This window comes from Prunus persica, chromosome G1 (genome assembly GCF_000346465.2).
Source record: "Prunus persica cultivar Lovell chromosome G1, Prunus_persica_NCBIv2, whole genome shotgun sequence".
NCBI classification, from domain to species: Eukaryota; Viridiplantae; Streptophyta; class Magnoliopsida; order Rosales; family Rosaceae; genus Prunus; species Prunus persica.
The window spans coordinates 12,603,218-12,662,386 of NC_034009.1; the positions used below are offsets into that span (position 1 = coordinate 12,603,218).

The 59,169-nt window shown below is 37.2% G+C and overlaps 2 protein-coding genes across 4 annotated transcripts; both read right to left on the reverse strand.

Annotated features, from left to right (window-relative positions):
- On the reverse strand, positions 429 to 23,293 carry LOC18790025. 2 transcript variants are annotated; one of them, XM_020569165.1, is made up of 15 exons: positions 23,053 to 23,293; positions 22,316 to 22,950; positions 21,373 to 21,713; positions 20,421 to 21,093; positions 18,673 to 18,777; positions 15,894 to 16,074; positions 14,390 to 14,803; positions 10,934 to 12,714; positions 8,700 to 8,912; positions 6,212 to 8,479; positions 5,411 to 5,520; positions 4,021 to 4,423; positions 3,629 to 3,943; positions 3,184 to 3,441; positions 429 to 2,012 (listed from the first exon to the last, which is right to left on the reverse strand). In XM_020569165.1, the coding sequence occupies exons 2-15, from the start codon at positions 22,892 to 22,894 to the stop codon at positions 960 to 962; spliced, it is 8,694 nt and encodes a 2,897-aa protein (XP_020424754.1). In that variant the 5' UTR covers positions 22,895 to 22,950; positions 23,053 to 23,293; the 3' UTR covers positions 429 to 959. The 2 variants fall into 2 exon arrangements, with proteins under 2 accessions (XP_020424754.1, XP_020424759.1); XM_020569170.1 differs by lacking the exon at positions 18,673 to 18,777 and having other exon boundaries at positions 22,316 to 23,293.
- Positions 23,357 to 39,654, reverse strand: LOC18793225. Of its 2 annotated transcripts, none has more exons than XM_020569176.1 (13): positions 38,971 to 39,654; positions 37,884 to 38,221; positions 36,461 to 37,136; positions 35,602 to 35,706; positions 34,606 to 34,801; positions 32,581 to 34,328; positions 31,848 to 32,060; positions 29,279 to 31,543; positions 27,967 to 28,076; positions 26,327 to 26,729; positions 25,932 to 26,246; positions 25,483 to 25,740; positions 23,357 to 25,109 (listed from the first exon to the last, which is right to left on the reverse strand). In XM_020569176.1, the coding sequence occupies exons 1-13, from the start codon at positions 39,439 to 39,441 to the stop codon at positions 23,985 to 23,987; spliced, it is 8,223 nt and encodes a 2,740-aa protein (XP_020424765.1). In that variant the 5' UTR covers positions 39,442 to 39,654; the 3' UTR covers positions 23,357 to 23,984. The 2 variants fall into 2 exon arrangements, with proteins under 2 accessions (XP_020424765.1, XP_020424762.1); XM_020569173.1 differs by having other exon boundaries at positions 27,967 to 28,079.

The window sequence follows — 59,169 nt, forward strand, 5'->3', positions numbered from 1 at the left end:
ACTACCATTAATTTTTTAAAACAAACCCAACTCCAAAACCTCATAAAAAAATTCCAAAACACTCAATAGGGCATCATAGTAATTTAAATTAAATTCAATAGGGCAAGCCATTAGCGTCCTTTAGGAATTGTACCTACCCATTCGCCAATTATGAGTTGGACGCTTTAACCAGCCAGCCACAGATGCTTGAGTTAGTGGGGATCAAAGCCAGCCGCAGATGCTTGCGTCAGCGGGGATCCTCGTAGATGGTGAATAGCCAAATTCCAATTGAAATGAAATCTTTAGGATAAATTATATTATATATAGTATAAAAAATTTAGGCAGACTACTGAATATAATCCACTCAACGTTGTACTAGCATTAGATGCCATATTCATTCCCTTTTAATTTACTGTTTTCTATCTAATAGCCGAAAATAAATTATCTCAAAGCCGGAAGGATATATAAACATTATTGAGATTCTGAACTTTATTATGCTTTATAATGGCAGGTTACATGTGCACTATCTTTGTCTGCAACGACTTGTCTTGTGCTACGGCTGACGCCTATGGAAAGAAACGGAGAGGTGGTTCTTTTTCAAACTACGTATATACATATACCACTCATAATTTATCTATTATACATATATGGTGACTCGATTCTTCGACGAACCACAAAGAAACCTGCAGAGGGTCTGTACATTGAGGATCTCCTTATCATAGTTATGTTAAATTCCAGCAAATCAACCCGACTGGCCTATCGATAGGGTTAAAAGCAGCAACTCAACCTGCAGTCCCATCAAAGCATAGCTGCAATTTGGCTACAGTGTTTTTATTGGCTCAATTACACCAAAGCAGATATCACTATGTTCTTAAGTTCTTGTATCTTGGCATGCTAGTCAAACCTGGACCTGGTAAACTTTGGATGCAGATGAAAGCCAACTGAAGTCTCAGACCGATGACCAGCCTATCAAGTACCTTTCAGGACAAAAGGAATAATTCGTTCTGTTGCTTAGGCATCATAAGATGCAACTTCAGCTTCCCCAGCATGCACAATTGTACAGGATTCTTGTATACTGAGACCTTTGCAGCATTATTACCCAATAAAATGACATGCAAAATGCTGAAGGCTTCACCTTTATCTACTGCAAATTGCCACTCTCTCATTGATATGTGGAACCAGTCCTTTCTAGGAGACTGGGTTGCTTTAACTTCAATGAACTCTGTACTGTCTTCCTTCTCCCCTACAACTATGTCATAGGGAAGCCCAGTTTCATTGCATTCATTAACCCACTTCACAACTGACTTTCCAGCTTTTGAAATCAAGTATTTGAAAGCAACAAGCTCACCCAGTCTCCCGGTTAGCATTGCATCTCTTCCACTGGATGTACCATATCTAGGCTGGTCTCTCTTGCTAAAATTAGGAAATGAACCCAAATCAGGAGAGTCAGAAACAAAACCTACATTAATAGGATCAAATTCAGTATGCATTCCATTTCCAGTCTCATTGCAAGCATAACCAGAATGTTCTTGCAGATCATCGGAGCCTGGCAAAACTAAAGCTGCAGATGTCATTGCTGAATCATCTTCAATGGTCCAATTAATGTCAACTGAAACAGAATGTGCAACTGGTGCCTGTGTCTTGGAAAGATTTGCATCAGTACAACCAAAACCTGGTGCAGTTTTCCAATCAATAGGTGGCCAGTTAATTACTTTCCTTTTGGATTCCCAACTGTTTTTCTCATTTACTTCTGTAAAAGTAAAACTTTTTGGGAGTGACTTATAATTGTCTGTCAATGAAGTCACAGATGACAGGGACCAAATAGATTCTTCACCAGAAAGCTTCGGTACCTTTTGGCTGTTTAAGATAAAAAATTCTGTCTGCTCCTGAGTTGAACCTGATTCAGCCATTATTGTGATCATATGAAGGAAATTTGCCAAGTGTAATTCTGGATTTCCGTCAAAAAACAAACGAGAAAGCTCCACAAATAACGCGTGTGAATCCGGTTCTTGGGTTGTATACAAATTGCTACCCTGTATTAATAGGACGAAAATATATAAGGTTAGGAAAGAGAGAGGTTTCTATGTCCACATCATGCAAGTATCATAATGGCTTGGTGAAAAATCTTCCGATGTTCCAAAACAATATTAAACAACATTTTATTAGAAAGAGAATTTGATTAAAAAGGAGATTAGTCTGTATTCTTGGAAGACAGTTTTTATTTACTATTTGTTTTCTGGCCAGAGAAGTAAGACATGTTTGTAACCAAACATGATACGATTTCAAATGCTCATTTGTTAACATTGTAAATATCAGTGTTTTGAAAGGTGAGACTTAGGCGTGCCTTGAGGAACGAGTTGAGGTGAGGTGGTCAAGAATCTCCTGACCCATGGCTCCGTTGAGCAGTTTCCCAGAAATGAGAACACTGCAGCTAAAGCTTGAGCCCTGATTGTGACCAAATTATTATTAGTACCTTAAGACAACTAGCGCCGTTTCAACTTTCACCCAACAGCCCAAATTGTTTGTCTTTCAAGAAAAACCATGTATACAACCACTTGGGAAGGTTTTTATTTTTTATTTTTTATTTTTATTTTTTTTTCAAAAATAAATAAATAAAAAAGAACTCCATAACCGCTTCTGCTCTCCTCCACGAATAGAATCCAGAACAAAATTAACAAACACCAAAATGTCTCCTCTTTTTCTCTGTTCGTTACACCTCCCAATTCTCTCTTTGACACCACCTTCAACATCTCCTTCTCCAACTCAAGGTCATCTCTTCTTCTCTATTCTCCATGTCTCCCTGCCTCTGTTAAGTGTTCTTTGTTATAAGTTAGAGCTCCCAACCTCTGTTCTTGATACTTGATAGCAATAACTTGGAAATTTTATGTTGATGCTAAATGATTGTTAATGTTTCTTAAGCTCCCAGCCTTCATATTAAATGATTCATTCCAGTGGTTAGTTTTAACTATATAATTGTTAATGTTTAAATTAGTAAAATTTCAATTTTAATTAGCTCAGGTCCAAAGGGCACACACCTGAACACTTACGCTTACAGCTCACCTTGTGAAACACAAGAGGCCTCGCCTTTGAAAACATTGGTAAATATAGTAATCCCAACCAACTTGTAAGTCAGTTTGCATTTTGGTATAAGCATATAAGCATTAGGAAATACACACACACTCAATGAAAGATAAAAGAGAATACCTGCAGAAGACAGCTACATCTTAGCCTCTTATTGGATTTCCTGCCGGAACTCTTTATAACATTCTGATAAAACAGCTTTTCAACAACAACTACTTGCAAACGATTTAAGATATCAAATCCAGACTGCTTGAGTTGTGCATATTTATCAGGGTGTACACTTTGTAAGTAGCGCTGTACATATGGAAGAGCCCAATCCATCAATGCAGCTTTTGTGCTACAATCTGCCAGACCATAAAATATTGCCTCACGAGTTACAGCCTGCATATAAATGCACAAAGTGGAAAGATGAGAATTACATTTCTTCTCAGTTGTACAGTTTTATAATTATTTATTTTCCACATTCATTTTATTGATTAACAATATATGGCATCCTAAATCTTGTAACACCCGATCTTTACAATGCAGAATCTCATAGTGACAATGCATGGGAAAATGTAAAGAATACCTCTGAAAGTGCAGGAATCCCTAAAGCTTTCAGGAGAATGGAAACTTTTTTAAATAGCATCTCTACATCAGCATTACTTAGTTCACCAAAGTATAGAAAATCAACGCCATCCAAATGCATAAACTGCTTTCTTAACTCAATATCATCACACCAGAACACATGACCAAAGGAAGGATGTAGAGAAACCCACTTATCTTGAACAGTAGGAAGCACCGTACATTCAATATTTGTAAGAGAATCTTTCAAGTAAACAATATCCTCAGCACTCAATCCTGACTTCAGTCCATCAGTCCATTTCAGGAATACTCGAAAAACCTGCGACAAGGAAGAAACAATTAGATCACTGTGCAGCTTGTGCTACTTATAATATATCTCTAAACTTAATTACTTACGGCATTAGCTGCTTGTGAAGGCAAAGCAATATTTGATAAATCTAGCAGAACCCGAAGGTAGCTACGGAGAGCTGGGATCTCATGTACTCCACACCCACCAACAAAGAAGTCGTGAAGGCCTGGGTAGAAATTACTCAGCATCTTATTTAAGGGAATATGATTAATACCTGTTGAGCTGTACTGAGGACGGATCCCCTTGATATGGTTAACGAAGGAAGTGGAATCATCCCAATATACTTCTTCAGGGGACAAAAATATACCAGACACCACATCCTCATGACTGAAGCTGGATTCATATGGAACAAATATGAAAGGTCCAGGATGGAACTCATCGGTAATTCTCTGATTCGAAGGAGCCATTTCATTCCAGATTAATGAGTAAATTTTGAACATTTGTGCTAGGCTGGGACAGAAGATAAGTGTGATTTAAAATATGCAGAACCATGCAAAATTAAACAAATAAAATAGGAATGGATCCGCACAAACATGAGAATTTCATATGATCAGGAGCAGATATTGAAACAGTATCAAATAGCATAAAATTTCACAAGTCTACATTCAACATAGAGGTTCGCAAGACTACACTTGAAACAGAATGTGCACTAATTCTGATTTTATTTATTAAGCAAAAGACACCTTATCCCTTCTGACAAAGCTTTTAGAAACTAAATTGAGAGAATACGATGACTTGGTAGAGAAAAGCAGAAGGCAAGAAGATAGATAATACACCCCAACATGAACCCCAACAAAGTTTTCATCTATTATAAGGATAAATTGATCTACCATTCAACTTCACTCACTAAAACTGCTTTCTGTTTCGAAATGCTAAAGTTAAAGCAAAGTTGAGATAAGTTTCCCAAACGACCAAAGGCACGCTTAAGGACAGCCAGCTAGATGCTATTAAGTAAATATGCCAAAATAAAACATAACAAAGGGGATCTTAGACACTCATAAAACAAGTCTCTTTGAAATTGAATACATCCTTTGTCAAGATGGCAAAACTTCATCAAGAGACCACACACATCATCTGCTTTATTAGCCACCTGCATGGCGTCGAATTGCACTTTAACATTAACCCAGTGACATGTGGCTGACATCAGTGACCTCTGCTTAGTAAGTCTATGAAAACATAATGCATGTCTACGCAGAGCTGCAAAAACTTTAACTATTCTGTAATAAAATAAAATACATTGATATGAAAGAGAATTTCTGTCTATGAGCAACCAAATGATACTATAGAACAACTGCTTTTGGTTTAAACACTTCATATTTATTTTGATCCAATTGTATTGATGATATTGGTGAATCCCATAAAGATAGAGACATCCAGTATAAAAAACCAATTGATCTCGCTTCCAGAAAAATGAGGAAGAAAAAAGAAAAGAAATACCTTGCTCTGAATGGGTTCTCACATCTCCATAGTTTCAAAATCTCAAAAACATCACCAAGAGAAACTCTCGTCTTAAACCCAATATCACTTGCGAACTTTCCACTTCTCACCTGTTTCAAAAGGAAAAATGTAGATATGCCAAAAACAATATTTGAGATTTTCATATAGCTGAAACTATGATGCATAATGGTCAGATGAATAATGGAAAACTGAAACATAAATTATCATCACATCATAACAACACACAATCAAACAGTAATATCTAGATCTGAGCATGGTTCAGGCCGGCTCGGTTTTGGGCCCAATGAACAGAGCCACGTGTAATATGACATGTAAAAAAAATTTAACTGGCAGTCCAGTTCGATTTTCTGCCAGTTCTGGAGTAATCAAACAGGCCTGAAACCGGTTCAGCCGGTTTTCTTGCCGATTTCCTTTATTTTTTAAGCTTAAAAACCAAACCAAACCGCCAGAACCAGTCCAGTTTGGTTGGTTTGATCGGTTTTTCTTTATATTTGTTCGGTCGGTTGTATTGCTGCAGCATGTTACCCTAAACCCTAAACCCTTGTCGAGGACAAGTACATGACCTAATGTTGAGGATATTAAGTCCTACATCAGGCATTCTAATTTCAAAGCATTGCATCACAGCATATAAAATCCCGGGTTCTCCACTCATTACCAATTACTTTCAGGTTGGGGCTTAAATTCAGACATTTCCATATGCACTATATTAAATACCCTATGTATAATTTTTTTTTTTAATCATGAAAGAAGATAATTTTGAGCATTCCATCTCCAACTAACCTTTGGAACAGAACATGGAGCAGATGTACCCAGAATCGAGCGCACTGGATCACAGTTGTGATATAAATCCTTGGGGTAGTGAAGTTCATCATCCATTGTTGATACCACCCATTGCGCATCACAGATGCAGCTTATAAATGAAGATCTGAAGGGCTGTCTATCTGCTACAGATTTAGAAGTGCAGTAACCGGTCGTTTTATCGCTATAGCAATTATCCCATAATGTATCAAGAACCTCTAGGAGATATTCACAACCTTTTTTGTTGTTCTCTCTGGACAATAGGGATAATAGTTGGACTAATTCAGGTGACTCCCAATCTGTGGCATTCAGTCCAAGGGAAATGCTGTCCTTGTCCCAAATCAACTTCTTCAAAAAAGAATCAGATAAACTATTAATTCCTTTCTCAACTTGAACTACTTTCACAAAATCCGTTATGCCAATTTTCTGGAAAAACTCCCTCCACTTCATCAGTCCATTTGGGAGTGATCTAGTGGTGGGATGCTTCAAATAGGAGATGTCAACCTCATGCCAAACCATATCCACCCCATTAATTAAATTATTTATGTCCACAGGATTTCCAAATGCTGCACTGAAATGAACTGATGCTTCAGCAGGTCGTTTAAAGCCATTATTTGTTAGTATATAAGCTTTATTTCGTAGTTCTGAGATTATGTATTCCTTTTCAACTTGACAAGTATAGCAGCTCGACTGCAGGTGAACCATTACAAAACAAATATAATCAGTCATCAAATTCTTATCCCTATCTGTAATCCTGCCATCAGATATAGCCGGCAAGATATGCACCTTGATAATTTCATGTGCGGACAACTGTTGGACACCAATTCTACGAAGCATACTTGTGACTTTTTCAACTGTCGTCACATTCATGTATGACACGTCAGCACATGATGCAAAAAGGAAGCTAGGACTTACAATCTGAAGGTTAGCATACAAATCTGGAAAAGACTCAAGTCCATGCTGACCCTCAAACCCAGTCTTTAAGGCATCAAAATGTAACCAAATTGGGCCTTTATCCACTGCAACATATGTACCGTCTGAAAGAGGAATAAATGGAATTTTTCGAAGGTTTTCTATGAATTCCATTTCTACTCCTGAGTCAAATGAAGCTTCCACAGAAGAATTGAATGACATTGCATAAAGTGAACTTAGCCAAGAGGCAAGCCAACTCAGTCCCATTGATTTGAGGCCATTTTGTGTATGACATAAAGAGTCCACAATTTGAAGCAAAACTTTGGGTCCATAGTCCACAATACCTAGAACTCTTGCAAGTGGATCCGGCACAACTATATTTTTATGTAAGAACCCAAGTCCAAGATGCTCTTGCAGTAAGTCATCAGGGAGAACCAAACGAGCCTGTTTATTCCAACCTCTTAGGACCCTGCACGGAGGAACCCATTCATTATTTCCTCCTTCCAGGAGTAAGCAATTCGACACACGTAATTTTGAAATAATCAATCGCGGAAGAGAAGAAAAGAAACCATGCACATCCCCGACAAGCGGAACAAAGGACATATAAGCTGTCACAGCTCTCCCGGGATTCTCTTTAAAGCACGGAAGAGCACAAAAAGATCTCTCTGCGTTAACAAACAAACCAGGAAATTCGGACAATAGCCATTGGTTCCAGGGACTATCTCCATCGACTTCTTCTCTAGACGATGGAAGAACAAAATCACCCTGAAGAATAAACTTCAGCCCATATGTTCTAAGAGGAAGAAATGCAAAAACAGGCTGTGGGGCAATATCAGGACAATAATCGCCATTATCTGATTCCTTCAATGTAAATGCTATTGATATTTCTGTTGTTTGTACATCACCACGAATAAAATCTGCTTGCAATTTCTGAGATACTACAAACCATGTCATTTTCTCTTTCCCATGTGAAATCTTAATGATACCATCTCCCACAATATCCTTTCTCATGACCGTAAGTGTATCATCAAGCAAGTTTCTAAACTTAATACACTGGAGGCGGTGGAGAAAGAGTAGTAAAGAAGGATGAAGATCTGAAAACATATTAATTACACTTTTCATGACAGTTCTATCTGATAAAATAGATCTGAAAGGAAGAACAATGCAAGTGTTCCAGCAGTTCCAATCCGCTTTATCATTGTCACTTGATGCCAGGCTACTAAACAAGTGAATACTGCGAGGAGGTACAACTGTGGGCAAAATTAAACCAATCTGACCCTCACTTATATCAAACTTGATATGAAACCCATTGGAATGAATTTCTGGAGCATCTGTAACCTGCAGAAAGACAATCACATATTAGTGAAACCTTATTATCAATAAAACGTATGTTGAATGAAACTTTTCTGGGTAGGGATGGTGGAACGACATTGAGAGAGAGAGAGAGAGAGAGAGAGAGAGAGAGAGAGAGAGAGAGAGAGAGAGAGAGAGAGAGAGAGACAGACAGACAGACAGACAGACAGACAGAACGATAACTACAGTATTTTTCACAACCTACCCGAAATACTGATTTGAAACCAATGCCCTTCTGCCCTATATATCCAGCTTTAGATCCTTTCTTGGTTGAATTTCCAACATCACAGAGTGCCCTAATGTTCTGGGCAGAAAAGCCCCGTTCATTGTTTAAAACAACAATACCTGACTCTTGAAGAATGAATGTTAGAGTTGGTTCCACATTTGTTGGGTAAATATTATCATCAGCATTTTGCACCTGAAGCAATAAAGAATAATTAGATGCATTTAAAACATGACAAACTTATAAGAGGATTATTTTCAACTCCAGACTCTTATTATAGCATCATATCAAGATTTGAAGAAAATTAAAATGGTAGTTTATTGTATCAACAATATATTGCTGATAAGAAAATGCTGCAGATAAAAAGATTCCAAAAGGATAAACAGATTTCAAACTCAAATAACAGTGGTCTTGCAGATATTGGTTTGTCAGTCCATTATATGTAACATCACATCAGTAATAAAGTAAAGATCGTATGTAAGGCATAAATAATATTCTACAGTAAAAACATCCAAATGTCAAAGTTCCAAGCATATGCGCCAGGTGCAAGGACAGACCATAGCCACGGCTCACCTGAGCTGCAGCCCACCCCAATCAAGAAACTGGAGATTATCTCATGGATGATCAAAATCAAAAGACTTCTGCTAGATTACTGTTTTTTTTTTAAAAAAAAAATTTATAAAAGGAAACAGAATTTTATTGCAATTATGACAATAAAAAAACAGCACAAGGTGGTGAAGATGGCCACAATAGAAGTCTAAACAGCGAAATAGCAGTTAGACCAAGCAAAACAAAAAACTTCTAACAAAAGAACAAAACTTAAAACAAACTTTGACTGGAAAGCTAGCGGATGGCTGCATTCCAATCCAGCCAAATGCTCCTAAAGGACATATCTATAAAGTCTGTAGAAGTCGAAGCCTATAGCGAGGAACATGATCTAACTTTCTCCCATAGCTTCTCCGTTTCGCGACAAGTACGGTCCTAAAAAATCAATCTATTTCGTTCCAACCAAACCATCCAGATGATTGCCAATACAATACAATCCCATAAAACCTTGGCTTTCTTCCCATTTCCTTGAAGATTATGCTTCTCAGACAAGGAGGAACAGTCCCTGTAAACAACCCAGCTAATTCCGAATTCCCTAAACAGACGCAGCCACAAATTCGAGTTCACCCAGCAATGCAAGAAGAGATGAACCACCAATTTTGAACATCCCTTGCAAAGAATGCACCAATGAGGGGAGAAGCAGGAATTGGGTCTTCTTTGAATCACACACGTATATACGCCTTCCCATGGGCCACAATCCAAGAAAAACCCTTCTATTTGGGGAGGCTTTAAAAAATGTGTATGTGGTGTGGGGATTTGGTTATGCATGTGTATGTGTATGACTTTCTGGGTAAGAATTAAAATCTATGTTTTCAGATGCATCGGTTGACAAGATAGTAAGACGTGATAACTGATCAGACAGAGGAGTCCACTTAATATTCAAAACAAAGTACAAAGTTCAAAGCTCAAACATTTTAGTAAGTACTCCAAGGAGTCATTAAAAATGTACCATGATATATCATAGACTACCCAGTTAAGAAGTTGTATCCATACATACCCAAGCAAATAGACACAAAGACAGAAATATTTTTTTTAAGGGTTTTACAGGCAATCTATATCTATATATATATATATCTATATATATATATGTATACATGCAAGCATCTACAAATGTAGTCAATTGTTAAAAAACCAAAGAAAAAGTAAATAAAATTTCACCTGGGAATTTAGGATCAGCAACGATGAAAACTGGCAAATGCATAGGACAACAGCAAACACATAAAAGAAGAAAGACAGAGGGGACAACAACCACTGGCGGATCTAGTAAGGAGCCAGTGAAGGCACTAGGCCCCACTCAGTCTTGTTCTACACCCATGAAGGTGTCAAGTTTTCATGGTATTTTCTGTTGAATGGGGGCAAACTGTTTGATAAATTGCCTCAAAGAAGGCAAAGGCGGGGCAAAGGGGCAAAGAAATGGTTGAGACTTGAGCTGCATTAGGCCAAACTTTACAGGTTGTTGCTAGGGCAGAGTTTACAAGTTCTTGCCCCAAGGAAGGATAATTCCTAGATCCCCCAGTGACAACCACAGCATACTTTCCATACGGTTTATTTTATAGTGGAGTAGATAATTACACTAAGCACAATGAAAGAAACAAAGAACGTAGCCTCACCAGCTCAAGAAGAAAATGAGAATCCTGAGAATACAATTCCTCTGAAAGGCAATGCAGAGCTCTCCCTAAGCGGGCATGCTGCTTCTTTAGGATGCTACTTCCAACATTTGATAGGCTTGAATCTAGACCAAATTCATCTCTCCTGATTGACTCAATTACGAGGACTGCATCTTCAAGTTCATTAAGTTCTGTAGAATGCTTTGAGCCACTGCCAATTCTAGCTTCAGAAGCTTCTGCACCACTAATCTTTATACAGGGTTCAGTACATTCACCTTTCTGCTCATCTACCCCAACAGATGCACCAATACTCCCTTCAGAAGCGGCAAGCGTATCAGACACATCCTGCATATACTTTGAGCCTGACCCGGTTTCATATCTAACAGCATTGAAGCATGTAGCCCCAGACATGAACAAATCAGTAGTGTCATAGGAACAAAATTCATTGTAATCATGAATCCACTCCACTATACCAAGAGATAAGCCAACTTCATGAATCATGAGACGCTGCTCTGTCTGGTTGCACTCACTCAAAATGGCTGAAGCAGCATGTTTGAAAATAGATCGCATCCCTGAAAGCAATACATCAGCAGCAAAACTACGAAATTCTGCAGGTAGATAGCCAAGACAATCAATGATAAATCTTGATAAAACAGGTTCACCAGTATTCATCCGGGTTACATCTCTGTTTAATTCATTACAAAATTTACTAGTAGAACCTTCACCAATCATTTGCTGTCCACACAATGCTTCTCCTTGACTTAGAAAATTCTTATTGCCATGTATTTCCATATTGTCTACATAATTCTTCAAAATGACTTCAAATGCATGCTGTACATGAAGTTTCAGAAGGGACACAGGCACATGCTTTTCTCCCCCAAATAGTGCAAACAGAGAGAGCATTTTCACTGCTGTTTGGAAAGAGGAGCCTTGAAGTACAGCTTCCAAGAATGCATCTACAGTAGATGAATGGTCTAACCGAATTACTTTCCCATCTTTGGTCACCAAACACAACAATTCATCCGTGTTGACTTCATTCAATAACCATGGTACAAGAGTACCAAGATAGGGAGCAAACAAGAGGTCCCAATGTGCCCATAAGTTTAAATCAGACATCATTGGTCCCCTGAGTAGGATTTTAATTGCATCTTTGGATGTAACAGATTCATGGGTTTCTGCTGTCTGGCCAATGTTAGCATTCACCAAAGTGCTCCTAAATGTGTCATTCTTACAGTGTTCTGGTGACTCCATACCGTAACTAGTTCCACATAATGTCATTGAAAAAAGAACACGTTTGGAAATTGCAGTGTTTTTATGCTTCCCCACTAAACTTAGAAAATCTTCTACCGAACCATTTTCGATGGTTTGGAAACCAATCGATGGGAACTGCTTCCTAAGCAGTAAAGGAATATTCAGTTTGGTAATCTTTTCATCCTCCCATAAACTATTTAAAGCTTGAGATACTAAAACAACCAAATGATCCTGGGGCATGCAAACCTCCAAAGGGCACTTCCCATTTCCGTCACCAGTCAAGAACTTGCACAGCTCATGTGGCAGTAGACAGGAATATTTTTCTAAGAACATTAGAAATTCCCCAAAACCAAGGCATCTAAATTCCTTGACACAAAATTCTTCCACCAACCAAAGCTCACAATTGCAAAGCTTTCTGAAAAAGATAAACATCTTCTCCTGAATTGTTTTACCATTGATGGGCATTCCATGATCACTCTCAAAAAACGTCGCAACTTTCCTGATTATGTCTTCAACTGAAACACCTGTGAAGTCTAATCACAAAATACAATAAGCCATACCAGTTTCATGAGAGGATGAACATGTGAACGGCCGAAAGGGTGTCAAACTAATTGGATCATTTTACACAGCGAACTTGCTACTGACGGACTAGGATATGCAGTCATGGCAGTGAGGACTAGCTAGTCACACACGACGACCATCTTTCCTCAATAATGATTTTATTTATTTATATATGCTGGCTCATTATATACTTTAGTTGACTATTTGTATTGGAAATGGGAAAAACACACCGATTCACTTAGAATTTCTCTGTTTTTCTCTTTTTTGATACCCAGAAATCCACCAATCCGCACACAGCTTAAAACTGGGACCCCCCAGCCCCCTGGGCGGCGCTTTGGGAGGCAGGAAACACTAGCAAATATCTAGGTAGGTACCTTTTGGGGTTTCAAACCTCAGACCACATGGGAGCAAACCATGGGCCTGACAATTCCCACATTGGTAGAATTTCTCTGTTATTGCATATAAACAGATCTATAATTATTTCACCTTGGTAATCAAATTCAAAGGTGAACATAGAATTGACACCACTCTTTTTCAAACCAAAGGCTAAGTAGGGCCCAACTTTGTAGTTAGATAACCAACCCAAGGCCAATGAGATCAAAGAGTATCATTTCTAGAAAAATGAGATTGGCTGCCATTGTCCCTCAACAATGAGAAATTATAGAATAGTACTGTATCACCACGTCAGCTGGTGATACTCCCACGCAAAATACGCCATGTGTCAATCTTTTTTAAATAAATTTGATTTTTTACAAGCTGTATTTAAAAATTTACATATAGAATAAAATTTTAGAAAGACAAAACAAAAGACAGCATAACCACACCCAATTCCCCCACTCCCCCTGCTTGCTGTCCCCTCTCTCTATCTCTATAAAAATCTGCAAGATCTCTTAAACCATGGGAGCAGAAAACAAAACCAATATCATATATTCTAAGTATGTAAGGAGTATCCATCACTTAAACCCAGTTCGATAAAAATCTAAATCTTCAACTTGGGTTTTCATTTTCAAGCATAGCTCAAGAAAAAAAAGTAAACTGTAAACTGGGTTGGTGTTTTTTGTCTTAATATGTATCAGGAAGTGAGTGATGGAGGAGGAGAAGGAGAATCTTAATCCCTTTGGTAATATTGTGGAGAAAAATCAGCCCAAAAAAAAGGCATTATGATTCTCTTTGCACGTCGATCCAATGAAATAGAGATATGGTTGTTGTTTATGGAATAGAGCGATGGACGGAGGAAGAAAATGACAGGGAGGGCGCATCAGTCAAGGGAGCCAGGGTCGGGGTGGGCGGTGGTTCTTCTGCCTTTTGGATATTCTTATTTTCTCAATTTTATTTTAAAGATAAAAACATATTTAAAGTCCAGCTGTTAAAAAAAAATTAATTATTTAAAAATAATAATAATACGTGGCATATTTTGAATGGAAGTATCACCAGCTGACGTGGTGATACGGTACCATTGTATAATTTCTCCTCAACAACTAGTTGACAGGACTGGTACACCAAAGACACTTGCAGATTATGCAATGGTGGCTCCAGAATCTCTGGTATTAATCACAATATTCTTGCAAAACAAGGCATAAATAAAACCATGTGGCACATCAGTATCTATTGGAATCCTAATTTCTGGATTAAACAAGAGAACCTTACCATTGATCACAGCATTGACTCTCTCTTCCATCGCTTCTCCTCCGGTGACTCTGAAGACTTGACCCCTACCTACAGGTCCACATCTACTTTTCTGGGGCATTGGTGCTTTGTCCGTGCTCTGTTGTGGCTGGGACTCAACTGGAAGTAGTTGAACAGATGTGTAGGACTGAGCAGGGTACCGAACCAATTTCTGGGGATTCTGTGGAGCCAAAGATGATACAGCCTGTTGGAGTTGAGAGCAGTCCTTACAGACGTGTCCGGCTTGACCACACAGAAAGCAGACTTTTGATTCAGAAGGAGATCCTCCGGATAACCCTTTGTGTATGTTGTTCTTCTGACTCATTTGGAGGACCTTCCGCCTACTACGGACTCTCTCACGACGTGGATAATACTGTTGATCCTGCTCCATGCAGGCTGCCATAACATTGTCATAATCACTAGTGTATAAGTATCGTACAGATCTTTGTTATAAGTTTTTAACGTGTTTTCAAAGAAGATACAATCAGAATACAGAGTTGTCTTGGGTCACTTGGCCTAGAAATTAAATGATTTGTTCCATCTTTGATCTTACTGCTTCCTATCCCTTTTTGTGTTAACCTCCTATGGAAAATTTAGCAGAAAACTTTTTCTGCTGCACAGCATTTCTTTTGACTTGCTCATGCAGCCACGCTAGCTGTCCTAACATAAATGAAGATTGTAAAAATTTGAAAAAGAAAAAGATGCACTTAAGATTAAGCACTGCTATTTGATTACAAACACTAAGTGGCTATAAATATTGATATCACGATGAACACATCATAAGCACAATATCAAATTGACCTTTCAAAACAGCCAATCCTTTTTGCACACTCAGCTACTCTCTTGTTCAGTATTTCATTGTCTGCATGTTCTTCATCTGTAGGTTTTTTAGTTTTATTTTTAAGAGATATTTAGTGATATACCCATTTCTAGCACTAATATTATAAATAAACCCTACACAATTGAATTTCTATAAACACCCCCAAAAAAAAACCCAAAAAATGACAGCTGGCCTTATTGAATTTAATATTAATTATTAAATTACTTTGATGCCCTATTAAGTGTTTTGGGTATTTTTATGAGATTTTGGGGTTGGGCTTGTTTTAAGAAATTAATGGCAGTTTTGTAATTTATAAGAAGTTAAAAGTTTTTTTGTTATGTTGTAAATGGGCTTTGGGTGTGTATCTAAAGTCCATTTCATATGGGGTATTTTTATAATTTGGGTCCCCATATTGGGTATAATAGTGGATCTCCCTATTTTTAATTCAGTTCTGACAAAAGAAAAAGAAAGAGAAATATGAACCAACAGTTCCAAAAATTACAAAACAATACAAAACGGGCAATACTGCACCACAGCCTAACCACTAGTAATGAAAACAGGACTTCAAAAAGTAACATTACTCTGTATTTTATTGTCTACTGCAATAAAATTTGTTTCCTTTCCAAACAAAAAAGAAAAAAAGAAAAAAAAAGCAACATTACTCACTCAGTGTATGCTCAGTATTGTGTTCTGTACTGACTCGTACTGCATCCTTAATACTTGGTTCTACATCTGTGCTCAAATACTCAGAACACTTATGAGTACAAGTGTTAGTTAACCAGTGTTGGCCAATGGATTGGAATGTATCGTACATGCTATCCCACATTCCAAATTTGATAGATGAGACCTGCAACAAATGTTACTTGTTAAACAATGCCAAAGAAGCAAAAAAATTTGTTGGAAATAACATACAAGAATAGAAATTGTGAAACCTGATAAACCGGAACCTATAATTGTCCTCTAGAAGCACAACATCGAATTTTAAAAGACCATTATTCACTACATTTAGTTCTCTCTTGTACACTTTCCATGCTCAGGTCGAATTGTTTGTTACTTTTTATTAATTATTTATTACTAACAAAAAACCCAGTTCTTTACGGCAAACTAAGAGACTAAATAATATCCTGGTATCAAAATATTGCCTTCAACTGGATCCACAGGCCAACAAGAAGCATTGCTTGACAAGCTGAGTAAGAGAAAGTCAATAAGAGACAGCAAAGCAGCATTAATGTTTCTAAGCAAGTTGATAAACAAGATTGTAAGGAGCACTCTACTTTTATGAGGCTATGCAACAAGAGTCACCACTTCCTGTTTTGATAAATTATAATTACAGACGGCGGCGAAAATGATCCAACAAATTTAAAAGTCGATCTAAAAAATTCTGGGCAAAACTCTTGGAAACTGTCTTACACAACAGCATCAGATTATAGTAACAATTTCAGTTCTAGGACAAATAACTGATAATTGCAAACATACATACATACATACATACATACAAATAACTGAAATACTACAAACAACAATGCATATGTACATATATACATACATATATATCATTGGTCAAATTTTGAAAGGAATCGTAAAACTGTAGGAAAAATAAGAAATATTCAAAGTAAATGCATAACTTATAATTAACCAAAAGTAGCAGAGCTGATTTTTTTTTTTTTTTTTTTTCTTTTTAAAGAGAAACTTTAGAGCACTTCCAGCTGAAGGCTGTGGCCCGGGCAGGAGGGGGCCCAAGCACCAGGTAGAGGTTCCAGCGCACAAATGCAGCCCGGGCAGCTGGTTGGCTCCACAAGCCTGGGCAGGCCCGAAGACAAGAACAGCCTTGGCTGTTGCCTGGGTTTGCTGACGTCAGCGATGAAAAAAATTTAAGAAAACAATAAAAATTTCAGAATTTTAAAAAAATAAATACTTAGTCATATTCTTCACTTCCCACACCAAACTCTATATAAATTACTCTCCTCATATCTCATGTGAATAGTGGTTGCCCTTGGGGTGCCATGGCAATGGGTGGAAACACCACAAGCCTTTTGCAAGGGCTGCCACTATTCACGTGAATAGTAACAGCCCTTGCCTTGCCATTGCCCTTTGCCATGGCAAATGGGTGGGAGTGCTCTTATACATTTTTTAAAAAAAAAGGATACAAAACATGCCAGTGGATAAGAAATCCATGACAGAACAATCAGAAATCGAACTACAACATAATAATCAAACTCAATAGTCTAGACTCCATTGATCCTACAATAGGATCAAGATAGGAAAGTCATTTCACCGCAGGCATTAGATCTCTCATTATAGATGGATAAGCTACGTCCTTAAAGACTGGATTCACTGAAGCCCATAAGGATGCCCAAAACTCAATCATCATTCCACAGTTCCTCGATAGAGTTGATAATTGCACAGGATTTCAATGAAGGACAAAAGAGAAACATTCCAACTAAATGCACGACTTATAATTAACCAAAAGTAAAAGAAATGATGATTGCTAAAGATTTCAATGAAGGGGTCCACACATTAAAGGAATCCGGGTAAACTGCCAAAATGCCTCCTGAACTTGTACCTAATTATCAATTTACCCCCTGGCTGTTTTTGTTAGAAAATTAAAGACTCGAACTAAATTTTATTCTCAATTCCACCCCCCCCCCCCCCCCAAAAAAAAAAACCACCCTCTAAAACATTTTAGGGTAAAAAAATGGGTTGGTGCCGTGGTTATTGGTTTCGGGGGAGTTGATTCTCCATCCTCTGGGTTCGTGAAAGGTGGTCTCTGAAGGGGGATGGGGAACTTCAAATTTTTTATTTGTAATAATTTGGAATAAATCGGTGGTTGTGAGTTTGGGGTAACGGGTGGTTGCGGGGGATATGGGTTCAATGGGGGTGGGTCTGTGGGTTCTGGGTTCATTGAGGGGTAGTAGTCATGGGGGAATCGGGTTAGGATGGGAAGGGGTGAATGGTCTGGGAGGTAAAAAAAAACTGAAGGGAAGTTGGGGATTGGTCTGGAGTGAAGGGTTGGTGGTCATGAGGGAAATGGGGTGGAGAAGAAGACCACGAGAAAGAGAGAATAAAATTTAGTTCGAGTCTTTAATTTTCTATAAATAAAAAAAAGGTCGGGGTAAATTGATAATTAGGTACAAGTTCAGGGGGCATTTTGGCAGTTTACCAAAGGAATCCAGACTGTTTGGAAAGCACACGATACGCATCTTTCACATATTAGTTTATTTAAAAATCTCAGCCCTCCATAAAGACTTTCATGTACACAAAATCATCAATCCAAATTTTTTTTTATAACTTTACCTGTTTCGAATAATTCTACAAGGCAGCAGTAATGATTATGTGACTTTTGGATAAGAAAAAGTTTATGAACTAGACTTTTAAGATTAACCATTAAATATTGCCAGTAATATCATAAAAAATAAATAACATTGCATCTACCGCAATAACTTACAGCAACATTCAGCAGTCCAATCAATGGGTATGAATAAAACATTGACATGATTGTTTTTGACTTCTTATAATGTGTATTATAAGACCGAAGCATGCTCCAAAGTACCTACAAGAAACAGAAGACATTTGCTGAGAACCTATATTTGTAGAAATTGAAACTGAAGCATTACTTAAAATGAACTAGAGAATCACTACAGTTAAGCAAATCCAAACCATAAGTGAACATCTTAGCACTAATGCTCTTAGGATAAAGGCTTCTTGTTTTTAAGGAAACGGAAATTACCACAGAAGAGAAAAAAATGAAAGATGGATAAGAAGTTCATGCAAAAGCTACTCCTGTATTTAAAGAAGATAAGGTTGCATGACTAAAAACTCACCCCAATTAAGACAAATACACCAAACAGAATATCCCTAAATTTCTTAGACAAAGATGGTCAAAGAGAGGTTAATCTAATATGCAATAATTGTCATCAAAGATTCTTCTCTCCACCCAAACAACCCAACTGCACAATGCCAAGTAGTAGTCTTCATATTCACACCAATACCCAGAAAATCTTCGACCAGCAGAGAATAACAGTTTCTTGGCCAAACACATTCTGAAACCTACGCCAAATTGGTGAAGGAAAGAGCAAAGCAAGGAAATATAAATAGCAATCTCACAGGCTTCTTTGCACAAGACACACCAACTGGGAGATAAGTATATAGTTCTTTGTATTTTGGGGTAGCATATCACAAGTATTTGATTTCCTTATGTGCAAGAATCTGGTACCAGTTTCACAATCACTCTACTACAATTATAAAAAAAAGGCAAGAACACCAAGATTCCCCGACCATAGATACAAAGTATTTACAGGAAAAGACCCCTGACCCCAGAGTACTCCAATTTTTTTAGGACCAGAGTGGATTCGACAAGATGTTAAAACTAGATGATAGAGAAAAACTCGAAGAATTCCTATCATCTATATTTAGGTTCCTTCTAAACGCTAAGCTCTACAAAGTCACCCTAAACCCATAAAAAAAAACTGGAAATACGAGTCACCCTACCAACTGCCTTCCCAAAAATGAATTTTTACCCAACCACCAGTTCAGACAAAAATAAGGAAAAAAGGATACCCCTTAAAAAGAACCCCTTCACAACCTGAGAATCCCACCCATTAGAATGTACTCCATACTCACACCCGATGATAGAACACAATAAGGAGAATGCTCTAAGACTAAGTTAAGACCAGAAGAGATAATTGATAAGCCAACAAGCTCAACTTTCTTAGTATGAGACAATTTAACAAGCTAAGGATTAATAAAAGATTTATTTGAAATGTGTTTCTTATTTCTTTAAATGCATATACATAGGATATGAGAAAGAGCATCAAATACCAACAATTCTTCCACAGAAAGAATTCTTTCACACGAAAAAAAAAACTTAGATCAATTACATTTCACTATATATATATACATATATATATATAAAAATCATTATATACATATATGTGAGAATTTCTGGCTACATTAATGAGGAAAATTCTCTAGCATGGCGTTCCTTCAATTATTTTGAACTCGGAAAAACTGGTAAATCTATATGAAGTTCAATCAATGGAAACTTCATTACAACTTCTGAAAAGGTATGAAAATATGTAAACAACTCAAATTCATCAGACAAATAGACACAAATCCATTGACGAGTGTTTGATCCAGGCAGTAAAATATATCTTCATAATCAATTATTCATATATCATAACAGCATGAACATACCTTAGCCACAGGCTGCTCCTGACATGCTTCCTTCCAAGTTGTAACGAACATCCTCAAAAGAGTATCGGTAATTGAAAGATCAATTATATGCACATCACTAAACTCCTCTGTTCCACAGCCATTCTTTGTAGGAAGAACATCTTGATCTACCTTGTCACTCTTACGCAATTTTATGGGCACAGAGATGGGGCTGCTTAGATTTCCATATTTTCTTTTTTTTTTAACAGATCCATTACCCTCATTATGCTTTTGGCTTCCACTAACTGGAGAAATGTGGGTCGATTCGAGCCAACACCTCTCTTCTATTGCTGACAAGTTAGTACAGCTACTCGCTCTTTCAGAGATTTTAGCAGATTGTGATGAAAAGTTAACCTGACTGCTTATAGCATCATCATTATTTTTGTCATCTTCTTCATGTGAATAATCCCTATTACCTCCATGCTTTGAGCTCGAAGGAACAAACCTATCTTGCTTAACACAAAAATCCTTGTGCACAACAGAAAACAATTCAGCTTGCTGAGAAATGGCACAAAAATGTTTATCTAGCCGCTTTTTCAATGTGGAGAAAATTGGTGGCTTCTTCCTAGAGCGCCACACTCTTAATTCCTTTTTGGATTTCCTTAGAGCAGCACGTTCTAACTTCTTGGCTTCAAGGATGTAAGAAACATGCACCCTATGATCATAAAGTTTACTTCAATCAGGAGCATTATAAATTATAATTTCTAGTACTTTCAAAGGACTGAAAACTTATGTTATCCAAAATGTGCATTAATTATTTAAAAAACAAATCAAAAGTCCATGCCAAATGTAATTTTAACCATTCAAAGCACCAACATTTTGATAATTTTTGTAGAAGGAAGGGGTTGTACATCTTTCACCATACAAAATCGTTAATATTATTAGACACAATGAATATTTATCACAAAGTAGAAGCGAAAAATGTGAGACATACCCCAAGCTACAAATTCGAATTCCGAGCTTTTCTTTGCTTGCAACTGATCGCTTCTTAACAATAAAATCCAAAAATTCTTCAACAGAATCGTCCGTAACTTCACGTTTATGTGTTTGAAATCCAATGAGTAAAAATACTATTTCCTCACTAGTTATCTTAAACACTTCAGTTGTATCAGAACTCACTTGGAAATAATGCAAAACAAGTGGGTGCAGCAACAAAGGGCCTAATCCCAGCTCTTCAAACTGCTGAATATTCTCATTCTTGCAGATTGCTAGTTCCAAATCATACAATGAAGTAATTTTTCGAACCCCAACAAAGCAATGGATATATGCATTTATCTGAATACCAATAGAAAATGAGCAAAAATTGGTAGGATTTAATACATAAAGATGCACATTTTAAATACAAAATCTTACTCTTCATTCGGTTGCTGAGAAACCAACAGAAAAGTAGTGCATGTTCCCAGTGTTTGCTTCTATTATTTTACAAATGAAATCTCAGACTCAGATGAGCTATGCAGGCTAATAAATAGAGTGGACCTAGACCACTAAGGATAGGTGAATACAGACAGCAAATTTCCTGGGTTTGAAGAGTCATAAGATATAAAGCCCGACAAGCCCAGAAAGCAAACAACTGTTCCAAAAGAGCCACTGATGCCCCTAGGTCATTACTATCCTTTTTTTCCCTCAAACTAAAGTTCTCACTCTGTCATTAATCAACAGGAAAGTATGTTTCCTTAACAGAATTCGTTTTCAATGTATTCCTCGCGCAGACCAAATCTTTTTCAATTGGAAATTAAAGGGCTTTTATCTTCTCTATCAATTACACTCTATTCCCACAATTTCTCAGCAACCAAACAAAGTATTGACACAAATTAATTTGAAAAAATAAAAAAGAAACGGGGTAGATTATTGCTATCTCATTAGTCATTAGACATTACCCTGCCTTCAGTGAGCATTAGGCGGTGAAGAGACGGCACTTGGTACATTGGAAGCATCAGAGAGCTCCAAGCATCAACCTTGAGCATCAGAAGCGCAGACTCCAAGACCTTCCACGCAGAGACGCTCCTTCCAGCCGCGACGAGTTCAGCGCGAGCCTTTTCCGCGGCGCCGTCGATCCTCTCCAGCATCTCCTTTGGCCAAAACGCTGAATTCGAGGGGTGCTGGAGAGGACCGACATTCGGGTTATCAGACAAGCTCTGCGGCGAAAAAGCTGAATTCGAGAGCTGTTGGGGATCGACATTCGGTCTCGGGTTCTCAGGTAAGGTCTGAGGCCGAAACGAAGAGTTGGGGAGCTGTTGGGGAGTGAAATTAGGGTTTTGGGTTGGGAAAGCTGGGTAGGGATTGAGGACAGGATGGGATGGAAAAGCAGGGTTTGGAGGCAAAATATATGATGAATTGGTCGGGTTTTGGAGGGAGAAATTGGGGTTTAGAGGCTGTGGGTATGGATGCTGAAGTGGAGGCGGTTGCTGACGTGGCCCGCCAGATGGGGATCGGAAGTGATGAGGGTGCCCGAACATGGCCTTAAAGAGAGAGAGAGAGAGAGAGAGAGAGAGAGAGAGAGAATGTCAGTTACCTGCCATCCATGTGGTCGCAGAGGTGTAAGAAAATAAAATTTTGATGAATGGGGACTGATTAAAAAAAGAAGACCTATGAATTCATACAGTGAACTTGTTACCAATTTATGTTAGAACTGAGATATCCGTTCAAACTCCGTTAAAATGTCACCGGCTCAGGCGAAGGGCTGAAAAAAACATCTTTTCACGTTTATTCTCGCAGAGAACCTACTTTAAGATCCAATAAGAAATTGCCATGTGACATACCCAGCCTCGATGTCCTCTTCCTCTATTCTCCCTACAGCATCCCCTCATTCCCACCATAACCAACAATCATCTAGACCCAACCTCCAACATCCTCCGGGCTCAGGCCAACTATGTACACTACTACGTTAGAACAACCATCAATATGTTGACAAATGTCAATAAAAATAATAAAAATATTCATTAAGAGATAGCCAGTTGAAGGAACCAGCGCCTGGCAGTCAAAATAACAACAGGGTGGTCAACCACCAAGGTCTAAACTTTCTTATATTATTATGGTAAATAAACTGTACATCTTTGACGGCACCTAATAAATAGCTGTTATCTATTCTCTCTCTTTTTTGCTCGAAGCTGTCATCTATTCGACACAAGAGAAAGATGGTAAGTTTTGTAAATATACAATTTCATTTGATTGAAAAGTTGACCCAGATCCCACATTGTTGCATGAGACATTTCTTTTCCATTGTACATACAACCACAGAGGCGACTCCCATTCTTCGATTAAATATGAAGAATCCTGGCTGACAGTCGCTACACCACATAGATATTAAAATTTAAACGAGGAGTTTCTTAGAATGCCGTTCTCAGCACCATCGTGTCCAATTCCAGCACACTAAGTTTCATCCAGAAAAGCAGAACTCGTCTGCAAATTAACTGGACTGGCCTACCAGTTTGATGTGTAAAATCTGGTTGAGCATGCAATGTAGTCCCCAAAATGCATAGCTGCATTTAGCTATAATCTTTTTGCCAAGTCGATTTCAAACAGGTTTAGACCACCATGAAGTGCTTTTTACGATTGGGACACGATGGAAAATTCCCTCTGCTGCTCAGGCAACAAGACAGCCAACCGCAGTTTGTGAAGCTGGCACAATTTTGCCAGATTGTTGTATACTGAGACTCTTGCAACGTTATTACCCAATAGAATGACATGCGCAATGCTGAAAGCTTCAGCTTTCTCAATCGCAAATTGCAACTCTCTCATTGATATTTCGAACCAGTCTTTTCTTGCTGACTTGGTTGCTTTAACTTCAATGAACTCTTTATTGTTTTCCTTGTCCCCTATAACTATGTCATACGGTAGCCCAGTTTCGTGATGCTCATTGACCCACTTCACAACTGATTTGCCGGCTTTCTGAACAAAGTATTTAAAAGCAACAAGCTCACCTAGCCTCCCAGTTAAATTTGCTTGTGTTGAATTGGGTGTACCAAATCTAAGCTGATCTCTCTTGCTAAAATTAGATGAGCCAAAGTCAGATGGGTCAGACACAAGATCAAAACTAACAGGATTACACTCCATATGCATTGGAAAGTCAGCCTCATTGCCAGCCTCACCACAATGTTCTTGCAGATGATTCGAGTCTGGCAAAACAAAAGCCGCAGATGTTGTTGCCAAACAACCTTCAATGGTCCAATTACTGTCAACTGAAATAGGTGTTAAATCATCTGTTTGCCTACTGATACCTTCAGAATCATCCCCCACTTTATTTTCTAAGGCGGTGTTGGGCTGTGAAACTGCCTGTGTCTTAAAACCATTGGCACGCGCATACCCAAACCCTGGTGCAATTTTCCAATCAACAGGAGGCCAGTTCCGTGCTTTACTTTTGGATTTCCAACTGTTTTGCTCATCTACTTCTGGTGAATTGAAACTTGTTTCAAGTGATTTATCACTTTCTATCAATGAATGCACAGAAGAAAGGCACCAAACAGATTCTCCATCAGGAAGCTTTGGCACATTTTGGCTATTTAAGATGAAAAACTCGGTCTGCTCCTCAGTTGAACCTGACTCTGCCATGGTTGTGATCATATGAAGGAAATTTGCCAAGTGTAGTTCAGGATTTCCATTAAAAAACAAACGAGAAAGCTCCATAAATAATGCGTGAGAATCTGACTCTTGTGTTGTATACAAAATGCTACCCTGCATTTATAAGATAAAAGGAATAAGGGTATGAAAGAGAGATAAAATTTGCATGTCTTCATCACACCAAGTACTGTACATAATTGGGGAAAAATCTTCCAGAATCATGAAACCGTTAGAAATTTGATAACAGAATTTGAATAAAAGAGACTCTCCTGGAAAACATATTATTTGCTTTATTCTTTACCAGAGCAAAGTATGGCGATGCATACCACGTAACCAGCATGATATGCTTCAAATGCTAATTCTTAGTATTCTAGCAGAAAGCAAATATACTGTGGTTCCAGCGACCTTCGAAATCAGTTAGAAGTAAAACCATTTTAAAATACACATGATCAGGAATGCACATTCAATGAAGGATGAAGCAACATACCGTCAGAAGACAACTACATTTAACTCGCTTCTTGGATTCATTTCCAGTACTCTTTATAACATTCCGATAGAACAGCTTTTCAACAACTACTACTTGCAGGTGATTCAGGATATCAAATTCAGACTGCTTGAGTTGAGAATATTTATCTGGGTGTACACCATGTAAGTAGCGCTGTGCGTATGGAAGAGCCCAATCCAGCAATGCAGCTTTAAAGCTAGAGTCTTCCATACTGTAATATATTGCCTCACGGGTTACAACCTGCATATAAATGAGCAAGTAAGAGGAATCCAGATGTACAGATTGGTTCGCCTTGATGGACAACATATGTATCCTGAATTTTGTAATATAATGCATTGCTCAATGTCAATTTCATAATAATGCATAGAAAATTTAAAGATTACTTGCATAACCCACATGTGTGCGCGTGCGCACATAGAGAGATATCTTACCTCTGAAAGAGCAGGAATCCCTAAAGTGTGCATGAGGATGGACACTTTTGTACATAGCATCTCTTCATCATCCTTGCTCAGTTCACCGAAGTACAGAAAATCAATGCAGTCCAAGTGCTTAAACTGCTTGCTTAATTTCTTATTATCACACCAGCACACAAGACCAAAGGAAGGATGTACAGAAACCCACTTATCCTGTACAGTAGGAAGCACCGTACACTCAATCTTTGTAAGCGAATCTTTCAAGTAAACAACATCTTCAGCACTCAATCCTGATTTTAGTCCATCAGTCCACTTCAGGAAAACTTGAAAAACCTGAGACAAGGAACACCGAACAATTAGGTCAGCGAGCAGCTTGTACTAATTGTAATATTAATCTAAACTTGACTACTTACTGCATTAGCTGCTTGTGAAGGCAAAGCAACATTTGACAAATGCAGCAATATCTGAAGGTAGCTCCGGAGAGGAGGGGTCTCATGTACTCCACAGCCGTCAACAAAGAAGTCATGAAGGCCTGGGTAGAAATTGCAAAGCGTCTTATTCAAGGGGCCATGAGTAACACCTGCTGAGCTGCACTGACGATGAATCTCCCTGATTTGGTCTACAAAGGAAGTGGAGTCATGCCAATACACTTCTTCAGGGGACAACAATGTACCAGATACCACATCCTCATGCCTGAAGCTAGATGTGTGTGGAACAAAGATAGAAGGTCCTGAATGGAAAGCCTCTGCAATTTTCTCCTTTGAAGCAGCCATTTCATTCCAGATTAATGTGTAAAATTTGAACATTTGTGCTAGGCTGCAAGAAAAAAAAAAGACTAGCATTTAAAATGTGTGGCATCATGCAAAATTAAACAAATAGAAGAATAAATGTGCATAAACATTTCATATGGTGTAACAGATAATGCAAACCCAAGGTATCAGAAGATATACTTCTAATAATAAAAAAAATTCTGTGAACGATGGAAAATAATAATAGTTTTGGTTGCAGGCGACCTTTTTCAATCTCAAAAAGTTACAAGTGAATTTGGACAGAATGATTTGAAAGGAAGTAGGATAATTTTCAATCATTTAAGATTAAAATGTATAGGATAAAAGGCACTTTCGAGAGGAAACCTTATGAAAAGCATCTTAGCAAAGACATCATAAAACAAGTGGCAGTATTAATGCAACCTGGGTTAAGATAGAAAAAATTGACCAAGAGATCACGCAGAACATCTGAAATATTAGCCATCGACATTTCTTCATAAAGAATTTGATCTAACATTGACCAAGTAACCTTTGCTTATTTGAGTCTAAGAAAAGATAACAATGCACCTTGAGCACCAAATATGCAGATAGCACTTTTGGGAATTTTATGGGACATAAAGTTTATTTGTTTATTTTGGGTAAAAGAGAGAAGTATATGAAGATGCTTGGACAGTGACGACCATAAAGATGCTAAGACCCTAATTACTTCTCATAGATAATCACGTCCTCCACGTTATCATCAATGGTTCTGTTATTTCCTTCTATCCAAACAAACCCAAGTGAAACCTAGACTACATACAGATTGCAAAAGATCCTTGATAGTATCTGTAACACCCAAATAATCCTTAACCAGCAAAAGAAATGCATAGCCGAACCTACACCACTTCAACCAAGTGAACAACCTGGCACAAATTTGTGGCATCAAAGAACAAGGAACAAAGGAATTTGATAAGCACTCTCGCCGTCACCATGACCAATAGTTCTTAGAAATCTTTGAAAGGGTACTTATTTTACATTAAGGCTTATATTTTTCCCCTGATGAGAACATTGCTTAAAAGTACCTTCCAATCACGTGGATCTAATGCCCGAAAAGGCAAACGGTATTATAAAACCACTGCTTTTGGTTCAAGAACTTTATTTCTTGTCTATTAGTATTCATAATATTGGTGGACCACAATAATTAGCAAAAGATATCCAATGTACAAACAGAAACTAATGATATCACTCCCAAATAAATGAGGTCAAACATTATGAGGGAAAAATCATAATCATAATCATACACATACCTGGCACTGAACGGGTTCTCACGTCTCCATAGCTTCAAGACCTCCAGAACATCATCAAGGGAAACTGTTGTCTTAAACCCAATATCAAGTACAAACTTCTCACTTCTAACCTGCTTCAAAAAATAAAAATTTGTATCAGAACAGATTAAGCAGAAGCTTTAAAGAAGATTTAAGATTTTAAACAGCTGAAATTGTAATTACCATATCTAAAAGTATATTTGTCTCATATAACTTAGAAACAATCAAACAGTAGGCCTTTTAAAGGCAAGAGCTGCAAAATAATTTTGAGGTGCAGCACTCATTTCATGATGGAGAAATGATAGGGATTGCTACAAAGGAGTGGAATTTAGACCTGACATTTTTTTTTTTGGGGTAACATTCTAGACCTGACTGACCTGACTTTAAAGTCAACAAAGTGCACGCAGAAAAGTTAAGAGAGAAAAAGAAAGATGCAAGAATAGGAAGAAGAAAGAGGAAGAACAGTCAGAAATCAAACTATCACACAATATCACAAAACTTCTACTAGTGAAAGACAGCCTTTTGCTAGTACGATCCAATATGAGCCATACTCTCAATATTAACCATAAGATGACAGACATTAGAACAGACGAAGAACCAAATAACCACCATGGACTCCAAACCCTGGCCATAGCAACTGCTTCCCATGGATGGTGCCATAACCTAAGTTTTGGAATAAATAAGCTATGGGTGCATATGCTTCTTGTGTTCTATGAGACTTGGAGTTTGCTCAACACATTAGCATCAAATATGCCATAATTGTTTGGTGGTAAAATACCAAACAATTGTGCTTCACTTGGCACTTGGCTTTGATGACGAAGATGGTGGTGTTGTGTTAGTCTGTTTTGAGGTTAAAGATCTTATATAAGCTCTGTGCAAAGGTGACGGTGAGTGTCCTTATCAAATTCCTTTTTTCCTTATTCTTTGATATTACAAATTTGCATCAGGTTGTTCACTTGGTCGGAGTGGCGTGGGTCGGGCAATGAATTTCTTTTGTTGGTTAAGGATTATCTAGGCGTTGTGGATACTATGAAGGATCTTTTGTGATCTCAAAAACGATGAATTTCTTTGCACATAACTTTTAGGGATGAATACAGAACCTTAGATCTATTATGAAAGGGAGGGGAAAAAACAAAATAGCCTTACTGACCGCATTTGGTTCAAATTCACATATGCATTCTATTAGAGAAAGTCTCAATCTGATAAATCTGTTGGGAAATATTGGCTAAATAATAAATTCAGTAATAAAAGAAAAAAGGGAAGCTAATTTTATATGTAGTAATATCAAACTAACCTTTGGCATAGCAAATGGAGCAGATGCCCCCAGAATCGAGTGCACTGCATCACAATCATGATATAAATCTTTAGGATAGTGCAGTACATCATCCATCGTTGATACCACCCATTCCACATCACAGATGCTACTTATAAATGAAGATTTGAAGGGCCTTCTGTCTGTTTCAGATTTAGAAGCACAATAACATGTAGTTTTTTCACCATAGCAATCATCCCATAAAGTATCAAGAATCTCTAAGAGATATTCACAACCTTTTTTGTTTCCATCTCTGGCCAACAGAGATAATAAGTTGACCAATTCAGGGGACTCCCAATCTGTGACATTTGATCGAAGGGAAATTAAGTCCTTATCCCAAATCACATTCTTAACTAGTACATCAGAAATATCAGCAATTCCCTTCTCAACTTGCACTACTTTGACAAAATCCATTATCCCAATTTGCTGGAAAAATTCCCTCCACTTCTTCAGTTCACATGGGAGTGGTTTTGTGACCGGATGTCCCAAATAGGAGATGTCAACCTCATGCCACTTTATATCCACCATATTAATCAACTTCTTTATGTCCACAGGATTTCCAAATTCTTTACTGAAATGAATTGATACCTCAGAAGGCCGCTTAAAGCCATAATTTGTTGATATGTAAGCTTTATCTCGTATTTCTGAGATTATGTATTCCCTTTCAACATTGCAATCAGAGCAGCTCGACTGTATATGGAACATTACAAAGCAGAGATATTCAATCACCAAATTCTTATCCCAATCTGTAATTCTGTCATCAGATATAGCTGGCAAGATGTGTACCTTGACAATTTCGTGTGCAGACAACCTCTGGACACCAATTCTACAGAGCATACATGTGAGTTTGTCAACTGTCACATCCATGGATGACATATCTGCAGACACTGTAGAAATGAGGGCAGGACTTACGATCCGAAGTTTCGCATATAAATTTGGGAAAGACTCAAGTCCATCCTGAGCCTCAAGGCCATTGCTTAAGGCATCAAAATGTAACCAAATTGGGCCTTCGTCTACTGCACCATATGTACCATCTGAAAGAGGAATGAAAGGAATTTTTCGAAGGTTTTCTATAAGCTCCATTTGTATTCTCGGATCAAAAGAAGCTTCCACAGAAAAATTGAATGACATGGCATAAAGTTCACTTAGCCAAGAGGCCAGCCAACCCAACCCCATTGATTTGAGACCATTTTGTGTATGACATAAAGATACCATAACTTGAAGCAGAACTTTGGGTCCATACTCCACAATACCAATTGCATTTGAAAGTGGATCTGGCAGAACTATATTTCTATCCAAGAATCCAAGGTCAAGATGCTCCCGTAGTAAACTGTCAGGAAGAAGCGAATGAGCATGTTCATTCCAACCTCTTAGGACCTTGCAAGGAGGAACCCATTCATTATTTCCTCCTTCCAGAAGTAAGCAATTTGTCATACGTAATCTAGAAACAATCAACCGTGGAAGAGAAGAAAAGAAACCATGCACTTCACCTACAAGGGGAACAAAGGACATATAAGCTGTCACAGCTCTCCCGGGATTCTCTTTAAAGCACGGAAGAGCACAAAAAGATCTCTCCGCATTGACAAATAAACCAGGAAATTCTGACAACAGCCACTGGTTCCAGGGACTATCTCCATCCACTTCCTCTCTAGATGAAGGAAGGACAAAATCACCCTGAAGAATAAATTTCAGTCCATATGTTCTAAGAGGAAGAAATGCAAAAACAGGCTGCTGGACAAGATCTGGATCATAATCACCGTTATCTGATTCCTTCAATGTAAACGCTATTGAAATTTCTGTTGTTTGTACATCACTACGAATAAAATCTGCTTGCAATTTCTGAGATACTACAAACCATGTCATTTTCTCTTTCCCATGTGAAACTTTAACAATACCATCTCCCAAAATTTCTTTTCTCATGACAGTAAGTGAATCATCAAGCAAGTTTCTAAACTTGATACACTGGAGGCGGTGCAGAAAGAGTAATAAAGATGGATGAAGATCTGAAAACATATTTATAATGCTTTTCATGACAGTTCCATCTGATATTTTTGATCTGAAAGGAAGAACAACGCAAGTGTTCCAGCAGTTATTATCTGATTGATCATGGTCACTAGAAGTAAGCCTACTAAACAAGTCCACATTGCAGGGAGGTACAACTGTTGGCAAAACAAAACCAATCTGACCCTCACTTATATCAAACTTGATGTGAAACCCATTGGAATGAATTTCTGGAGCATCTGTGACCTGCAGAACAATGTGCACATATTAATGAAAGCATGTTATCAATGCAGGGAATGAATCCTTGAACAGCAAAATAAAGATGAGAGGTTTCATTCCAAGCTACAACAAACAATTCATAGCAGCAAGGAAACCTTTAAACCAAAGACCCGTGTAACAAGACCTGATTTTGAATGATAGTATGACTGTACAAGGTAATTCACTTAATTCAGCAAACAATCAAGAAAGAATAAATACGGTTTGACATGATGGAGGGAGAAGAGGAGACAGAGAGAGTGAAAGTGATAACTGCAGTGTTTTCGCGACCTACCCGAAAAACTGATTTGAAACCAATGCCCTTCTGCCCTATATATCCAGCATTAGATCCTTTCTTGGTTGAACTTCCAACATCACAAAGTGCTCTAATGTTCCGGGAAGAGAAGCCTCGCTCATTATTTAAAACAATAATACCTGACTCTTGAAGAATGAATGTTAGAGTTGGTTCTACATTTGTTGGGTAGGTATTATCATCAGCATTTTGAACCTGGGGCAATAAAGAAGAATAAATATACACAAAGATTGGATGTATAAAATTGAAATAAAACATCACGTACTTATCAAAGGCTTGTTTTCAACTTCAAACTCAATTATAGTATCAAACATATAAAGATCATCCAAATTGAAATTATAATAATTGGCAATATATTGTTGGAAGGACAAATACAATAACTTTAGTGTACAGCTTCTCTTGTGAAATAAAATTTTCATCTTTTCGTTAAAAAATATATATATATGAGAGTATATCCCACATTGAGAACTCTAAGCCTTGCATTTATTTGTAAGAGGTCCTAGGTTCAAAACATCCAATCCTCATTCCCCACTTATTTCTTAGTTTGTTGGGTGTAGTGTGGGGCTACACCTATATATGGTTCTCTCTCTATCAACATGCGAATTGGGGAATATTTCAGGGACTATTGGTACAATTTAGCAACAAGGAAAATAAAAGGCCTTGAGGAGATGACTGCACTAAGCACAATGAAAGACACAAAAGAGAGCACCCTTACCAGCTCAAGAAGAAAATGTGAATCCTGTGAATACAATTCCTGTGAAAGACAATGAAGAGCTCTCCCTAAGCGAGCATGCTGCTTCTTTAACATGATACTTTCAACACTTGATAGGCCTGAATCAAGACCAAATTCATCTCTCCTGATTGACTCAATTACCTGGGCTGCATCTTCATGTTCATTAAGCTCGGTAGGATGTTGCGTGTAACCACTGCCAATACTAGCATCAGAGGCTTCTGCCCCACCAACCTTCAAACAAATATCAGTACATCCGCCTTTATGCTCATCTGCCCTAACGGAAAACTTATCTGACACATCTTGCATATTCTTTGAGCTTGACCCTGTTTCATACCTAATAGCATTGAAACATGAAGCCCCTGATATGAACAAGCCAGTAGCATCACTGGAACAAAATGCATAGTAATCATTAATCCACTCCACTACACCAAGAGACAACCCAACTTCATGAAGCATGAGACGTTGCTCTGACTGGCTGCATTCATTCAGAACAGCTGAAGCAGCATGTTTAACAACAGACTGCATCCCAGAAAGCAATACATCAGCAGCAAAATAACGAAATTCTGCAGGTAGATACCCAAGACATTCAAGGAAAAATCTTGATATAACAGTTGTTGCAATATTCATCTTGCTCAAGTCCTTGTGTAATTTACTACAGAATTTACCAGTAGCAACTTCACCAACCATTTTTTGTCCAGATAGTGCTTTTCCATAATTAATGGAATTCTTATTGTCTTGTAGTTCTATATCGTCTAGATAATTCTTCTGAATTACTTCAAATGCATGTTTTATATGAATTTTCAAAAGCGACACAGGGACATGTTTTTCTCCCCCAACTAGTGAAAACAGAGATAGCATTTTCACTGCTGTTTGAAAAGAGGATCCTTGAAGTGCAGATTCCAAGAATGAATCCACGGTAGCTGAATGATCTAACCGAATCACTTTTCCACCTTTTGTCACCAAACACAACAGTTCATCTGTGTTGACTTCATTCAATAGCCATGGTACAAGAGGGCCAAGAGAGGGAGCAAACAATAGGTCCCAATGCGACCATAAATTTAAATCTGACATCACTGGTGCTGTAAGTAAAACTTCAATTGCATCCTTGGATGTAACAGTTTCATGGGACTTTGCTTTCTGGCCACTGTCAGTATTGACCGAAGTTCTTTTCCACAGGACATTCTCAATGTGTAATGATGACTCTATAGCATAACTAGTTCCACACAGTGCCATTGAAAATAGAACACATTTCGAACTCGCAGCATTTTTATGTTTTCCCACTATGCTTAAGAAATCTTCCACTGAACCATTTTCGATAGTTTTGAAACAAACCAAAGGGAACTGCTTCCTAAGCAGCAACACTATATTTTGTTTGGTAACTTTTTCATCCTCCCATAAGCTATTTAAAGCTTGAGATACTAAAACAACCAAATGGTGCTGGAGCATGCAAACCTCGAAAGGACACTTTCCACTCAAGTCACCAGTCAGGAACTTGCACAGCTCATGTGGCAGTAGACAAGCATATTTTTCTAAGAACATCAAAAACTCCCCATAACCAAGGGATTTAAATTCCTTTACACAAAATTCTTTCACCAACCAAACCTCGCAATTGCAAAGCTTCCTCAAGAAGATAAAAGTCTTCTCCAGAAGTGATTGACCATTGTTATGTTTTCCTTGATCGCTCTCGAAATACACGGTAACTTTCCTGATTATGTCCTCAACAGAAACACCTGTGAAATTTAATTACAAAGCACCATAAGGCATATAAGTTTCATTAGAGCAAATTAAAATAATAAAAAAAGAGGGACTGGAACCCACATGATTTTTTATTCCGTAGGTATTGGTAAATGCATCAGAAGTCGGGCATTAAAATAATTCTAATAACCATATGTTAGCAAATGCTGGGTATTTCAGGAATCAAAATTATTCCTATACTCGATCCAGGTAAGTAAACATGCCATAATTCTGTTTAAAGAAAAAAAAAAATACAAAAGCAACATTACTTACTCTGAATGTGCTCAACAATACGTTCATTGATGACTGGTGGATCCTTAATTCTTGGCTCATCTTTAGTACTTGGTTCAACATCTATGTTCACATATTCGGGACAGTTATCAGTAATACTGTCAGTTAATTCATATTGACCAATGGTTTGGAATGTGTCATACATGCTATCCCACATTCCACATTTGATAGATGAGACCTGCAACAATGGAAGTAACAACTTCAGTACAAGTGATCAGGTATTATTGCATCACAATAAAGGATTGCCCTGGTTCAATGAAATATTAAACTTAGCAATATTGTGGAGAATTCAAACAAACAGAAGACAAGTTGAGTACCTGGGTTAAGTAATTTTGTTGAAAATTGTCAAAGAGACGTACGTTTACAGACAAGCAGTACATATTATATTGATAAAAACAACATAAAAATGATTTCAACACGATATACATGGGCTATAATATGACATCTATAAGCATAACATCATTTTTTTTTTTTAAACCATTATTAACTACATTATGTTCTTTTCTTGTATCCTTTCTATAGTCTCAGGTAGCACCTTTTCTTTTAAGTATAAAGGCTTAGCTGAAACTTACCTTAAAGGATTTAAGGTAATTAAATGTATTCAATCCATGATAGGAAAACCAAAACTGAAAGCATAAGCATATATTAAGATTGACTTTTGCTTTTTGTATGCATAAATACACACACACATTTATACTATAAGAAACACACTTTTTATCAAGAAAAAACAAAAGGAACTACAACAAGCAAGGATGAGCAGTCCATTCGACAACAAAGACAATAGCCAAACAACATTACCCAGTCAGTGCATCTATAACGAGAGTTAAAACACCAAAACACACGAATATAACATAAACATATATGCATCTGCATACTTTAATTTCTTCAGGAATGGAATGATAAACAAATTCTGCACAAAAATAAAATACTACATGTAAAACAAAAAAAATGATAATTAAACAGACCACAATAACTTACAGCAACATTTAGTAATCCAATTAATGGATACAATGAAAACATTGACTTGATTTTCTTTCTCTTCTGAGCTTTAGTATTATTAAACTGCAGCATCCTATCAAGTACCTACAAGAATCAGAAGATATTTTCTGAAACCCCATACTTTTAGAATAAATAAAGAGAAAACAACATCAGCAAAATTGTTAAAACATTAATCAAATTGTTGAGAATATAAAATCCCACATCGATTATTCTAAGCCTTGCATTTCAATATATAAAATTATGAACCTCTTCAGCCATTATCACCATAGTACCAGAACGACCTCATGTCAGTCCCATCTTGGCTACAACTTCATATCATACTGAATAATTTATAGCACTCATACTAAGGCTTAGTTAAAACCACAAAGGAAAAAATAATGAAACAACATGGTGCAACTATACAAGAAAATTTAGCAAGGTAACACATAATCTAAATGAAAGACTTATTCTATATGTATTTCTTAATCTTGTCAACACCCATTGGACATGAGAAACATCAGCAAGTACCTCCAATTCTTTCCCCAAAAAGGTTTCCATTATATCACTAACCTTCCCCATAATACAATTCGCTATAAATATCAATCATAAAAAATATCAGGACTTCAGGTCAGAAAATGAGGTGCATTCCAAATCACAATATTTCTTCAAATATTTGAAACTTAGAGAATTTGGTAAAATCATTATACATTAAAATCAATAGAAATTCATTAAATATTCTGAAGAACAATGCAAATATGTAGCAAACTAAAATTCATTACATAAATAGATACCAACTATTGACAGGTGTTTCATCCATATAATCAGTTGTTTACATAGCATAAGAAGAGCATGAACATACCTCATCCACAGTGTACTCCAGACATGCCTCCTTCCAGGTTGTAATGAACATCCTCAAATCATTATTGTCAATTGAAAGATCATTTTCAGGCAAATTGCTAACCTCATTGGTTTCCCTGCCATTTTCCATTGGAAGGGCATCTTGTACCTTATCTCTCTTACGCAGTTTGTGGGGCATGGAGATTGCACTGTTTATGTGTTCAGATTTTCTTTTCTTTTTAACTGACCCACTACTATCATTGTGCTTTTGGCTGCCACTAGCTGGAGAAAGCTCGCTCAACCCAAGCCTTCTCCTCTCTTCTATTACAGACGGGTAAGGACAACTACTCACTCGGTCAGAACTTTTAACAGACTGTGATGAGAAGTTAACCTGACTGCCTGTTACATGGTCATTATTTTCATCATTCTCTTCAGATAAATAATCATCCCTACCTTCATCCTCTGAGCTTGAAGGATCAAATCTAATGTGCTTGCCACAAAAATCCTTATGTATGGGGGAAAACGATTCAACGCGCTGAGAAATAGTGCTGAAACGTTTGTCTAACTCCTTTTTCTCTGCAGATAAAAGTGGAAACTTCCTATCCTTTTTATCTGAATTTGGCTGAAATGCCTTCTCCAATTTCTTTAGAGTGGAAATTTCTAGATTCCTGGCTTTCCGGATGGCAGAAATATGCATCCTATTATCATAAAGTTTGCTCCAATCAATGTCATTAAAATTTACATTATATAACTGAAAAAGGACAAATGAGATGACTTGAACACATGATATGACACTGGATTGACCCCTTAGAAAACTTAAGTCATGACTGAAAAATTTCCTTGGTGATAAATTAACATTGATACACCCACACACACAGAGGTGAAATCAAGCCACACCATACCACCTAGCTCATAAAGGTTCAGAATGAAGCAGAACACGATCAGTATATAATGTTTGAGATTGGGTTGTTTAATTGTACATCATGTTGGACTGAACTTAATTGAAAACTTAAGAGGAGGGGTGGACATTCATCAAGAACGATGTGAACAGGGAGCATTTAAAATTAGGACCGAGAAATAATCAACAAGACCGAAAACTGTGCACGTAATAGCTTCTGCATCATCAAATGTTTTTCAAAGAAGCAAGTACATCAGCAAAAGCATGCATTAAAGATCCCTGTAACTCAACATGAGCACAAGCATGATCCTTGTAACTCAACATCCATAATAGATGAAATTTTGACTTCCACATGCTCTTTATGGACATTAGAATGACTTTTACTGCATGAAAAACTTTATAAATAAGTAAATATGACATCAAATTTATGCACACCAAGTACTATAAAAAGAGGTCTCCTTTGCCAATATAGTTCTAAGTTCAGTATTGAGCTATCTACAAAATAGTTTTTTTTAAACCAAAAAGTAGAAGCAAAAATGTGACATACCCCATGCTGTGAATTCGTATTCCAAGTGCCTCCTTGCTTGCAACTGATCGCTTCTTAACAATGAAATCTAAATATTCTTCAACCCTAATATCTTTATTTTCACAAGTATCCATGAACTCAGAAAGTAGATATATCATCTCCCCACTAGTTATCTTAAATACTTCAGTTGTATCAGACTTCACTGAGAAATAATGCATAACAAGTGGATGTCGCAACAAAGGGCCCAATCCCAGCTCTTCAAACTGCTCAATTCCCTCATTCTTGCAGATTGCTACTTCCAAATCATACAATGAAGTAATTCTTCGAGCCCCAACAAAACAATGGATAAATGCATTTATCTAAATTCCAATAGAAAATAAGTAAATATAAATAAAGAAACACAAACCTCATAAGATAAAATACATAAACTTTCAACATTGTATCTCATGCTTCATTTGGTTGAAAAAAGAAGAGAAAATAAATAGTTGCATGTTCCTTGTGCTTGCTTCTGTTACTTTACAAAATGGAATCTTATACTGAAATGAGTGAGACAACAGCTGATAAGTATAGTGACCCTAGAGCCTAGGCAACAAATGATAGGTGATACATAACCTCCTGGATTTGCACAATCATTACAAAAGGGTCAAGCCCTTAGTTGCTCTCGCCCAAATCAGAAATATAACTTCTTAAAACCCCCCACCCCAGCGGGGGCAGTTACTTCATGCCATGCTTGCGCTTGCTTATACATATCTATGAATGTAAGCATAGAGCTGAAGACGGGGACCATTTGTGTATAATATGCAGTGTTAATGATGCCATAAGATCAGCTCGCATCTCTTATAATCATCATCAATTCCATTTTCATATATATAAATAATAAAAAAGAACGTTCGTTAAACAATCAAGTACGTTTTTCCCAAAACGAAGTGTTTTCAATAAATTCCTAACAGGCAAACCAAGTGTATTTTATTATAAATGAAGGTTCTCTTCTTATATCAATTACAATTCTTTTCCCACACTTTCCTAGCAACCAAACAAAGCATTAACGAAAATTGATTTTTAAAAGCAAAAAGAAGAGAGTAAAAAAGGGCAGAGATGGCGCCATTACCTTCCCTTCAGTGAGCATGAGGCGGTGCAAAGTCGGCACTTGCTGCATTTGAAACCCCAGAGAGCTCCAGCAATCAACCTTGAGCATCAGAAGCGCAGACTGCGAGACCTTCCACGCCGAGACGTTCTCTCCAGCAGCGGCATGTTCGTCGCGAGCCTTCCCCACGGCGCGGTCGATTCTCTCGAGCATATCTCTCGAGTTCGGAGGCCGAAACCCTGCCGGGTTTGAAAACTGCTGTGGAGGAGGATTAAATCCAGGGTTTTGGACAGGGAACTTAGGGCTTTGGATTGGGACATTATTAGGAGGGAAGTTTTGGTAGGGGTTGTGGGCATTGTGGGGTATAAAGGGGGTGTTTGAAGGATAAATATACGACGAATTGATGGGGTTTTGGAGATAGAAATTAGTGCCTTGAGGTTGCTGCGGCGGCTGACCCCATGCGCCGCCGGAGGAGCTAGAAGGGCGTCCGTACATGGTGAGGAAGAAACAGAGTGAGAGAAGGAAAAAGCCGGGTGTACTGAGTTTTGTCTATTGTTGGAGGGAGTTTGCAGGGTTTGCACCCAGAAGCATCTCCGTCCCCAGGAGCTTTGTTTCAATGGATGTTTTATGTTTTTTCTGTAATTAGGTTAAAGCTCTGTTCCTTCTCAGTGTATGCTTACTTGGCTTCCTTGGTTCTTTTTGAAAAACAAGGTCATTATATAACGCCAATGTATCTTAGGGCTACAACTCGTCGGTTAACGTATGCGGGCTCCCAAAAACAAAATAATTATCTTAAAAATTCATTATTTGTTGTAAATTATAAGGTGGAGCTCACATGTTGGAAGGAGCACACACCCTTCTATTTAAGAAGCTCACACCCTTCTATTTGAAAATACAGATAGAACACATTCAACAAAGAGAAATCAGTTTCTCTAAATTCTCTCCATCTCAATTCCCTATCCAATTTTTATTTAGTTTATAACACGTTATCAGCACGAATTCGCTTTCAAAAATACCAGCTGAATTCCCTGATGAAATCCAGATCTCTCATTCCTTTTCTATCTTTCTCTCTCTCTCTCTGTCAGTCCCTCACAGAGCTGATAGGCCACACAGAGCTTACTCCTCTGCTCTTCTTCGTTTCCCCCGAGGAGATGAGTTTTTTCGGCCAAGCCTCAAACACATCCGATAAACTCAAACCAAAAAGAAAGAAAGCAGAGCAATGGGGGACTCACGTGATGGGGCACCCTGCTGTCCCAACATGCCATCCAGACAACAAAAAAGGCAGCTCTGTGGGGTGCTGCTGGCACTGAACAAGCCCAAAGCTTCCACCATCCCTACCTCCAATACAAACCCATTGAAGAGTCCAACAACGGCCCCATGGAATCCATGCTCCATGTCTTCAACTCCTGGAGCAACAGGGCCGAGTCCATGGCCAACAACATCTGGCACAACCTGAAAACTGGGACATCGGTGTCTGGAGCTGCGTGGGGGAAGATGAATGTGACAGCCAAAGCAATTACAGGGGGTGGATTTGAGGCTCTGTACAAGCAGTCATTTGCCACTTATCCCAAAACAGAAGCTGACCCGTCTGCACTTCTACTTCCACGACGTCGTTTTGAGGATCTTAGTCTCACCAACAACGTAGCAAAGGCTCATGGTGGTTTCTCAGTGTTTGCTGGTGTGGGAGAACGCACAAGAGAGGGTAATGATCTGTACAGAGAAATGATTGAGCCTAGTGGGATACAAGGCACTGGAGATCGAGCCTAGTGGGATACAGCAAGTTGATTGGTGCGGTGAACGTGGATCAGTCTAATGGAAAGCATGTGAAAACCCACCGGAACATCTAAAACAATAGCATGGACTTGCAACTTGCAAGTGGGCCGTGAGTTTGCTTTCCAAAATGGCAAGTGCAAACAACAATTGGCTGGGGTCGGATAAACAATAAAAATAAATAAATAAATAAATAAAAGCCACCCACTTGGTCTCTTGCCTTTGGAATCTTAACGTGCACTTCAGTCGGGGTAATTATGACTTCCACTTTATAAAATGATTTAATATAATATTATATTATTTGATTGTGGTGTTGATATGAACCCACAAATAATTGCCTTTACTTTATCGCAAATTTACTTTTACTTAAAGTATGATGTGGAATTGACCCTCATACTTTATGAAATTTAATTTACCGCACATTTATTTTATTTACTGTATGGTGTAGGTTTATTACCCATACAACAGTATTTATTTAAAAGGGTGGTGCGGGTTTATCCTCCACGCCTTTACTTTTATTTAAATGTATGGAGCAGAATTAGTGCCCATACAAGCACGTTTACTTTATCGTAAATTTACTTTTACTTAAAGTATGATGTGGAATTAACCCTCATACTTTATGAATTTACTTTACCGCATATTTAATTTTATTTAAGATATAGTGCGGAATTAACGTCCATATAGCAAGCAATTTATTTTATCGCACATTTACTTTTACTTAAAGTATGATGAGGAATTAACCCTCATACTTTATGAATTTACTTTTATCGCACATTTACTTTTACTTAAAGTATGATGAGGAATTAACCCTCATACTTTATGAATTTAATTTACCGTACATTTATATTTATTTAAAGTGTGGTGCGGGTTTATCGTCCATACCGGTAATTTATTTACCAGTAATTTATTTTATAGATTAAATGTGCTGTATGATGAGTTTTTACAGTATACAGATCAGGACCAGAAGATTCCTTGATCCTCATCATACAATTACATCAGGACTTGAAGATCCTTGATGATGATGTTAATATGAGAGCTGGCAGTCTCTCCGGTACTATATTTGTAAACATGTGATTGGACTTGAGGGTCCTTGATCCTTGACATGTAAATAAGGACCTGGGGTTCCTTAATGATGTAACAGTACCGTATTGGTTCATAATGTCGTACACATGGATGATAACTGTACTGGCAAATGTACTGTACACATGAATAGTGCCATATACATGAATAGTGATATATACATAAATATTAACCATTTTTGGGTAAACCGTCACTATATTCAAAAAGGGAACCTGCAGTTCCTTAAACTCATGAATGAGCAATTAAATGAGATGCCAGAAGTTCCTCAAGATATGGACAATTATGTAAGGACTTGAAGTCTAGAAAAATGTACAGAAAATTGTAAAAATGTTCATACCATGAGAATATGTGATTTTGGCCCGAAGTTCAAAATCTAAGGGGATTGAATGTCCATACCATGAGAATATGTGATTTTGGCCTGAAGTTCAAAATCTAACAGTGTTGAGAACCTAAAGTTCCAACAGTTAAATGGACAATCCTTGAGGTATTATTGCAAATTGTGGTACACCACATATTTCTTTGGCATAAGAAAACGATGAATTGAGGCTTCCCACATATTTTGTTATATCTGGGCCGGAAGCACATGGATTCAAATATATGAGATATTAGCGTGGCTTTTACTCAATTCATATTTCATGTCTACTTGAAAAGGGCGAATAAATTCTGAGTTTGTGTTTAGCCCAGGCAAAAAGTTCCATACGTTGAAATATGAAATTTGGGAGAGTCGATGTGGTTATTTGAACCTATAAGGTACAAGGTTCCAAACCGTCATTTTGAAAAGACGTAAAAACCACAGGTGCAAGTTTAAGAATGTGCGTAATTATTATAACAGGAACATACAATAGATAGATTTTTTCCACCTGCAATGAAGATGCAGGCCCTGTAAAATCTATAAAATTACATTATGTTCTGCAAGCCTCTGCAGGAAGAGGACGACGCCTCTTAAGCTTAGCCATAAGCCTCTCATGGTCTCCCAAAATTCTTTCATTGGAGACCTGCAGCATATCTAGCCTTCTCAGTGTATCAACAGAGTACGAACTCACCAGTTTCAACAAGGCATTATTCTCTCCTTTAAGTTTCTCAACCTCCTGTTGAGACTCATGAAGCATTCTTTGGAGAGACGAATTTTCAGTTGTTAAAATCTGAACCTCGTTTGCTCTAGCACGCAAACGATCAGCCATGTTAGAAACAGAAGCAGCACTCTGAATGCTAAAAGCCATTGAGTCATCAATAGCCTCTTCCTCTGATCTCCCTGTCAACAACATTTCATCCATTGGAATAATGAAATTCCTAGCGACTATGACAACAGTAGCATCATTCATCATCACAGAATCATTAACTGTGAGATGACGATTTTTGGATACAAAGGATGGACGCCAAACTTGGGCGTCACTGGTTGTTGTGGGAGTATCATTTAAATTGATATAATTTGGACAGGAAGAAGAGGAAGCCATTTTTAAGAAGGTTTCGAAGAAAGCCTTAAGAAAACTAAAGTTTCAGAAAATGAAGGAAGTTAAGTTGAAACGCAGTTGCTCCAATCAAGTTTTGCAAAGGCAATATCTATAGGAGGAAATATGGCTACAGTTTTTTTTTTCAGGATCCCAATATCTTTTCGGATCCCCATATTCTCTTTTTCTTTCCCAGAGTCCAAAACTTCACATGGCCTCCATTAATGTTTGTCGGCACTTTCGGCGTTCTCAAAGTATTATTTTCGTCAAAAGCCGATCTTGCTTTGAGGATTTCACGGAGCTACTTTTTCAAAAATATCCCGAGAATCTCGCAATTTTCCTATGGTTAATTTGAAATTCACCGGTTCTACCTATTCATTGTATTTGTGTATAAATGTGTTACTAACGAAATTTTATTTGCAGAAGACATCTAGTTTTCTCCATACCTAGTGATGCGATATCTACTTGTTTTTCAGTTTTCTCCATACCTAGTGATGCGATATCTACTTGTTTTTCTTATCAGTGAGCACTTAATATGCCCGAAAAGCAAGACTATCTCTGATCATCTATTCAGGAAGCGAGACTATCCCTGATCACGTTTCCGCCACATCAGGGAACTATGAACACTACTACAAAAAGTGAAAAAGACGACCAGAAAACAACGACGGTCTCAGTGAAAACCGTCGTGGTTTATAAAAAGACGACGGTTCTAAAAACACCGTCGTGTAATACAACCTTAGACAACTAAAAAATGGAGTTTCAAATGGCTGTTCAAAAATAACGACGTACATAATTAAACAACCGACGTCTATTTGAAACAGATTTCCGCAGTGTAAAATCAATGCCAACAAAGAACGGCAGAAGTTATGAATCGACCGACGTAGAAAGTAAAGACGACGATTTCAATAAAAACTGCCGTTTTTACTCATAAAATAACACGACGAGGTTTTCGTATAAGACGCCGTATAATTACAAACAAATCCACGGCTTTAAAATACAAAATATCGCCGTATTAAATTAATTTACAACGACGGAAAATATAAATATATCGACGTCATTCTCGTATAGTTCTACTACGTTATCTTTAAATCGTACAATAAAATTTATCGTCGTATTTATTCATTTTATACGTCGTACCTTTAATTTTAACGGTCGTCTTAATAAGAATTTTTGTTAACAATTTTTTTCTTTGATTTTCTTATCCTACGTCGGTAGATCTACTTAATGACAAGAATTGAAATAACCACGACGGTTTATATAGAACACCGCCGACATAATCAGTTTTGCTGAGATCCCAAGGGTTACGAAATCTTACCAGATGGAACTCTGTTCCACATCATAATCTTAACAGATGACACAGATTTGCAAATATTGCGTCGTGTTAGTTTACAAATTCTAGAACATTAATTTCCCTCATTTTAAATTTCCTCGGGAAAGAAAAATCTATTTATCACGCTTTGGAATTGAAAACTAAAACTGAAAGAATACGGGAAAAAAAACTCCATTTATAATTTAAAATTAAAATCCACGTCGGTTGTAGTACACTTAACGACGTTTAACAAAATAATCTACGTCGGTAATTATAAATCTACCGCCATCGTAACTTAATATAGACGACGGTAGAACAGAAAACCGCCGTTGTTTCAGTTTCTTTAACATATCTTTCTGCAGGACTTGTGTAGTTCAAAGCATTGACAATGTCTTCATCATATCTCCCAGAAACTACTGATTCAATTGCTCATGCTTTAGAGGCCATCTGAAGCCATTTCTATTCTTTATCGCATTCTTGAAACCCATCTTCTTCTTCTGAAGCTCTACGGATAAAGGAAGAGGCTATCACAATAAATCCGACGGATCTTCTTAGGCAAGAAAATCAAGCAGAGGATCAGGCACATCTGATCTTCAGATTTCCCTGAGAAGCGAACTTTCCTTCGACAGCGAGTGGAGGCCAGGCTTGCATCTCTTTTGATGGAAAGCAAGGAGTATTCAGAAGCACTAAGTGTCCTATCAGGCTTGATCAAGGAAGTGAGAAGGCTAGTTGACAAGCTTCTTCTTGTGGACATATATTTGATGCGAGTAAGCTCAATTTCTCTTTGAGAAAACATCCAAATTATTATCTTTGAGACATGAGAGACTGAGAGAGGAAGAACTTGGAACCTTAAATGTAAACCGAAAATGAATGAAAGCGACAAATTTATAGAATAAATTTTTAAAACCAACGGCGGTCCTTACAAAAAAACCGCCGTTTAAATTGTAAAATCAACGTCGGTATGATCGACGTATATTACAGAAATCCACGTCGGTAAATTAATAAAAACGACGTGTTAAATAATATACCATGACGCGAGTTATTACTTATGTACTTTAATTTTTGAGTTTACTACGACGGTACCTACAAACTACTGTCGTATTTATTTACCACGTCCGAAGTTAAATGTACCGTCGTATTTTGTAATTTATACGTCGTAGTTATATGTAACCGCCATATTATTTTTTTGAAATGGTTTTATATGTAAGCAACTTTTCGTCTACTTGACTTACACATTTGTTGTTTTTATATTCTTATTTTATTTAAATCTGTCATCCAAAAAAGAAACTTTACATATTGCAGAATATTAATTTCCTTCGTTTTAAATTTCCTCCGGAAAAAAAACTCTATTTATAACGCACTGTAATTGAAAAATAAACTGAAAGGTCACGGGAAAAAAAATTCTATTCATAATTTAAAAATTAAAATCCACGTCGGTTATATTAAACCTAACGACGTTAAATGAAATGATTCCACGTCGAATGAAAAATATTGCGTCGTTTTAGTTAAAAACGACGTAGTTAAATGTAACCGCCGTATTATTTTTTTGAAATGGTTTTATATGTAAGCAACTTTTCGACTTACACATGCACTGTTTCCAAACCCGATTAAAAATTTCAATCTCCCAGAGAAACCTTTTCGTCTTTTTTCCTTGTCAGAGCATTGTCAGAGTTTCTCATCGTCTTCCTCTCGTCTTCTTCGTCGTCTCTGAACTTAAACATCGATCATCTTCCTCTTGCTTTCATTGCACGCAAAAGGTAAGCTTTCATTTTCACTATTTTGGTTACTGTTTTGCATGCTCATACGTTTTTTGTTTGAAAAATCTTTTTACCTTTTTTCTGGCCAAAATCATTTTACTTCTTTCCAAGTTTGATAAAATATACAGACAAAGAGAGAAAGTTTCCAACTTTGAAGACAACTACATCAACTAAATAAGACGACGGTAGACCACGACGGTTCGTCAGTTGTTCTAGCGTCGTCTGAAAATTGACAAAGTTGTTTTTAAAATAATAGTCTTTTTTTATATGCTTGTTTAATTGCAGGTTTGATTTCGCTGAACAATGGTTTTTGTTTTTCCCTTATTTGATAAAATATAAAGAAAAAGAAACTAGGGTTGGTATCTAATATAGACGACAAAATATCTTATTGTTTTACGTCGTGTGAATGTTAATACCACGACGGTGTATTACTATTGACGTCGTATGAACATAAATACCACGACGTTATATAATTAATAGTTTACCACGACGGTGTATTACTATTGACGTCGTGTGAACATATATACCACGACGTTATATAAATAATGGTTTTAAACATTTATTACGTCTGAGATTATTTCATTGCGTCGTCTAAAATCATATCATACGTCGTATTTTTTTAATACCGTCGTTTGTGTTCTTAATGTTTTCCTGAAATATTTTCACTTGCAGTTTTGTCTGTTAAAATGGTTTCTCAACAACAAACTAAGGATTCTGGCTCCAAGAAGCTTGGAGTGGTAGCTCCCCAAGACAAGTCTTCGAAGGAGATGAAGTCTTCGAAGAAGATGAAGTTTGCTTCATCATCTGCTGAGACAGAACCAACCAGCCAGACAACAATCTCTGATGATTCAAAGACTGGTCGAGGTATGAGCACAATGCCTCGTGTTGTGAAGAGAAAGCTTCAGAAACTGAGGCCAATTGTTGAGTACAATAAAAGGGGGAAAGGTGTTGGCCAAGCACATATTGAGATGCAGTCGTATATTGGTGTCTTGGCACGCTCTAGGATCCCACTTGTGGACAAGAAATGGTCCCAAATCCCAAAGGATATAAAGGAGCAGATTTGGGAAGCAGTTGACATGGCTTTTGTCGTAGGCCAAGGGGGCAAGACCTCTGTTTTATCTTCTGCTGCCAAAAAATGGAAGGATTTCAAGTCTACACTAACGAGGCATTATATCCTTCCATACACCAATGACAGGGAGAAATTAAGCCAACCCCCTGAAACATATAAATTCATAGAGAAAGCACAATGGGATGCCTTTGTAGCTTCAAGGCTATCCAAAGATTTTCAGTCTGTGCATTCTCAACATTCACAGATTAGGGAAAAACTCGAGTACAATCATCGATTGTCTCGAAAAGGATATGCTGGATTGGAGGATCAATTGGAGGAAACCATGCCTGGGGTAGAAATTGATCGATCTACCTTATGGAAGAGAGCTAGACAGGACAAACATGGTAACATCCCTGATCCAAAGGTGGCAGAGAAGGCAAAATTAATTGTAAGCCTACTCACTCTGTTTTAAATTTTTATTAAACTGTGAATTATTCTTATTACGTCGTATGTTATATTTTTCGTCGTGTGAATGATATTACCACGTCGAAAAGTTTTTAAAAACGTCGTTAAAGGTCTAAATAGGAATCACTACTATGTTTTCTGTAATTATAGCATAAGACGTCGGTGGTTCATTTTCGCGTCGTGTGAAGGATATTACCACGTCGAAAATTTTTTAAAAACGTCGTTAACGGTCCAAATAGGAATCACTACTCTGTTATCTTTAATTATAGCAAAAGACGTCGGTTGTTTATTCATTTCGTCGTTTTAAATAAATAACCACGTCGGTATAACTACCGTCGTGATAAGTTATAATAACGTCGGTTTATACGTTATTGCGTCGTGTGAAATTATATAATACGTCGTTTGTACATAAATAACCGTCGTGTGTTTTTTTGTTTATCTTTGTTTTAGGATGAATTGCAGAAACAAGTCTCGGAAGGCAAAGTCAGAGTAGATGGCAGCAATGATGTGCTGACCATGGCTTTGGGCCCCGAGCATCCAGGCAGGGTGAGGGGAGTTGGTGCTGGTGTTTCCCCAAGGCAATATTTCAATTTGCCCAAACCACAGAGGGTGAGCTTTGACGACCGTTTGAAGGAGAGTTTAAGAGTTCTCCTTCAAGAAGAGACTAAAAAGATGGAGGCTAAGGCAAGGGAAGAGGCCTTAAGGATGGAGGCTAGGACAAAACAATTGGTAGAGGCTGAGAGGGAGCATTTCCTGAGTCAGCTTTCCCAATTAATTCCCAATTTTGATCCAAGCATGCTTAAACCAAGAATTAGCCAAAGCCCCAAAAATCCAATGTCTGACAAAGCTAGCTGCTCTGGAGGTGATGTGAGATCCCTACATTTGGAGGATGATACTGCCAAAATGGGGAAACATCAGCCAGATGAAGAGAAGGAAGAAGAAAAGAGAGATGAAGAGAAGGAAGAAGAAAAAAGATATGAAGAGAAGGAAGAAGAAAAAAGAGATGAAGAGAAGGAAGAAGAAAAGGAGAAAGAAGATGAAGAAAAGCATGACGACAAGGTATGTTAACATAACTTTTTTATTTGTTTTTCAAAATTTCCGACGTCGATATTTTATTTAATCCGTCGTTTGTTACAACTTAGACGGCGGAATTTTTTTAAGACGTAATAAAATATTTAAACGACGGTTTTTTCACCGTCGTTTAAATGGTTTCAGACGACTCTTTATTCATAAAACCGTCGTCTTTATTAAATTACCACGACAATTTTTTCACCGTCGTTTAAATACTTTTAAAACGACGTTTTATTCCTTAAACCGTCGTCTTTATTGAATTACCACGTCATTTTTTTATTTCTTTAAACAGGTTATTGAAGTTGGTGCTTATTCAAAAATGGAGGCGCCATCTTCTTTAAAAACTCTTTGTCGTTTTGTGGAAACGACACTCCTGCCTGAGGATAAGACAGTCCAATTTACAATTGATAAGGAGGTGTTTGGTGGTGAGCGCGATACCTTCCTCCTGCCTGAAGATATTACACAATTTGCAGGCATGGAAGAAATTGGAGCTACTGTATTGGCTGTATATATGAGGTTTGTACTTCTAAAATAATAACTCGTTGGTTTATATATTGCGTCGTCTTAACTAACTAACCACGTCGTCTTAACTAACAACCGTCGTGATAAATATATTATAACGTCCTCATCTATTTTAGTACGTCGTTTGAAATATTATAATACGTCGTTTTTTTTATACATAACCGTCGTGTTTTGTGTGCTGACTTGTTTATATTATTTTATTTGTTTAGGTACTTACACGATGTTTTGAAAAAAGCCAATATGTGCAGTATGGTTGGCTTTATCGACCCTGCTACAGTTAGTGCCAACTCTGGCACAATAACTGCAAGATCACGACTTGTAGCAGCTCGACTTCAGAAGACAGACGGTGAACAGATTTTCATGATGCCTTACAATCCAGGGTTAGTCTCCTTAGGATTTTGTTTTTAAGATTTTCAATAAATGACAGCTTATAAACTAACCACGTCGGTGTTTTATTTTATTTAGTCGTTTGAAACTACTAACCACGTCGGTATTTATTTATCATCGTGATAAATATATAATGTCGTCGTTAGCTACTTTACTTCGTCGTGTGAAATACTATAATACGTCGTTTTTGTAAATAACCGTCGTTTTTATATTAATTTTGTGCAGCCGTCATTGGATTTTGCTGATTGTAAGAGCAAAGAGAGAAACCGTCTATTTTCTGGATCCTCTGCCAGGAAATCGTGTGGTCGATGAAGAGGCCAAAAACATCGTGAACAGTGCTTTAAAAATATATAATACCCACATAGCCCGAGCAGGACGTAAAAATGTAATTTGGAAAACTCTCTCAGGCACACCAAAGCAACCCAGCAATGTCGAATGCGGGTATTATGTAATGCGCTTCATGAGGGACATCATCATGGATCCTTCCTTGGGGTTTGAGAATAAGGTAAGAAGAAATTACCTTCATACATTTCACGTCGTTTTTTGTATTATCAACGACGGTCGTGTAAAATTAACGTCGTTGAATGGATATACTACGTCGGTTATGAAAAATATCGTCGTCTGTGATTGAATTTCTTTTTATTTATAAACCCTAATAGTCATTGTTTATGCAGTATGCCAAGGGAAACCAGGAAGCTTCATACCCCCAAGAAGCCATTGATGAAGTCCGGAATGAATGGGCAGAGTTTGTTTTCCAAATTATTAAACAGGGCAATTATTGAACACTTGATATTTATGTATAATGTACAAATTTTCTCTATAATATGTAATGTAAAAATTTGTTGAGGTTTTCTTAAATTAAAAAAAAAACAAACATACAAATTGCTTAACCGACGTGTAATACTTTTCCAACGACCTAATAAAGTCACAAACCGTCGTATTTTGTTGTTTCGTGTTTTAAACAATTACGACGTAAAAATATAGTTAGACGACGTTCTTTGAACAATTGAGTCGTTTATGGTTTACAACATCTTCAATTTCTTAAGGGTTCAGGGTATCATCGACGACGTTTATGTAACGACAGCGGTTAAGTCGTTGATATATATATTTTACGTCGTATAGTTAAATAGCCGCCATGGTTTCTCATTTTAACGACGTCATTTTAACGACTTAGTAGTCTATTACAATTTACAACGTCTACAATTTATTAACACCGACGTGGTTTGTTGTTGTGGTAAGAATATTTTATTATTTTTATATCAAAATATTCAAAATAAATTTAAAATAAATCAGAAAATTGAAAAGTCAACTCCTATGAAGTCATTGATATATTTTCTTCCACATAAACCTTGAAAAAATTCATTTTGAATAACAAAAATTTAAAATGACCATCCAAAACAAAATTGTTTTGATGAGTCATAAAATCACTTCTAGTTTTATGGTTTAGGGTTTAGAGTCTAGGGTTTAGAGATTAGGGTTGTTATTTATTGGGGTTTATTTTTAAAGTATAATTTTTGGGTAGTCTAGGGTATATGTTAGGCTTTAAAACCATAAAACCTTTTATAAACTTAATTTTTTAAATTGTATAATTTAATTTTATGGGTTTAGGGTATTAATTTTTAACGACGGTGGTTGGGTCGTGGAATACATATTTTACGTCGTACAGTAAAACATACGACATGGTTTACGCTTTAAACGACGTCATTTTAATATGTAAGTCGGTTTATATAATTTACAACGTTTTTAATTTCTTAACACCGACGTGGTTTCTCATTTTAACGACTTAGTAGTCTATTACAATTTACAACGTCTACAATTTATTTAACACCGACGTGGTTTGTTGTATGGTAAGAATATTTTATTATTTTTATATCAAAATATTCAAAATAAATATAAAATAAATCAGAAAATTGAAAAGTCAACTCCTATGAAGTCATTGATATATTTTCTTCCACATAAACCTTGAAAAAATTCATTTTGAATAACAAAAATTTAAAATGACCATCCAAAACAAAATTGTTTTGATGAGTCATAAAATCACTTCTAGTTTAATGGTTTAGGGTTTAGAGTCTAGGGTTTAGAGATTAGTGTTGTTATTTATTGGGGTTTATTTTTAAAGTATAATTTTTGGGTAGTCTATGTTATATGTTAGGCTTTAAAACCATAAAACCTTTTATAAACTTAATTTTTTAAATTGTATAATTTAATTTTATGGGTTTAGTGTATTAATTTTTAACGACGGTGGTTGGGTCGTGGAATACATATTTTACGTCGTACAGTAAAACATACGACATGGTTTACGCTTTAAACGACGTTATTTTAATATGTAAGTCGGTTTATATAATTTACAACGTCTTTAATTTCTTAACACCGACGTGGTTTTTCAGTCGTCGTTATATAAAAAATTCAAAATAAATTTAAAATTAATCCGAAAAATGAACGGCCTTACGTTCTTAATCCGAAAAATGAAGTTTCCGTCGTGGAATATTAAATTTACGTCGGTACTTGTAGAACTTTCGCCTTGGTTTTTCTTTCGACGTTTTATAACGCGCGCGCTCTAAAAATTTTCGCGCGACCTAAATTTTTTTAGATTTGGCTCTTATTCTTATACTTTGATCCCTGAAACCTAAAATTTCAGATTTCACGCGACATAACATTTCGCTCTCTCACTTCTGCTCTAATTAAAAGTTGCACTCTCCAGGCTCGTCGAATCTGTGAGCTCGTCCAACCTGTAAGTACAAACCCTATCTTCCCCTTGTAAATTCATTGAATGATATTAGGTTGTTTTGTTAAAGGGTTTTAGGTATATGCTTTGCGATCTGTTAATAATGTGCTTATAGGTATGGGTTCATGGATTTTCTGTTTAATGGGTTCATGACAAGATCAAATAAAGGTGTACTTTTGCTGGAAATCAACACAAAAAGACACATCACCAACTTCCAAATGATTTCCAGCAAAAGGACACCTTTATTTCATCTTGTCATTTTCCGCTCTGGAGAAGGTGCAAAGTGCACCAATGCTTATAGGTATGGGTTCATGGATTTTCTGTTTAATGGGTTCATGGATTACATTATCTGTTATGTTGAATTGGGAATGGATTTAATTTTGTCGTATCTTTTAATCACCCTATGTTATGTTGAATTGGGAATGGATTTATTGTTTTCATGCTTGGTTTCATGTATATGTTGGTTTCTTGCTTGGTTTCATATATATGTTGTGTTCTTAATGGGTTTTGTGTTCTTGAAAATAAACTGAGACACGACGAATTTTAAGGCGTACGACGACGATTACACGACGGTGTTTTTAAACTACCGTCGTTGTATTACTTATACACGACGGTTTTTTCATAAACCGTCGTTTGTATTACGTATAATAGACGACGTCTGTTGAAAATCCGTCGTCTATATATGCCAAATACGTCTGTTTTTGATTAAAACCCGTCGTCTCTGTTGTTTATTACTTGCGATTAGATCATTGTATAATCTGCTATAGTGATGGTCATTGCCTGTATTTTCACTTTATTATAGATAATAGGTTATAGTGTCGGAGATGGATAAGTCATGGATGCACTCGGATAGAAGATCGAAGGCATATGAGTTTGGGGTGGAAGCATTTTTGAACTTTGCTGTAGAAAATCTTCTAACTACAACACATATCCGTTGTCCATGTGTTAAATGTGTTAATTTGAAGTTGTTTGGGGTTGGAATTATAAGGGATCACTTATACTTTAATGGAATTGACCAAAGCTATAAGAATTGGACATTTCACGGAGAACCTTGGGAAGCAACTACTAATGCTAGCAGAAATGTTGAAGAAGATGATGGCCATAGTAGGTACAGTTTTGTGTCTGAAGAAATTGATATGGATGATAATGATTTTGGTGATTTTGGTTCGGATCCGTATGAGTTTGCCAATGTGATTGGGGATGGAGATCAACCAGTGTACCCTGGTTGTAGAAAGTACACGAAGTTATCGGCATTAGTGAAGTTGTATAATTTGAAGGCAAAACATGGGATGAGTGATGTCTGTTTTACAGAATTATTGATACTTCAAGGCGATTTGCTTCCAGAAGGAAATACAATACCAACCTCCATGTATGAGGCTAAAAAGACTTTGTGTGCATTGGGGCTGAGTTATGAGAAAATGCACGCATGCCCCAATGATTGCATCTTGTATAGGAAGGAGTATGAGGATTCAACTAATTGTCCTACTTGTGGTATCTCAAGGTGGAAGGAAGGCAAAGATTCAATCTTGAAAGAGGGTGTGCCAGCGAAGGTGGTGTGGTATTTTCCCCCAATTCCAAGGTTTAAAAGGATGTTTCAATCACATGAGACAGCTAAGAGTTGGACTTGGTGGCATGCTGCTAGAAAATCAATTGACGGTCAGATGTCTCATCCGGCGGATTCCCCGTCTTGGAAACTTCTTGATGATAAATGGCCTGAGTTTGGTAATGAGCCGAGAAACTTGAGATTGGCTCTTTCATCTGATGGATTCAATCCCCACAGTTCTCTAAGTAGCAGATATAGTTGTTGGCCGGTTATCTTAGTTACATATAATCTCCCTCCATGGCTGTGCATGAAACGAAAGTTCATGATGTTAACCTTATTGATTTCCGGTCCTAAACAACCCGGAAATGATATAGACGTCTACTTGGAGCCTTTGATTGATGATTTAAAATCCTTGTGGGTTGGGATTAGAGGAGTGTATGATGCACATAATGGAGAATACTTTACACTCAGAGCTGCATTAATGTGGACAATTAATGATTTCCCCGCCTATGGAAACTTATCTGGTTGTGTTGTTAAAGGATATAAAGCTTGTCCAATATGCGGCGATGATACACCTAGTCACAGGTTGAAAAATGGCCACAAAATTTGTTACATTGGGCATAGAAAATGGTTACCAATCAATCATCCATATAGGAGGCAACGTGCAGCTTTTAATGGGAAACCTGAATATGGCATACCTCCAGAGCCATTAACCGGAGAAGAAGTGCTGCATATGGTTGAAAATGGTGACAGAGTTTGTTGGAAGAAGAAATCAATATTCTTTGATCTCGAGTATTGGAAATACCTTCCTGTGAGGCATGCCCTAGATGTTATGCACATTGAGAAGAATGTTTGCGATAGTATCATTGGTACATTGCTGGAGATCCCTGGAAAAAATAAAGATGGGATTGCTGCTCGATTAGATTTATTGAACATGGGGGTCAAAACTGATTTGCAACCCGAGTATGGAGAAAGACGTACTCGTTTGCCTCCTGGGCCTTGGAATTTGTCAAGAGCAGAGAAGAGAGAGGTTTGCAATTCTTTCTATGGTATGAAGGTCCCTGAAGGTTATTCTTCAAATATTAAAAATCTTGTATCTGTACAAGATTCAAGACTTCTTGGCCTTAAATCACATGATTGTCATACCTTAATGCAACAATTGCTCCCTGTGGCAATTCGTTCTGTTTTGGAGAAGCCTGCAAGGTATGCAATAACTCGTTTGTGCTTCTTCTTCAATGCTATATGTGCAAAGACTGTTGATGTTTCCAAGCTAGATAAGTTGGAAGAAGATGTAGTAGTTACTCTGTGTTTGCTTGAGAAGTACTTTCCCCCTTCATTCTTTGATATCATGGTTCATCTAGTAGTACATCTTGTCAGAGAAGTTCGTCTATGTGGGCCAGTATATTTTAGGTGGATGTATCCGTTTGAAAGATATATGAAAGTGCTGAAGGGGTATGTTCAGAATCGTACTCGTCCCGAAGGTTGCATTGCTGAGCGGTATATAGCTGAAGAAGCGGTAGAGTTTTGTACTCAGCATTTATCTGATGTTAGTACAGTTGGAGTGCCTTCAAGCCAAAAGATGGGAGTTTCAAAGCCATTATCAGGTTGCACAGTGAGCGTAGTTGATCAGGACCTGTTGAATCAAGCACATCTATATGTCTTGGAGAATACGGAGGAAGTCCTACCTTATATCGAGTACGTATGAGTTTTATTCTTTAAGTTTCCATTTAAAATTATTTCTTATGTTTATCTTATATATTTGGGACCGTAATTCTTGAATTTTTCGTGTCATGTAGGCAACATATGATCCACATCAAGACTGCTTATCCAAAATTTAGAAAGAGAACAAAGTGGCTGCAGGATAAGCACAATAGCACTTTCATTCAATGGCTACGCTTCAAGGTATATGTTGTTGAATAACGTATTTCTCTTTTAATTTTCTTCTTATTTATATATTAGGATGAATTAAGATATGATTAATTTGCAGGTTCAAAGTGAACTTGAGGAAGACAATCATGGCGTATCAGAAAATTTAAGGTGGCTAGCAGCTGGTCCAAACATGTCAGTGCCATTATATAGGAGCTATCTTATTAAAGGTATTAAATTCAATATCAAGGCACAAGATGATGTGCGGACAACTCAAAATAGTGGAGTTTATTTACTTGCACATACCATGCAAGTTGCTAGTGCCAAGGATAAAAACCCAATTCTCTCAAATATGGGTTTCTATGGTGTCATTCAAGAAATTTGGGACCTTGACTACCAAAAGTTTACAATCCCAGTCTTTAGGTGTGATTGGATAGATAGTTCTGGTCTTGTAGTCGACGAACTTGGATTTACCCTTGTAGATTTGAGTAAAATTGGACATAGGAATGACCAATTTGTTTTGGCTTCTCAAGTGAAACAAATATTTTTTGTTGACGACCCGATGCATCGTGGTTGGTCGGTAGTGTTATCAATGCCTAGTAGAGAATATAATGATGTTATTGGTGATGAAGTATTAGGTGATGTGATAATTGAGTGTGAGCCATTTACTAGAGGGATGCCAAATGTTGACACATTTGATGAACTGGTAGGTGAGTTAGGCGGTCAAAATATTCGAGATGGGTGTGAAGATATATGGATTGAATGATGCTTATGTAATTGGCAGTGTATGACATTAATTTTGTAAAATATTGTAATGTGATTTCTTCACTTTCTACGTTCAAATAAAACACGACGTTATTGTGAATCAGTTATTCAGCATATTTACCGACGTCTTAAAGCAACGTAACAATGAAGAACCACGACGCTATTGTGAAGCAATTATTCAGGATATCACGTCGGTGAAGGATAAAGAACCGCCATGTAATTCAAAATAACACGACTCCAATCCCATAATACCGACGTCTAAAAAACGAGATATGTAATCTGAACGTTAAAAAATACGACGTCATCATACATTTTCCACGTCGCAAGTTCTTTTATAAACGAAGAGGAACGAAATTAATTCCGACGGAAATTCATTATAACCGCCGTCTAATAACAATTAAACGACGTTATTTGTAATACGGCTCCCATCATAATCTACGCCGTCTATATGTTCTGTAATACGGCTCTCATTTATTTGGAACCGACGTTGTTTAGACGTTCAACGTCGTCTATATTATTAAGTGCGTCGTGAGTAATGAATACATATAAATACAACGTCGACTATATAAATGTATACGTCGTAAATAATGACACTGACAACTATTTCCACGTCATCTTTTTTAGAAAAATCGAAGTGAAAAATTTATTTCACGACGGTTTTTTGTAAATAAGAGACGTTGTAGAACTTTAGCAGACTAAACACGTCTGTTTTTATTGTTTTCCGACGTTGTTGTATTTAACAACGTCTAATATTTATGGTCGTTGTTTGTTTCTGAAAATAGGACGTATAAATTTTTTAATACGACTCTCATATATTTGTAACTGACGTTGTTTAGTTTTTCAACGTCTACTATAGAAACACATACGTCGTAAATAATGACACTGACAACTATTTCCACGTCATCTTTTATCGAAAAATCGAAGTGGAAAATTAATTGTACGACGGTTGTGTTTATATGTGCGACGTAGTAGGTATCAATAACGTCGTCTTCTAATGTATTTAAAGACGTCATATTTTTTATTGTCGTGAAAATTATATTTAACGTCGGCGTATTTTTATTGTCGTCGTTGTATGTCTATCTTGCAGCCTTGTTCTCTTAATATGTGTCATATTTTCCCTTTTTAACGACGGTCTTTTTAGAGAATTGGTCGTCTATTATCATCCTCGATTGCTTTTTTTAGATCTTTTTGCAGTACAAAGACGTCGTTTTGTATTTTTTGATGACGTTGTATTGTTTAACAACGACGGTTATTTAGCGTCGTGGTTTATGAGGGAAAAGATGACGGTGGATTCCACGACCATTGAAAAACCAAATACACGACGGTGATTTACCGTCGTCTTTTTGCTTTTTTGTAGTAGTGGAAGGCAACCTTATGCTCTAATCTCCGGAAGTTCTTCTAAACTAGAAGAAATGAGAGCTGGTTTTTTGCTCCCACCAGCTTCCTTCCTTGATTGCTGAGCTTGTTGTCTGCTCCCACCAGCTTCCTTCCCTGATTGCTTACCTTCTCTTGCAATCAATATCACAATTTTTTTGCATTGTTTCTCTTTTTGTAACTCTTTGAGGATTATTTGTTTTTGACAGAGAAAAGAGTTGTGATTTTGCTCTTGCAGGATATAACTAGATCATCAAGCGCTACATTATATTTACTGGGCCGATACGAGCTTGAATGATACTTGAGAAAAGTTTCTCCCACCTAAGGATGTAAGTAGTATTTGTGTTATTATATGCTTATTTGATATTTTATCTTGAAAGGTAACCAAATGGGGAGATAAGTCCGTTCCAAAAGAATGGCTTGTATGTATCCATGAATTATTAATGCAAATTTTACAGATTGCAAGTTGGATACATTGATAATACACTGCACAGATTAATGTCTCATAAGAACAGAATATGGGTATAGCAGTGATCAATATGATGCACGCCTGTTGCGTAGCAAATAATATGGATTGAAGTCCCGAAAGGACAATCCTTTGACATGTCAATATTGATATTATGCACGCCTAATGCGTAGCAAATTATATGGGTTAAAGTCCCATAATATGGGTTAAGGTCCCAGAAATTAATTGACATGTATGTATTAATCTGTGGCATGCCTGCAGCATGACAGATATATGGGTTCTAAATGTTCCAACTCCCTAAATGGAGATTTTCCACGCCCTATGTAAAATAACGCTCCAATGGAGGTTATAATCCACATTCTCACATAATAAAAGCCCCATGAAGTGGATTGGGTACCCAAAAGCAAAGAAATGCTTATAATTGATGCATGCGCATGCAAATGAGAATGGTGGGATCATGAATTGATGAATGACAATTTTTGGTTTTGGAGTAGCTACTCAAATCATCAATGGGCTGTGTTGATTGGAACCACGTTCAATTATTAAATGTCGACAATATCATTGGCCAAAATGGAACGAGGTAATTCCATTATAAATGAGAATGAACGTGAAAGAACAAACCCACAA

Bases quoted from the DNA above. Each gene is read 5' to 3' on its own strand.
- LOC18790025 (XM_020569165.1), bottom strand. From the start codon at position 22,894: ATGTTCGGGCACCCTCATCACTTCCGATCCCCATCTGGCGGGCCACGT. The intron at 12,715-14,389 runs GTAAGGTTCTCT...TTTTGTGATTAG, and splicing joins AGTCAATGCTGTGATCAATG to ACTTCACAGGTGTTTCAGTT. The intron at 3,442-3,628 runs GTATTCTTTACA...ATTTATATGCAG, and splicing joins GGATTCCTGCACTTTCAGAG to GCTGTAACTCGTGAGGCAAT.
- LOC18793225 (XM_020569173.1), bottom strand. From the start codon at position 39,441: ATGTACGGACGCCCTTCTAGCTCCTCCGGCGGCGCATGGGGTCAGCCG. The intron at 31,544-31,847 runs GTAGGTCGCGAA...ATTGTTCTGCAG, and splicing joins GTTTCAAATCAGTTTTTCGG to GTCACAGATGCTCCAGAAAT. The intron at 26,247-26,326 runs GTAAGTAGTCAA...TCCTTGTCTCAG, and splicing joins CTTCACAAGCAGCTAATGCA to GTTTTTCAAGTTTTCCTGAA.